At 43.3% G+C, this 72089-nt stretch overlaps 1 protein-coding gene and 1 long non-coding RNA gene across 3 annotated transcripts in view; both read right to left on the bottom strand.

Annotated features, from left to right (window-relative positions):
* Positions 1-18869: 18869 nt before the first annotated feature.
* On the bottom strand, positions 18870-62766 carry LOC122182620. The gene is made up of 4 exons (XR_006179885.1): positions 62648-62766; positions 59353-59445; positions 20080-20228; positions 18870-18974 (listed from the first exon to the last, which is right to left on the bottom strand). It is a non-coding gene; the product is annotated as an uncharacterized LOC122182620 (long non-coding RNA).
* A 6604-nt stretch (positions 62767-69370) lies between these two features.
* ZWILCH (zwilch kinetochore protein) overlaps positions 69371-72089 on the bottom strand; it is a 9466-nt gene continuing 6747 nt past the window's right edge. For both annotated transcript variants that reach the window (XM_042875909.1, XM_042875911.1), the window contains 5 exons: positions 71399-71427; positions 70922-71058; positions 70640-70735; positions 70424-70542; positions 69371-69768 (listed from right to left, as the gene is read on the bottom strand). In XM_042875909.1, the coding sequence (XP_042731843.1) occupies positions 69677-69768; positions 70424-70542; positions 70640-70735; positions 70922-71058; positions 71399-71427 (473 nt within the window). In that variant the 3' untranslated portion in view covers positions 69371-69676. The remainder of the gene's footprint in view (positions 69769-70423; positions 70543-70639; positions 70736-70921; positions 71059-71398; positions 71428-72089) is intronic.

The following is a 72089-nucleotide window of genomic DNA, read 5'->3' as shown; positions in this document are numbered from 1 at the left end:
ACCTGTTCTCTTGGCAAATACTGTGCACAAAAGCTCTCAATCAACAAAGGACAAGAGCCCATTTCAATTCCATTCGGCATTTTAATGCAACTACTGGACCACATTGTTCCGAAGTACACAGACACGCTTTAAAACCATGGTAATTCTTTCAGTGATTTTCAGTTCAGAGTAGCTACAGACACAGCTATCCCTGGAGCCTACGCTGGTGTTGCTTGATTTGCAAGGTACTATTTTCAGCTAATTATTACTTAGTTACTTTCAGCATTTGGGTTGCAAGCATTTCCAAGCAAGTATCTGCTTCTGGTTGAATTGTTTACAGTAATTAAGCCTAAATTATCTGTGAAAAGGAGTAGAGGGAAAAGGTTTTTTCGACTTTGTATCAAAATAGTCACAGCACTTCCTTTGTTTGAGAAGCTTTAGGATCCCTGTGCTTCATGATAGGAAACTGAAATTTGCCTGGGGATGAGACAGGCACGTTTTCGTGGCAGAGGCACACTTTTCCCCAACCTTAAATAAGTCTGCCCAAATGTAGTCAGCAAAATGCCTGTATCTACAGTGCAAGACAGTGGCATTTTAATAGATTAAAATCTCCACAGCCTTTCTCCCAAACCGTGTTGTTTCCCAGCAGCTCCCACACAGTGGCACACGTGTGCGGCTCCTCCGTGCCAGGCATGCCTCAGGCAGAGATCACTGAGCTGAGCAGGGCACACTGCATCCTTGCTGGCACCACAGCTCGTGCTTGGGCAGCACAGAAAAGGGGGAGCCTGACCGACACAGGTGCATAGAAACTGTGAAAAGAGTATTTATTAAGGCTGCGGGGTGAAAAGCAAAGAAATGACACAAATAAGGTTGCCCGCTCAACCTCTGTTTGACCTCTTTGAGTGTGTATATTATGACACGGTCTAATTACAGGATTGCGTGCTATTTTTTCACAGGACCTGCTCCTAGGATGGTGTGACTCCAGGGGGCAGTGAGGCAAATCCTTGTCCAGAGAACCTTTCTGTTGCAGAAGTGGTGAAATGACCAGAGAACAAAGCAGTGTGTTTCATGAAGATGGAGGCTGGCCTTAGCCTCAGACAGATGGCTGATCTAGCACAAGCCATAGAGGTAAACTCTGTATTGAAGTGCCTAATGCCACAAGTTCAAAACATGCAAAGGCTGGCTGTTTCAGGCTGACTCACTGAAAACAACGGTCCAATGCAATGAGAGGCAACCCTTCAGCAGGCCCATAATGACAGACCCCACTGCACCCCTCTGTCCCCAGTAGCACCAGCCCTGCTGCAGTGAGCTGGGCGTGCATCGCCTCAGCTTCCCCTTGCACACGTATCCTGAAGGGCTTTGGAAGGTGTAAATCTTGCTTCGGAGGTTTGTTTGTTTACTTGTTTTTGAATGGGAAACTGCCAAAATTCAGGAACTGTTTTCTAATTTTAACAATTTATTTTCAACAGTGGGAAAGCGAATCCCCACAATACAAGTAATTGCTACTCCACCCATACGCTGGGTTAGATTTCCCAGTCGGTTTCTCATCTTCCAGGGCTGAAAGGAAAGACTTCCTTTGGGACCTACAAGCGATCCCTCCATTATGCGAATGCAGTGCGTGCACATTCATAGTGCTACAAGCCTGAGCTTACTTGAATGGCTCTGGCATGGCTGTCATGAATCGATATTAAGCTAGTCCCCAATATTTATTGTCAACAGCACTGAGATTAGAAGATGTCTGCCTCTTGTTTCAAAACTTAATGGCCCATTGACCGCACTTCCTCTGAAGCACAAACTCCATGTCCCACGACACTAAATCTGTGCCACGCTAATGAAAAGCCCTCTTTATTTCAGGCCTCCATCCAGAATGGAAATGATTTAGGTCACAGTCACTGTGGACTTTAACTCACTAACTCGCTATTTCTCTAGTAATTAGAGACGAGGTCCATGGCAATGCCAAATGGTATGCTGACCTAAACATGCCTATCTATTCTGGATACTCTCCTGGAGATTTTCATTTAACACATTTCACATTAGAGCTGAGGTAGGAATGAAAAATTCTTTGGCACGAGTCAGGGACACAGACGAGTGCATTTCTCACTTTTTTGGTCCTCGGCACGGTAATATTTTATTTCATGTTAAAGACACCCAGATGAGACATGACAACAGCGACAAGCAGCAATGTGAGCCCAGCACTACAAAGATTTCCCCTCGCCTCCGCCAAGCAGAACCCTTTGGGCTTGTTCTGAAGTGTGACTCCGTTACACGCAGAGGTTAGCAATAGCTTTCCTCCTGTTTTTATGTTTGTTATTTTTCTAACCTCTTCGATCTCACTTTGCTGGAACAGAGGAAATGAGGTAAATTGGTCCTAACGGCAGCCAGGAATTGCTGTCCTACCACTGATGTGGGGTTTAAAGGTGCTGTGGGAGTGGAACAGTAAATCTCCGGAGCACAAATTTCTTGCGATAACACTAAATCTACCCAGTATTTATTGCTAAGATACAAAATGTTATGGCAACATGAAGGAAAACATGTTACAAGGTTTTCCTTTAAGGCATGAAGAACCACAAAGCTCTGTATGCTGCTGCCTCCAGTTCAGCACAGACATGGTGGTGTTTCAATAGCACAACTACACACTCACATGCTCCTCTTCGTTCCTTTGAGAACGCACACATGACATCAGACTTTGGTTTTCAGTACTCATCAGGTGGAGATACAAGCCTGTGATACGGACTGGGATACTCTGCAGATTTGCTTCATGCAGTTCCTTGGCTTTCCATTCCACCTTTGTCTCAAACAGAAGCCCAGGAGCACCGCACTCTATGGCTGGGTACAACGGAGCATGGAAGTGTAGCTAGAATGTTTTTCCATAAGTTCAGGAGAACTGAAGCCAATGAAAAATGGCAACTGTTCTACGTAAAGATGAGGATGGGACTAATGTTGCACAGGCTAGTATTTCCAAAACCACAACCTATTAGAAGCAATCACTGAATACATAGACACAAATGCATACACAGACACACAGACACAAACAAGCCCATGCTTCTTATACAGTGTATTTCAACTTAAGATCAACGTGCTTCTACACAATTTGCAAGTGTTGTCTTGCCTCCACTACGGGTGCATAAACGAATCCTTTCAGTCTTTGCCATTATCCTATTTTTGATAAATATTTATATTGTGTATCTTAAGTGTAAGTATTAATTTACAGGAGAAACAGATGTCTCCCCTTTGCAAACGTCACTGTGTGGGGAGAGAAGGACTTCCACAGTAAGTGCTTTTAAGATATTTTTCATGACTTTAACTTCACTGTTTTAGAGAAATTGTTTCTGTATAAGGTGATTTCTATAATTCCATTGGATTCATATCAATTCGCTCTGCCATCCCTAAAACCATGAAGATTATTTTGTTGAGAAAATCTCATCCCTATGTCCATTCCCAAGCATAACACAATATATTTCAGCAGTTCTCCCACTCCTTTAGATGTTTTTAATACTGGACAAGGAGATTTGCAGGATGTAAGCTTTACAGCCTGTGAAGTTCTCACATCTCCAGGTGGAATTGCTTAACAGTTACAAAAAAAGAAAAATAAAACTTTAGAAGAGAGGGAAGGGAAGAATTGTGGTGAGGTTGTTGCTCCACAAAAGGGAAATCAATAAAACTCCAAGAAGTGTGAGACAGGTGATGTGCTTCTTACTGGTTAAACTCAATGGAATGAATGCTTTCAGTTTCAGTGATCCCTAAAGGCTTTATCAAGTTACTGCGTATAAGAAACAAAGAGTCCCTGCCCCTTTGCAGTGTTGGGATCTCCTTGGGAGGGTGATGAGGAACATTCATAAATAATAACATGAAGCCAGGCACATGTGCAAAGATAAACAGCACATACAGACAGCCAGGGCAGGGAATAGCTCATACCAGAAAAAGGCATTTCTGCCTATTATAGCAGAATAGCACCCACGGGATTAGGGAAATTTCATGTGAAATCCTTGATCTCAGCTTATAAATAAATCAGGTTCAAGGAACAGGTAGATCCAAACAGATTCTCAAGCTAGATCTGTTAGTTCAGTGCATGCCTACACTGACACCATAGCATTTGGATGCCAACCATGGACATACTGAATCTTTGAGAGAGAAGACGGCCTGCGAGTGGAGAGCTCACTTCTGTTTTAGCAAAGCGCGTCCCCCAAAGACCTGATGCGATGTGATCCCACAGGAGGCCTCAGGCCCATTCTTGGAAGCCTTCACCCAAGCATGGCAGCACAGTCCAAGTACCGGGAGGACTGAAAGCAGCCCCTGCTGCCCTTCAGGCTACCAGTTATTTTTCAAAGCCCAACACCTTCCCCAAACCCACTGCCTCCAGCACAGCTCCCGCTGGCCACAGCCTGGTGGATGCGCCCCTGCTGATCCCCAGACCCCTCCTTACCTCCCAGCACATGGATGGGAGTTTGCAGGGAGGGCAGAGTGATGCCAAACCACAGGGTGGAGCGAGGAGAGCATCTGCTCCACTGCTGCAGTGCTCAACAGCATCACTGAGTAATGGCTGCTGTTTCATGCCTTTGGGTTGTCCACACAGCACCCATTGGGAGGGCACAAATGCTGCGCAGCATTGGGCTGGTGCTCAGTCTTTCTTGTGCTTTAAAGAAACTGAATCAATATCCAAGAGTAAAAAACACAGCTTCTGCTGTTGTAAACTGCCAGCTTCTGAAATGACACAAGCAAACAGTATTAAAATAAATAAAACCGAAATTGTACGGTTTCTAAGAGCCCATACCATTGTTAATGTCAGTACCAGAGAGCGTTTGCCTTTTGCAGAGTTATAGGAAGGTTTGGTTTGGCTGAACTCTCATTGTCTGGTCAGTTCTCGCTTCCCTAGCAAGAATATGAATGGTTTCTATTTAGAGGAGATTACAGGTAGCCATAAATTATCACCTAGTGTGGGCTGCTCGCTGGCCCAAGCACCTTGCCAGCACCTCACATCACCAGGAGCCAATGCCTCGCTGGTACAACCTGCCAAGTCGTGGTCCACGTAAACTCAGTTTCTGACATGTGTTATGTTGATCACAGGGAAGTAATGGAGAGACCTAGTTAGGGAAGAATGAAGCATTTTTTCCCCATCTATCATAGGTACTTTTCAGATGACTGCATTCCTGCATGACCACATCATCTTTTTAAAAAATATCCTAGCTGCTTTACTGCCCGTCCCTAAAAATCAGCTATGACCAGACAGCTCAGATTGTGTTATCAGCCTCCAGAACTCAGATATTAATTATCACCTGCACATTATTGCTAATTGTGGAGCTTTGCCTTCCAGGCTCACAGAGGTATTGATTACCACACTGGCATTTCTGACTCAAAGAAGTGAGTTGAAGTAAAATACTGCCATGAGCAGAGATGCACACAAGGTTTTTCCAAAGCACACACTCAACTAATGCTCTCGGTATAAACCTATTTAAATGCAGTGCATGTGGTACACATGAATACACCGATCTTCTGCAGTGAATTAAGAACTACTTTAAAGGAACAGCCTAATTAAGCTTCCTAAAACTCCCGAGTGAACATAAAATCATCCTTGTTTTGCCATCAAGTGCTACAAATGACAAAATGACAGTGACTTAAATGACAAAAGTCAAACAGTGACTTAAAATATGGCAAAGAAAAGAGGTCCAAAGACTGACTTCTAGTCCCAGTCGATAGGAAGTCCTCCCCTAAGTACAAATTTCATTTTACTTCAGAGGATCCTGCAGACCTCGCTTTGTAATGGAGAGATGATTGAACTGCAAGATGTCGCTTTGCTATAGGGAGCATCAAATAGTTTGGGGATTGAGAAACAGTACAGAGAATCAAAGAATAGTTTACAAAAAAAAATTCCAGACCTCTATAACTCAGGAAAAAAGAAATTAAAACAAAAAACAGTGACCAAAGCTCCAAGAACCTGATCAGAGGTAATGCAATAATGGGTGTATTCAGATGTGCTTGCTGCTTCTGAAGGGTTCTGCCCTTCTGCTTCCTTTACCAAAACAATCAGGAAGATGTAAATGGTTATTAGTAGATTGAAACTGATCTTTGAAATAAATACTGAGATGAAGGGCCATCACTGAAATGATCCTGTCAGAAGAACCACTGATAAACACAGAAATGAGCCGGGGACAAGCGCAGCACAGGGACGGGAGGAGCTCTGCAAAGAACATTTTCAAGCTACGGTGACTTAAAAGCATCTTCAGGAACGTTAGGAACTGAAGAAAAGTCCACATGCTCTATTTTTTCCACGGGCACGCACACGCTGGAGCAGAGCAGTGTATCTCAGCACAAAGCCCTGCACACAAAAAGGATACGGCAGCCAAATTCTGCCATCTCCACAATGTTAATAACAGTTATTATTACTGAGCTCCCTTCACTATCCTGGGTGGTTCTCAGAAAACAATGGCACAGTCTCTGCCTTGAAATGGTAATGTTCCACAGAGACATGATACAACAGGAGCGAAATGGAAGAGGTGGGTGGGGAGGGAGCAGGAGGACAACGGTGGCAGCAATGGGATCACTCGTTCCATCCCGTGACCATCTTGATGCTCCCACTGAGGGATTTAATTAATGACCTAGACGAGGGCACAGAGCAGGAGGGCGCGGCAGTGCTTCGGAGCAATAACCAGGAAGGCAGACAGACGGGTGAAAGGAAAGCCAGCAGTTCCCAAAGGCTGGAACTGAGGAAACGCGGATGGATTTTGCTTTATGACACAGCCTGTGGTTGAGACACTGCAGTGCCTCACTTGCACACAGGTTCTGGGTGTCTGGCAAAGTGAGAGCACGCAGGCATCATTGGTGCCTCTCTCGTTGGTGTGGCTCCTTTACATTGTGAAACCTGCAGTCAAAGACAGCAAGCTTTGGGCCTCACCTACCTGCCTGCTGCCTCCAGCATCACTTAGCTCAAAACATCACGTAAGAATGGAGCGCACACAAATGAAAACACAGTGCTCCTTATTATAGATCATCTTTCTGTTCCACATACTGTGTGGTAACTTCTATCTACAAGCTCATGTGACAGCTGAGGAACACAGCAAGCTTTATGCAGAGGAAGGCAAATGAAGTCTTGCTTTTCTTGAAACAATAATTTGATTTGAAAAGGAAAATCTGCCAAGTTTTCATGGGCAAACACAAATTCTAAAACAAAAACTGTCTATGAAACCTCTTATTTCATAGCGCTGAAGTGAAGAAGAAAAGGCACTTCTTTATATGAGGAGTTTTTCCTGCCTTGTCATTGTTCATGACCATCACCTGCTGCCCTCCAGGGAAGAAAAGCTCACGTCTCACCCTCCAGAGCAGCATTCCCCATGTGGGCAGGGAACAGCTTGTGCTCCTCCAGAGTGACACTGCCCTCACTGCCCTCCTGCAACCACAGCTCACCTGGCAGAGCCCACCAGGGCTGGGTTGAGCCCAACAAACAAGCACTGCGCCCAGCAGCCCCGCGTGCCCCCACCCCGACCTCACACACCACGTTTCACTGAATAAGCAAAGTGATGTCAGGAACCAGGAAGCTTTTTTTCTGGCTCGGCTTGTTTGTTGGCCTTGTGTACTCCCCAGGTGCAGAGGTGAGCATGAGGTAATCATACCTAGTGAATCTGAGGCTTAGGCTATAGGAAACCAACAGAATTTATGTAATTTTGGCATGCAGCAGCTTTCTTCTCTTTAAATTCAGCAGCGAGCAGCAGGCTAGGCTGCAGAACAGAGCGTGCTCTATGCTACACCCAGATCTTCCTCACTGCACCGGAGCCTCAACCAGGGGAAGGGGCTCTGAGCCCCCACATTGCTCAGGTACTCCCATCTCCCTGGAGATTCCTGGAAAAAGGGATGGAACTGGAACTTGGTTTATTTGCTGCCAGATTCTCCGCTCTGACTTAGGGGTACATTTCCCAAAGGATGCTTTGAAGAGAATCAAAAAAGGATGGTTAGAGATAAGAATTATGATGTAAGTGATTAGCACAGGCTCAAGGGAGAAGAGGAGAGAGGGAATGACCGATCTCTTCTTTATTACATGGCTTCTAATTTGCCTGAGTGATTGAAGGCTTCTGAGGCAGGAGCTGAGTTAACAGATCCCCAAGCTAGGCACAGCTCATCTGCAAGTGACAACGTTCCTGAGACAGAGGACTCCCAAAGCTGGTAATGCTACCATGCACGGCTCCCACCTAGCTAGGAAGTTAGCTCTGAGCAGATGGTTCAGCTGGATGCTTGCAGAACTTTCCAAACCCATTTTTTTCTATGAGTCTGCAAGCACTGAGCCTTTCAGAGGTGCTGCTAAGGCCACGGCTGCTCCTTGAAGCTGCTTTAATTTACGCTTTAATTTACTGCAGTGGAAGTGCTCTTGACTCCTGCTGAACTGCTTCCCCGTTTGACTTATGCTCACGTGCAGAGGACAGAATTTCTTCAAGGCTGGCCCCAAATCACAGACCTGCCAGAGAAGAAGACGACCTTGGACCTGAGTTCTGTGTGAAATTCATCACCCAGAAACATTTCTCCATGATCATTTCTTCACAGAGTCATGCAGACAGAAGCAGAAGAGCCCAGTCTTTCTGAGGCTCAAAAAATAAGGGAGAACAGCAGCATTATTTATGCTGGCACTTTACACACTGACAATGGAGGTGCACTGGCACAGATTTTTTTGTCCTGAATTTTATATTTTTCCTACAGAACTTATCCATACTATTGCTTCCTAACCAATAGTAACAGGAGTCTGCAGTCCCATCTGGAATTAAAATGCCATAATAACAACCACAGCAAAAGCTGGCATCTTCTCTGTGCACAGGGTTGCAGAACTGGAGGAGGGGCTTTGTGGGATTGCTTGGGGTTTTGATTGCAACAAGTTTTTGTAGATACAAGTCCTCTACCAAGGTCAAAGCTTTAATCCCAGCCTGACTCCTATCTCCCCTCCTTAGCACTCAGCAGAGCCCTTTCAATGAATCAAAGGCCTCAACTTAAAGGAATAGAACACACTGTTCTCAAGGAAATACATTTCAAAGCTTATTACAGTTATTCATCCTTGTACTCCCAGACAATGAGTCTTAGAAGTCTTTCTAAGTCATCGAGCCACCAGTCCTGTGACTGGATTTCAGAAATGGATTAGGCTCCTCATTCTGTGGCTGCTGTCCCCCGTTCTATGGCACACGTGCCATGTAAGAAGCTGTGAGCTTCTGTATGTACGTATTTGTTTGCAGGTATTGTATTGCCAAGGATTTGAAAGAGAAAAAAAAAGACAACAAAACAACAGCAAATCCAAACATGAAACACCAAAAGAAACCTGCTTCCTGTAGAAAACCATAGCCATTTAGGAAACATTTGGCTACTTCCAGGGGACTATTAACATCTACCCCAGATGAGATAGGTTTTTACACAGTCATTTTGTACCTACTCCTGCGGCCTGTCAAAAGTGTGAAGGCTTATTGATTATGCATGAGAATATTTAACATTAATTTAGCTTTTGCCTCTCTTAGCACCTTCTAAACTTCTCCCTAGCCCGTTCAGCCATGGTCAACATCTCTGGAATTCACTGTGGCAGTCCTCAGTACAGTTCACAAAGAATGACCAGCGCTGTGTCACACCCCTAGTCTCTCCCTAGCCGTATGTAGAACATCTGCCTTGTGGAGGAATGGTCTTGTGCGAAATGAACCTTCTCAAGAATCACTGGAAAGCTTGGGGAAATGTGTATACAGACTTTAAATCAAGGTACTGATTTGTATATCCACAATTTGCTGAATGTTCAGAATATTTGCCATAGATCTAGAAACCTCTGAAAACCAAGAATGTAAGTACAATGCGAAAGCAAGAAATCTGCAGGTGCCTTTAGTTCTTCTTGGACACAGTCTGTAGGGCTGGGCAGACCTCGGCCTGCTCAGACCCAGGACAGCCATTTGCATTTGTTCTGCTCACTTGATCACGAATCATAGAATACCCAGAGTTGGCAGGGACCCATAAGCACCATCGAACAAAACTGTTCAAATATCATGGCATTAAGATTTCCCTGCAGCACCCTTCATTAGGTCACTGATGAGACAGTCATTTTGCCACGCTCCTGTTCAAAGCACGAGAAGAGCTGTAACAGCTATCCTGGTGTAGAGGCCAGCCAACAGCTCCACAGTACTGAAGGACACAGTGCAGTCTGGAAGGCAAAGCTCCACATGCAGGGACCTCATGCAAGGTGCTGCGGGCAGGCTGACGTTCCTCTGCAGGAAAGCAAGCTGCAGGCAGCCCAGGCATGGCGGGCCCTCTTACCAGAAGGGAAACCATTCTGGTGAGCATCCCCAGCCTGGGGAGCAGGTCTGGATCTGCTGCTGTTGAAGCCTGAGCTTCAGGCTGCTGTGGTACCAGAATCTGCAAAGCAGTTGAAGAGGTCTAAGTGCATAAGTCCCACTAACCTCAATGGAGAGAAAGGGTTAAACTCCCCCAAGAGTTTAAAAATCTTAGCATAGACGTAGGACTGGCTTCACCACCACTGCGTGGAACTTGGCAACCGCACGAGAGGACACATCAACACTAAACAACGGTTTGGAACAGGAAGAGAAGATGAATATCTAATCCGACTGAAGCTCCAGAGGAAATATCACGCAGGCTGGCTGGACCTGGCCCAGCAGCCTCACACTGACGGCCGCAGCCTGACGGAAATTCTCCTTGCAGGTCTCTCCCTGCCGCCCGTCGGTTCTGTGCATCAGTCGCTGGAAGCATCGCTGCACTTTGGGGAGCCAAGGCCTCGATCTTGCAACTAAAAGGATAGGTTGTATATCCTTTAAAAGCAAAAATCATCCATTAATAGGCCTGGTCGGGGTGCCTGGGAGGAGGTGGCAGCTCAGGCTAATTCTTTTGTTTCTCTTGTTCGGTTTGTCAGAGATAAAGGTCTTCATAACATAAACACTTCCTACTTTGAATACGAGGAGTGGGAGCACTGTGTTGCTTCTTCTAAAGAAAATAAAAGCTAAAGCCTTTCTACCCCAAAGTCCCAAAAGACTCCAGATTTCCCACTTATCTAAGAAAAATGATTTGCACGGACGCTGTTTCCCAACACACGAGCTATAAATCGCCTCCAACTCCTGTGCAAGGACATCCCGAGAACTTCAACACCCGCGAGCTGGGAAGGCAGCCAAAGCCTTACGGAGCGGTGATCGCAGTTCCCACACCAAAGCTGTTACATGTGAAGTCTGTGGTGTCTCAGCGTTCCTCCTGAAGGCTGTTCTCATGCAGATAGAGCAGAAAGTGAGGAAACCTGTCTCTCCCAGCCTATGCCCGTGGAAAATAATGCTAATGCACTGAAGCAGGGAAGCTCCCACAAAGTCACTGGTGCAGGGAGTTGATTCCTTTGCAGAGAGAAGTTGGCTTTTGAAGTTCCCAAGATCCATTTGTTCACCTGATTCCCTCCTAGGTCTTCATGGGCAAATTGTGACTGCCCTATGCTGCCTTTTACTCCTATAAGCTTTGAGCTGCAGAACACCTTCAGCCTGGCCTTGCTCCAAGTTTGTGATTTTTCTCTCTTTTTTTTTCTTTCATTTTAGCCTGGCTAGTTCTTAGCTGAATGTGTTTTCTGATCCAGGTCATTGCCATGAAGAAGAACAACACTGGAGCAAGAAGCATGCAGGACTGGATTTTCTCCTTGCTGAGGGCAGACCCTAACTCCAGGATGAAGAGACTGTATCACAACTTCGTCACGTGCTTTTGCAAATTCCTTGCCAACACACCACCACAATCTGCATCTACTCCACTGCTAGTGAAGCTCTCCTAATGGCACCGCACCTGAGAAACATATCCTGGAATTGCAGGAGGAAATTCTTCACTCAGAAATGAAGTTGCTGGCATTGCTGCCCAGAGCTGTGGGTGCCCCTTCCTTGTGGTGCCCAAGGCCGTGCATGGGGGGCAGCTGCCTCTGTCAGGGGCAGGGCTGGATGAAGTGGCCTGTTTCAAACCAGGGTCCTGTACAGCGTTCCAAACAGAGTAAGTTGGCTCACATCATGTTTGATTTAGTCCCAAAATGACCTATCCCAGCAGGGCTTCATAAAGCTTAGGGGGGCACATCCTGTTCTGATCCTGCTGTCAAGGTCCATAAAAAGATCTGCACTTAATAAACCTTTCTTTCACCAAGGACTCAAACCCTGGGACTTCCCTTAGCTTCTCTAAGTGCATATATCATTTTGACCCAAAGGACATTTGTTACGCAGCTTGAATGTCTTCAGCTGCAACGGAGCACAGGCTTTTCACTACCCTGACAAAGCCAAAGCCATTTTTTGCATAACCCACTTTCTTTTCAAGTCACAAATCCCACTTGGAAGCACTGTGAGTTGCACACTAATTAACAGCCAGACAAGGATTTCAATAAAAAACACACCTGAAGTTCTGACGCATCTAAGATGAAATGCATGAAGTCCAGTTTTGGAAGGACCCTTAATCCTCAGATCCAGTTTTATTTCCAAGATCTGCCACAGGCTTTGGAAATCATTTGTCACAACTGAAGAATTGAGGATATTGCAGTCTAATTCACTTTTAAAGCATTTTCATTGCTATTATTTCATGAAGTTATGCGTAGGATTTACCTTCTTCCCAGGACTTTATCAGCAGTTATTCAAGTAACGACAAATCTGATTTGTTACAGGAAAACACTGTGTGTATCTTAACCTCAAAAGTATGCCTTAGGATTGAAGAACACCCACTACCAAGCTTCCAGATCCCTCTATAAAAATGGAGTACATTGCACATGACTTATTCAGATACAGCTTATCCAGCCTGAAACGGGCTCAGCAGGATTTGCAATGAAGTCCTGACTGCTCTGAAATGAGAGAGACTTCTGTCAGGGACTTCAGGGGAGATGGATTTCGTGTCTGGAATTTACCTTCTCTTTAATACACATGCACAGCACCTACAATATGCTCACACACATACTACCAACCAAGCTGGCAACAGCAATGTTTGTAAAGGTTTTGTTGTCTTTAATAGGTATTTGATTATACATTTTCCACCACTTACCCAGTGGTTTTTATGTTTTTCCCTCAACTCTAGTAGATTCAGCAGAATCAAATCAGTACAACTGGTTGGAATACACTGTTACTACTGCCCTTACTCTGCCCTTACTCTGAATGATCTGAATGATCTGGGAGTTCACTCATCACAGAGGACAAGCAGAGGCTCACCTGGGGACCCAGAGGATGGCACAGCCATCAGAAACGCTTCAGCACAAAATCTGAATCTTACCACATAGGACAGCCCTGAACCTAAGCAGGGATTTCAGGCGTTAACCTGACCACTTAAATAAGTGAAAACATGTGGCAATGTACAGCCCACAGTTCTTCTTCCTTGAACTAGAGGATGTTTGATGGACGTAACTTTCACCATAGCTATTCAATGTTTCTTCACTCTCGGGCAGATGGTGGGAGAATTGTTTTGTTGGGTGCCCCTCATGTCAGATTGCCAAGAATAACGGCGGCCTCTCCTCCAAAAATGGCAGCTGGAGCCCTGTGCAAACAGCACGGCGGGCTCCCCTTGAAGTGACAGCAGGTCCCACCGACATCAAAGGCGACGCAAGGTTTTTAGTGAGGGCTGTTTGTTGATTTTTTCTCCAGTGAAGTGATATTACATGGCATTTCCAACCCTCAATCCTATTAAGTGACAGAACTACCTAATAGCACTCATTAAATAACATAACTTGGTGTCAGAAATTCACTGACAGGCTCATGCAATTGAAGTGGTAGATTTATGCCCTAAAACAATGTGGGTTTGGTATTATTGTTTTGTTTTTTTTTTTTTTTAATAAATGTCATTTATTTTAACAGGTGAAAGCATAGGGCCCCAGACAGTTCACGGAAAGGTTATCACCAGTGAGCAGAAAAGTAGGTGCCCCAATTTACATTTAGAGAGCACTGAAAGCAAGTTCATCACCATGCTTCTGGCCCCTGCACTCAGAGGAGCTCAGCACTTTGGTGACACCAGCCCACACTACAGCCTGTGTCAACTGTTTAAGTTACCCATTGCTTTGGGATACACAGCAAACAGATAATAATAATGTTAAGGTCTCAAATACCACCATCTTCCACTGCTCTCAGTCAGCTATTAACTGCACATCTGAAACCTTTAACCCAGTGTATTTATCTCGTGAACTGAATGACAAAGTTTGTTAGTTCACAGAAATAAGTTTATTAATGATTTCTTGCTGGAATTACTGATAGTATTCCTGAGCAACTGCTCTACAAAAGGAAAAGTAATTCACAACATGGGCTAAAGGTCTATAGCCTGTATACAGAAATCCTCCCAGGGTCTGCCACTGCACACCGAAAATCCACATTTCTCATTATTTCTCTGCTTGCTCTTTCTCATCACCTATGCATCTCGCCAGGTTAATGCCCCACCATCTCTGGAAAGACTGAAGGCCATGACCAACACTGACCAAATTCCCATCTTGCTGACGCCATGTGCGATTTTTCATTTTTACCCTCAGGAGGATGGCCAAGCAGGCAGACAATTCTTTAGAAAAGTCCTATCTTGTACTCTTGAAGTCTGAAAAGAAGCAGTACTGTCTCCAGCAAATGCAGAGGCAGCACAGCTCATGCAGTCCTAAACCACACTGCTTTCAGAACTTCCCAGCCCTCTGCTGGGAATTGCTGTGATTTATCATCCATACCATAAGAACAAGATCCATGAAACAACCCCACTTCAAAACCCAAGGAGATGGGGTAACTTTCAACAGGGATAGCAGTGATGTACCCCACAGTCTCACAAGTGATGGCAGCAGAACACCTGAACTGCAGCCAGGTGTGCCCCAGCCCTGGTCCCATCCTTCACTCCAGCACTGAGGGCCCCAGTGCTTGTCTGACCCTGAAATGAACTGGTTCAGCTCACTAAATTGGTTGAACACTAACAAGGGAGAAGGAGCTAATCAGCTCCCAGGGTAATATGAGCACCAGTGGTGAAGAGAGGGAGGGGACAAGCTGCAGACTGAGGGAGCAGCAAATTGCAGCGTTCCTCTGGATGGAAATGAACGGTCACAGAACTCTTAATCCATCTTCACCTCTGAGATTGCAGAACTCACCCTGCACAGCTGCCTGCCTCCTTGTGCCAGGTGAAGCCCCACATTCTGTTGTCACGATAGCGAGATGGCATATGGGTACATTCACATCAGGTTAAAATCATAAATGAAATCAAGATGGAGAACACAACCTGCACAAAGACTGTCCACGTATATCCTTGCACTGGAACACCAGGAGATGTGAACTGTCCCAGCTATAACCCATTTGGAGGTGTGGTGCTTAGCAGCCCAAAGCTCTGCCCCGCAGCCCTCTCCAGCCCCACTCCCCATCGCACAGCCTGCCCCCTCTGTTCTGCTGGTGCCAGCACCCACCAGCCCGTTGCTCAGCACACTCCAGCTCCTCACTGCAAGAAAACCCACGCTCCATTTCCACCCCCCACCTTGGCTTTGTGCAGGTGCAGTGCCTTGGACCTGCTCACCAGAACAGCACAAGGGAAGTGGAGGGCTGTGCAACCAGACACAGGGAGGAAAGGGAACCCTCCAGTTTCATGGTGCCACAGAATAACTGAGGTGTAAAGGGACCTCTGGAGGTCACCCAGTCCAGTGAGAGTGAATCACTGCCTTGGCTCAGCCATAGCATTGAGGCAAGCAGGGAAAGCAGCCAGCAGCCTTCTGGCTCTGTCATCAGAAACTCAATTCTCACAGTTTTCCAATGACAGTTTTAATTTTTTTTAATGGAATACGAATGTTGTTGCAAAAATTATTCCTTTTTGTACCCTTAAGGAATAAAATGAAACGCTCTTCCTGGAAAACACAATTAGCAGCTAAATCCCTGACTATAACCCTCTAAGTAAAGGCAGAATACTCCAAGGAACAGCAAAACAATGCAGCGAATATTTTTGCAGCAGGAAGAGTTTGGAGATGTTTGTTTACCATACAGTTTGTTCCTACTTCACAGATCCTAAAGAACCCATATAAAGAACTCTGATTATTAATAGAGTCAGACAACTCAAAATGGTATTTCTAACCTGTTTATAAATGGTCAAAAGGAAATTACAAATACATAAAAAACAAAACCAAGTTTACAGTAAAAGGGCAGGGAGCTAAATTTGTTCTTCCAGTAAGCAATATGTTATATGAAACTAAGCTGAGTACATCTGCCATCATTTTACCTGGAAAAAATCAAAGTGGGGAGAGGAGGAAAGATTTGTAGTTTGCCAGTGTTCTGGAAGAGCAAAACAAAAAGGAAAAGCTCCTATAGTGTACAAACCTACATATGGATAAGTAGTTTAAGCAACACATGCAATGATTTTCACAGCATGCCTTGAAAAGATTCGTTAATGTCTTTGGAAATGTGGGAAAGTAATTTATAACACCAAATAAAAAAGTAACAGAGGGCCCAATCCTGTCACCACTGACTCAATCTGGGCAGAGCTGTGCTTTCGGGACCTTCCGGCAGACTTAAAACATTTTTCAACAGCCCAGTTCAGATATTAGCAAGCCCCAGCCTGGCTGGCTCCCACCACATCCCTACTTGCTATTTTATTTCCCTTTCCTCTCCCTCCCTCTGCTTTATTAAAATTTAAAACAAAAATATTTTTTATGTTCTGAGCATTTGTATATTTGGAAACAGTGCCTGCCTTTTCTCCATCTGACAGCTCTGAGCACCGCTGGCCCTTAGCAGCCTGCAAATCAAGAGAGGCACAGCAGCCCACCTCGGCGGCATCGCCCACGCCACCACAGCCCTGGGAACTTCTGGTTCTCTGTATAACACTGCCATGAAATCCCCCATCTCCCACAGAATCAGGGGGGAATTCCCAGAGAGCAAAAGGAATTCATTTTTCAGAGCCCTTTGCGATCGGAAAGAAATATTTTCCCCTTGCCACAGTAAGAGAAATGACGAAGATGGGCCGTGGATGGAGAGGCCGTGGTAGGGGACCAACAGCATGCTCAGAACATGGCACATTTTACAATGTGATCCTGCACTAAGGAAAGCCACCTTCCTTCTCATTCCTACCAGCAGTGCGGGCCAGAGTGGCTGCTGGAAACACCAAGTCTCTGCATGCGGCACATAAGTTTCCATCATTACCCTGCAGAGCTGTTGCACTTTCAGAACACGCTGCTGATTGGACTGAAGTTCTAATGCATGTCATTTAAAAAGAAAGGAAAAAGAAAAACAAGCAAATGAAGCACTCAGTCATAAATGACTCTGTATCATGTGCTCTCCCACAGAGTCAGCACTATGGGGCATGTCTGTCGATATCCTCTCTGGATTCCATGTGGAAGGACAGAGCCAGTGATCACAGTGTCTGCCCCAGCCCTGACTTCCATTCCTCTCTCCAGATACAGGAGATACATGACCTGAAGTCCTCAGTGAAGAAATCCCGAACCTCTCATGAAGCTTCCATTGAGACAACCAAGCAGTACACACCACCCAGCTGAAGAATATCAGTCAGAGCATCTCCCAGGCTTTGAAACTATATGGCCAGCAAGCATGCAGCCTCCATAGCAGACCTACATGGGCAACAAGTTTCTAGCTATCATATGAGACTTCTAGCTTCAGAAGAGGTTCCCCTGCTTTTAACTTTCCTCCTCCACGGTGTGCTTTGGTTCTGATCTCAATGCAGTGTTGACTTCCAACTTCACCTCTATTGCAAGTGCTTCTATCAGAGCCTGGGAGTTCTTCTCCGCATTTTTGGACAGTTCATCAAAGCAGCGCAGCCAGCTACATCTGCACATATTACCCACAAAGAGTAAAACTTTCTCTGTTCAGTTGCTGAAACAATATAGTACAAAAGCTCCACCAGGACTTCAGTAGGAAAGTTTATTTCTTGTGCTTTTTATTACCTTGCTGCTATTTCCTAGCCATAAGTTGGAAATGTTAAATTATAAAAAACCCAATATTAACCAACCAATTGAATTGCCAGTTCTAATTTCGGACAGAAATATAGACAAAGAAATAATCAAAGACTTACCAAAAAAGCAGATGGCTGCAGAGCACTTCTGGCAGTCATGCTACTCGCACATGGGACCACTTGAGTTTAACAAATCGGACAACAGAGAGAGTGCTGAAATGGAAATTGGGGCTCTACTCCATTCAAATTCTTCAAAATGTTTGTTTTGGATTTGTACCTCTACTGCAATTTACAACTCTAGATTAGATATAGCAAGAGTAATATTCTTGACTAGAAGAAAAACAGAGTGCTAAGCCATTTGCCAAATCACACAGATCGCCTCCCTGTATACAAGTAACACTGATGGATAAATGTTTTCCTAAATAAAACCAAGCGATGAAGGTGTTTTTACTAACACAGCAATACAGTCTACCAGCAGTTGGAGGACAAGACATTTTCCTGATTCAAACTGAAAGACATCTTCAAACAAGTCCCTTATCCGCTCACAAACATGTGCAAGTTCCATCAGCATGAAAAGGAAAACCACAGAAACTTGAGATTTCACGGGAATCTCCACACAGCACAGACAAGATACTGACACCTCCCACTGGAAGCAAGATTACATCCCAAATCTGCTTGCTCTAAAGGTATCCCCTTCAATGCTAACGAACGAAAGTCCTTTCTAACATTTGCCACTTTTGAGACTGTAAGGCATGGTCAATCAGGCAGGGCAAATTACTGAAACACTGTAATACTGATGCAAGGACACACGGGTAGCAGATGACGCATGAAAAAGGGGCAAAAAGACTAATTCCACCAGTCCTGCTGTAAGAAATCAGTTACCATAAGTGTTTAACAGAAAAACATGAAGGCTTGTGTCACAAAGATGCCAGTTGCAGCTTAATGTCAATGCACGTCCAACTATGACATCACCTACCACAACCAAAAATTAAGACGAAAGTTCTGCTGGTCTCAAGGACTCACTCACCAGGGAGCTGGTGGTTTTATATGCACGCCTTCCTGAAGAATCCAAAAATAACATTTTTCCATAGAGCAGAAATTCTTGTAGTGTTCACGCTTTTCGTTTCGGTCATGTTGCAATCCAAAGTGCCAGCCCTCTGTAATGAGGTAATCCAACAATGTAATTTGTAGTATTTTATCCTGTCAAAATTGATCTTAGTATTTCTATAGCAACTAGATCAAAACAAAAGATGAGGCAGACAGAAAAACTCTCCCCCTGCCACCACCCAGAATTTTATATAAATATGTGTGTATATATAGAAAGCATTACATATATATGAAGTTAACATTCATGATTCATCATTAAACAGCACTAGAAAAACAGCACTGGAGAAACAGCAGCACAGTAGGATGACATTTGCTAGCATTTTTTTTTCAAATGTGCAAACTGGCATGAATATAAAATGAAGAAGTAATTGTTAACTACCAAACACCCATCAACAGAGCATGTCTTTCCTGCTAGACCCAGTTAGGGAAAGGTATTATCCATTCCCAGGTGGAATGGATGGAAAGGAGTACTGGTTTTTACTGCTGCCATGAGGTAAAAAACATAACATCTTTTCCTCAGAGAAAATGACGTTTTAACAATTACCATCACAAATTGATGTTTAAGAACATTTGATTGCCATTTAACGATCTGGGCTTAGTTTTGGAATATTCTTGCAGGTGTCTGCCAGCTTATTTTGATGCCTTCGTAGGAGCTGAGCTGAGTCCAGACTGTCATTTCAAAACACCTCAAAAAACCTTGCATTTGGAGCTCAATCCTGTTCCCAATCAACTAACATGATTAATAGCCCCTTCCTTTTGAAACAAAGATTGGCCTTTTACAATGGTGAGCTAAAAAGTTTGGTCCTCCTACAGAGCAACTTCTCCTTACCATCTGAGTAGCTTCTGAACACTGGTTAGGAGATTCTGTTGCATGCTGAGCACAGACTGCCAAACACACACAAACTCCACATGTAGGCATGCAAATCCCATATAGTTCCTGACTTTGGCTCTAAAGTGAGGCTGAACGTCTCCTAGCACGTGAGAGATACCTGCCTATAGAGACCTGCCCAGTGTCCAAGAACAATTTTCTGTATCCTGCATAGTGTCACTTACAGCTCTGGTATAAGAACACACAACAGTTTCAGACAGATTCCTAAAATGGCGGGGAAGGAAATTCTGAGAAATTGTCAGCTGGAAAGAGGGTGATAAACTCACTGTCACTGGGCTGTATCTCTGCAGGTCCAACCAATTTTTTGCTGCAGGCTGCCACCTGTGGAGGGCATCACGTTCCAAGGCACACCACAACAACTATGGCAAGTGCCTGCAGCCGGAAGGCAATTTGTCTTCTTGGCCAACTGCCACTCCTTAAGAAAAAGTGAGAAGGTTAAGTCAGACAAATACTGGCCATAAAATACATAAATAAATAAAATAAAAACCTGCTGGTAAAAGCAAGACACCTCTTCGATCCGAAGCTCTCTTTCTAGAAAACAGAATTTTGCCAGAATTTAGAGAAGGGGATATGATAGACAAAAAATTGTCCATGAATATACGAAAAAAAACACGTGTGTGCATAATTTGAAGGAGAGGAATGTTTCTACAGATTATTCTCACTCCTCAAATTAAACACACTCAAGCTTTTCACCTCCTAAAGCCCTGACCTTGTGAAGCGCTCTTCCACTTGATGGCAATTCTCTTGAGTAATGACAGAAAAGAATTCAATTGTGGCAGAAGCTGTGCTATGTATTCCTGTTTCATTCACAGAGGCTGCTGTAGTAGTGTCTGTCCATACATGGCCTTGTAGTAGCGGCATTTCAAAGCTTATCTTACAGCTGACAGAGACCCTGGCGTGCCTTCAGATGAACATACTTATAGAAATGTATTCAGCAAACTGTTCTTTTTTTAACCTCAGAAATAACTGCCATGCTGATACAGCAGGAGTTGCAAAATGCTCATTTAAGCAGTAGCGTTTAAGAAGCATAAAGATAAATGAAACTGTGGATTTCTTCCTAATTATCACCAGCTCCTGCCTGCCAGAGATGTACCTTTTCCACACCAAACCCCTCATTATCCCTTCCTCCAATAAATGCAATCAACATTGAACCAAAAAGTTCCCGTCTGCATCCAGTTTACAGGCTCCACCATCCTGCCCTTTGAAATGGAATCTTGTATGAGGCGCGTTAGGAAAACTGAAGGAAATTGGAGAGAAAGAAAAAGAGATTTAAAAATAAAAGCAGTATTTATGTCTCCCAAATGGGAAGTTCGGAGCAGCGAGGGCAGGAAGCGGACGGGTATTTAAGCTGATTACCCAAGCAAAGCCCTCTGCCTTTTCAGCAGTGCCACGGTCCCTCGGTAAAACCATTTAAATTAATTAGAGTTCCACGGAGGGGACGAGGGGATGGAAAAGATGTCAGGTTTTATCGGGAGTGTTAGTGATGGCTGGCTGCAGAGAGGCTCCCGTGCTGCTCATTGGGCCTGTGTGCTCCAACACAGAGTGCTCTCGCTGCCCCGTGGCTCCGTGCCTCCCCAGGGGAACGGCTCAGACCCGCGGCCATTCACCCCAGCATACACAGTGTGCGGGCAGTGACCAATGAAGTACCAGGGTATTTCACGTTTGTACAGAAATTCACACAAATAAAAGCCTTTTGAGCCATGCTGGCCTTGTAGACATGGATCTTATTATGCTCTTTGCCTAATTACCAACTCAATTTTTTTTTAAAACACGAGCACTGCTGCGCACAAGCCCAGCGCAATGGCCTCAGGCAATGCTCCCACGTGCATCTGCACACATGGAGGAATCACATCTCCTCCTTCACACTTGCACATAACTGACTAGACAAATAATATTATCATAGGAGGAAGAGCCAGAATTAGAAGGGAAATACTGCAGCATTTAGATGTAATCTGGTGAGCATTAGATCATGATTCACTTTGACACAAAAGCTCAAGAGCACATTCAGCCGGGGAGAAATGCGTTGCAGCGTTTTAAACAAGAAGGAAATCATTCTAATGTTTCATGGGCTGCAATATTTGCTGTTGAAATCCTCATAATTGCCTGTGCTCCACACTTGCATTGTACCTAATGAATTGGTTTTAGATTTCAAAAAGCTTCAGCAAGATCTTATTTGCTTCTGACTCCCAACAAAGAGGAATGTTTTAGTAAGATGGAACAGAAAGCTGACAACAGCAACAACAAAAAGCCTTCAAACACCACACTATATTTATCCTCACTGCATTGCACAACAGGATTTCTAAATTGAGGATCTTTGGGTTTTAATGAATAATTTGTTGAACAGTAGAATACTCCAATACCCATTGCTTTTCATCACAGACAGCTATGAAAGTTGTTTTCCACCTCTGGTATCGCAGGGCACCCGGCTAGAAGGGGACAGGGGCATCTTCTGGAGGTGAAGGAAACACTTTGCAGGTTTTGTGGCTGTGTGTTATCTCAGGAGGGAGAAATGAAGGAACACACTCAGTCCAGGTTTCAGGAGCAGATACGGAGCAGTGCTTAAAGGCTTGCATCTGCTCCACTCTCGGGAAGTATTGCTTTATCAAACAAAACCTGAATCAACGCGACGTTAATCAGAGGCTGGCTCAATGCAGTTTTACTGGCTGAGCCCAATCTTCTGCTTTCTTCTCACCCACACCCACGAGACCCCATTGCTTCCCTCCTATCACCTCCTGCTTTTTGCTGGCCACAAGAAAGAATAAATCCTCGCCTCCTCCCCATCCATTCTCCATCACATCATCTGAAAAAGCACTGGATCTTTTCTGATGGTACCGCAGTGCTGCACTGCTTCAACGCAATCCCAAAACTCCTGGCTCCAGACACACATTTTCATGGTACAAAACCACACTCAGCTGTACTTTCCAGCCAACCCTCTCCATCAGCAGTACCCAGTGGTCTCTCAACAGAACAGAACACATCCTTCAATCCTCATGCCACTCAGAAAAGGAACTGAGAAACATCTTTATGGTTTAGATCTGAGCCACAGCATGTGAAGCCAGAACCTGTCAAAGAGCACTGAGTTTCTGCTGGTCCGTTTCTGTCTTCCTCAATCCAATGCATACCAACAAAACTCCCATGTCCGGCTTTGCAGGGGTTTGTGCTTTGGACTTGTAATCATCTAAACACATTTCCTTTATATAGCAACTGGAATGAACATATCTAGAAAGAAACCAGATCACATAAAACAAGCTGCTAACTCTTTCTCACATGTTCAAATATGATGCCAATTCCCAGAAGCTGCTGTGATTGAGTGAGCACGGTTCTGTTATGAGCCCAAGTGAGACTAGCGGGGCTCTCTAAGTATCTGCAATTTCAAGAGAGATAAATGTTATGTAAACATAAATTTTGCAACTTTATTATTGTATGTTATTTCATGCCAAGTTGCTCTTTACATAGAAAGCAAATACCATCACCAAATTTATTTCCAAAAAGCAAAATAAAGTTTATAGCTCTACTTGGCCTATAGTTTGTTTATAAACACAGGAGCTGACGGGCCTTAATACAATGGGAAGAGCAAAAAAAAACCCACAAAACTGTCTGCAAGCTGAATAGGAGCCAACAGTGCACTCTCAGCAAGTAAGGCAAGGGGCACAATGGCCTTCATTGGGAGGAGCGGGGCCCTGAGGAAGAGATGGGGATCTAGCAATAGGTTGTCTAAAGCCTACAGCAAATTCCCCAGCTTGAATGGGAAGTTTAGTGACCACACTGCCCGACTGCTTGTTTGAGATGGCTGCCAGAACGACGGCAATATCACAAAATACATCTCAGCAAGTTCAGATCAGATATTAGGGAAGTCCTTTTCAGAAGGGTGGTGCAGTCCTGGGATAGGTCACAGAGCAGGGGATCTCAGATCTTGGGGATGTTTCATGCTACACATGCATCTTGAGACAGAGCAGCATTTTTGGTGAGAAATTATCCTGCTGAGCAATTTTTGACCAGGTATTGAAGGAACCACAGACATTTGGCACATAACAATCCAGCAAAGTTCTCAAAGCTGCTCTCTACCTTTTATTAAATACCAAAGTGCCTTTAAGAGCCTTATTATAAGCTACCAAACCCCTGCAGCTCCAGGCTCAGTATTCCCAAGATGTTTTGAGGTTTCACTCACATGCAAAACTTGCCCTGTATTCTGGTGGACGGTTCCAGAGTGCAGGGTCTGGCCACGCAATTTGCATCACAAGAGCAAACTCCACATATTTGAAAAGATTATCAGTCAACTACAGTTCTTTCCACTGTAGAAACAGTTACTCAGTTAAGATAAACAAAGAAATTCCCATGAACTGAAAAGGAAAACCTATTAACTGATTAAACATGTGAATCAGTTGATAAACTGGTTATCAAAGTTCTGAAAACATTTTTAACAATGACCCTTCCTGCCATGGTTAACAATGACCCACAAAAGCTAGAATAATTCAGCACTTTGCAGGAAACCAACTGGACAGAAAACAGAATGCGCTTCAGATCTAAGAAGCAGCAGCTCTGCAGTGTGCACTGACACACTTAGATATTAATTATCAGTAAATTTGTGATAAACATTTTAGTCACCAATTAAAAACTTTGGACAATTCTTTTTGGCACACAGGAAAAATGAAGCATTATCCCCTCTGGCATGTACTTGTCATTCTGTTCTTGTTTAGAGCTTTTCAAACAGCTATAAAAATACTCACAAAAGCATTTGTTTTTCTCATAACTGATTGTGCAATAGGACACACTCACACCTAGACTTCGTTTTATTGAAAAACCTCCATTTACTCTTTAGGACGGTTCAGAGAAGGCAAATCTCAGAGCTGCCAGAGCTGCCCTTGTCACACCGTCCAGATGGCTCCAGAAGAGCTCTGAGCAATTCAGGTGCCAGACTGGGATCCACTCAGGTTAACCAAACACATTGCAGTTCCTTGGATGGAAAGTGTGGGCAGAACCAACCGTATTTACAGGAAATGACAGACATGAATTTTCCCAAGAAGTCACAGAAACACCCAAATCCAAGGCACTTTTCAGACCACTTCCCACAAATGCTTGATATCTATTCCGCCTCCCCACGTTGACTGCATTAGTGAGACAAAGCAGGTACTAAGCAAAAGAGACCCGAATCCTAATTCCTACTTCTGCATAACTTCGTGGTAAGTAAACTGTCTATAGCTATCTTTTGCCTTTCATCATTGGAAAAGCCAGTCTGTCTAAGAAGCAATATTGCCTATCAGAGAAATCCCCAAATGCAAGATATTTCCACCACGAGTAGAAACTGCATCACTGTGCAACGTTCTGACAGTTAGCCAATCTGTGATAGAAAACTTCTCTATCAACTATGCTCTGCTAAGAAGTCACAGCAAAAGACTGAAAGGTTCTACCAATTACTGAGGAGTACTGGAAGTTAAAATGGTCAGTATTTAAACATTCAGCTTTACAATGGTTTGAAAACAAACCATCCTTTGTAAAAGAAAAAATAAAAAATCAGCTTTCTTGCAAGCTCAAATAATAAGGCAAACTGAATTAGAAGCCAGAGTCAAAAGCCAGCATTCTATTTTCATTCCAGAAACACAACATTTAAAAGTAATCAAACAAGGCATTTGTTAACATGGGAGTATAAATATAAAGAAAGTAACTCGAGATTTTGAGTTCTGCAAACATTTCTACCATTTCTGGGAGCTCTGTATCTCAAAAGCACGGCTTGCTCATGCTGTAGAAAGACCCTATTTACTTGGCTACAGCACGGATCTCACCAAGAACTGATGCCTGTGCTGTTGGGAGAGGAGGAAAACAAGAAGTCCAGAGGCCTATTTTTAAAAGATTTCAATGTATTCCAAAGCCATAATGAATTTGGAACAGAGCTGAGACCCAAGCAGACCCCGCACTTGGAAGGACATGACACGCTCAGCTCCTCTCTGTAAAGAGCTCCTCAGTTCATCAGGTCTAAAAAGAGAGGAACACACAAAGGATTCGATACTTTCAGTTCTGTAATTTGCAAAAGATGCAGGAGCTGCCCAGTCCATACGCTTTGGGTCATGTTGCACTCCTTTGGTCTACAGAAACAAAGAGCAAGCAGAACAGCCTGTTCTCCTCGCCTTCCTCCCAGTGCCCCCTCCCCGTGGTGCGGAGCTCCCACTGCCTCGCTGCGCCTCTTGACTCCATCAAGCAGATGTTCAGAACAAGTTCCTGTGTGTTCCTGGCTCGCGTCATTCCTCCTCCTCTGCCCATGAGCTGGACTCCTCATGCGCTTTGTGTGAAGCAGAAATGCATTTTTCACTGACAGTATAATAATCTGAAATGTTTCTTGAAAGTGGATTAGTATAAAAATGTACCACCCGTTTTCCAGCCCTACGTTCCTCCTGTTTATCCCATGCCCTTGAGAAGCGGCTCTTGCTTAGACCAGGGCAGTCACCTTGTAAAACCAAACCCTACAATATTACAGAGACTGCTTGATTCCAAATGCTCCATTTCCAGGCCCGAAAGAATCACCAAGTTTTCTGGAGGTGAGAACAGAGAACTCTGCAGCCACCTTCTCCAGAACCAAGCTGCCCACTGCAATCTCCAAAAATTTCCAGGGTTTGTTAGAAACCTGGTCACCCAGAAAGACATTTATAGCTGTAGCTTCTTCATACAGCCTCAGTATTCAGTTAATGACCTTCCTGTTCTACTCGGATGTTTTTGTGGCCATACAGAACATATGCTCTTTGTTCTTCTTCTAAGGATGAAATCTGAGTCGAGCTGTAAAAGTATAAAAAAGTGGTGCTGAGATTCATGATGCAGCTCAAGAGCAGAACGGTGCTGCAGATAATTGGTAACATATACAAATATTTATATTGCAATGTGGATAGAGCTGCGGGAGCAAAACAGGAATGAATTTCCCCTCTACAGCAGCGAGGGAAGATACACCTCATCTGTTAAAAAGCTTGCACACATGTGAGTTGTTATATCTACAGCTCCAGATAAAATAATCATTTTCGAATAATGGCAAAATAGAACTTGAAGAAAAAAAATGGTCTTTGTTATACTGTATTTGTATTGGAGCGCTCTGAAGCATTTCATTTGGTTTTCAAAATGATCCAAAAGTGCAAAAATTGCCACTGTGACCTGCAGCTTTGGTTTGGAAATTTCACAATGAAATATTTGGATTTTTCCAGCTGAATGATGCAATGAAATCACCGTAGATTGACAAAACAGAGCAACTGTAAGTCTGCACCAAAAGAGTTCAGGGGGAAAAAATAGTTAACGTGACCCCACTCTGCCTCAGAATGCTTTTATTTAAAAATAAACCATGTGTGAAAAAAATCACTGTCTGTAACAGTATAGTTTTCAAAGATTGTGCAGCCAGGAATTACAGATAAGCCCTCTTAAGACCATAAAGAAAAATCTTTTGATAGTGCTTAGCATATTGAGCGTGCTCCCCCCATCTGTGCGGTAATAAAGCTGTCAGGCAGCACTGAGAGGAGAGCTAAGAATTCCAAGACTCAGCCACATGAACTTCTATTAACCTACATTAACATGTAATCGTTGCTGTGAGCACACTGTTCTCAGTGTCAAGCGCTTGTAAAGAACACAAGGAAGAGCCTTCCACGTGAAACAGGACAGGGTGACTGCTGTACTATCTACCAACTTCCGAAACAACCTTACTGGCAAACGCTACACTGATCTGTATGAGCTATCCCATACAATTAGTAAATTTTAGAATGCAAAGATACGATCTTTGATTTTAATAACTTCCATGTTTTACATCACACCAAGCAGTTGCTGGTTCGTTAAAGTCTGTGAGCTCCATGAACAATCTCAGTATGACAGCATGCGATCGCTCCACGTCACCCAGCAGCCTGCAGTCAGGGAAGTGAGGAAGGGGTAGGGGACCATTTGCTTCCGAGCACGGAGATAAAATGGCCACATCAGACAGGCCGTGTGGGGGGAGGAGATTTAGGACACAGCCTCAACATTTCCATCTCCCATTCTCTCCTGCTGTCTGAGATGGGTGGGAATTCGCCTGCAGTTCTCTGGGTGCACAGGGCTGAACCCAAGCTACAAAGCACAGCAGTGTGGGCAGCTGCTCAGACAAAGCTCCATATCTCCTGCAACCAGGAGCTCAGAGGTCTCCATGCTGCTCCCACAGGTACTTCAACCATGCACCTTAAGATGCTGCAGAGTGAGAGTGAGAGGTGCTGCACGAGGCTCTCTAGAAATAAATCAGAAGGGCAAAGAGCAGAAAGAAGAGACATTTAATCTGAAGAGAAACATTTGCACAACAAGCAGTGGATATAAGCCAAGTATTAATAAATTTCTCCTAGAAATTAGAAAAGGGTGCAGAAAGATTCTGGCACAGCCCTCCAGCAGGAAGGGAGAAACGCAAACCTCACAAAAATGTTACTGTGTTTTAAAATGGATGTTTATAAATTCACAGAGCAGACGAGAGGACGTAGTGACCTGTGATAGCAGGGCCTGGACTTTCTCAGCTCTTTCGCTGAACTATGTTTCCTGGTCCCTTAAGCACCCTTCCCTTCCAAACAGAATTCATTTGAGCTGCAAAAGTAGCGCAAAAAATGATGCAGTTTTCTTAGAAAGCAAGATATGATTGCACGACAGTTGTACTGGTCACTTATTGAGGTCTTTGCTGATGCTGGTGAGCATGCTCCTGTGCCTAATGAGCTGATCATCAAGTTCTTTGCCCACATTCCAGATGTTACCAGCCAGGCTTACAAGCAGAGCTACACATGTGATGATGCCCTTGTTGCCAGACACAGTGATGCAGGGTGAGAGGTGCCCCAAGCTCAGCAGTTTCCCCTGAACTGAGCTGGGCTGGGACTACAGATGCCCCAACGCCAGGCATCAGTGGCGTGTGGCCATTCAGCAAAGGCCAGGCAGCTGAGAGAGAAAAGGTGTGATAAACCTCACCCAGTAAAAGGAAGCCAAGTCAGGAGCAGTTTACTGGTAGAGCAGAGCAGTAACAACTAACATATGCTGCACTACCACAATAGGCTGTATTTCTGCAATTGTTTCTACACGACCTATTGTGATTTCTTAAAGAGATTGCTCCTGGACAGGTAGCTCTGGTTAACCTTCCACTCAGTGGATGTAAAGGCCAGCAGATCAGCACACCTCGCTGAGCAGGTAATGATGAGGTTGACTCTCCAGGTTTTGTAAAAACACAGCGGAAATTTAAGGTGCACGTATTCCTTCGGGTTTCATTCCACACATTGTAATCTGCCTTCCTCACCTTTCACCATCTTGCTTTAACAAATATAACCTGGGGGGATTTCAGAGCCTGCGTCCTCATCCCAGGTTAAAGTGGTTGCTGCTGACAGACAGAGCTAAGCACGCACATTCAGAACCTGAGCTCTCAGGCAAGAAGCACGTAGCTAAACTTTGCCAAATTACTTTCAGAAAAGCCCTGATTGAAAGGGATCTTCATTGTAAAATGCTGAAAGACACATTCACAGAAACCCTAAAACCCAGCGAACTGCAAAGGCAAAAGGCAGGAAGCAGCCATCCTTTTCCTGACTCTCACAGAGCTACTCATTTTCAACTGATGACCACATTGGTTTAATGCATTCCAGAGCAATGCATTTCACACAGTATCCACACACAGTCCAACAGAAAGACCAGGATTTCCACTGTAGCTTTGTGGACTTTGCAGTCCTTTACAGCTGGAGCAAGCTTAGATCTACCAAAATCGATGCAAGCAATGAAAAGGGCTCTTCCGTGGAATTGCATTAAATCACTTTTGCCCCTTTTTCTCCCCTCGTGTTTAAACACACAACAGTTGCTCAAAGATTCAGCTATGAGACTGTTGGAATTGGGGCTGTCTGATGATCTTTCACTTCCTGCACTCCTTCAGTACTATCTCCATCATGGGAGACCTCTTCTGGTCCTGCTTTGGGGATGAGGCCAACATCAACAGCAACAAAAACAAAATACAGACAGATTCCCAATTCATTTGTGTTTCTGTGGCATCCTCAGCAGTGGAGAGGATGTATTAAGAGTGCAGCATACAATCTTAAATTCATCAGAGGGAAGTTCTCCAGAATAGGGCGATTTAGGAGTCACTGAATGCTTAGCATAGAGCATTTCTTGATCAAGTACAAGAACAGAAAAAGGAAAGTATTAAACACTGTTAATGCATGCCATTCTCCCTCACTTTCCTGGCACTCATGTCCTTTCATGTGGTAGTTTGTTTTCCTACAACATGGTTTCAGAAATATATCTCTCCGAACATCTGGAAAACATCCACTTGCTCTGCCCACCGTAGGAGGAACCAGAGTAAATCAGATTGTCTGTGTACTCCACCAGGGCCACAATCATGGATTACCTCTGCCCTCATCTAAAGCCTGGCTTCAGAGCTCATTTTGTGGTTACCTGAAAGCCTGCCTTTGCCTCGTGAGAGCTTTTCACAACACATCTCCTGACGTGTTGAAGGCTTTGGTGCCTCTGTCCCTGACAGCCATGCCTTCTTTTAACCCTCCCCAGTTGCCATAGATCATCCGGGGATGAAAGAACTTGTGATACGCAGTACCATATGTTTAACTCTGGAAACAAAGAACAAGCAGCAGCTCACCTCCATCGATGGAACACTAATTCTCACGCAGAACGAGCTCTTTGTTAGCCTTGAGACAAAGGCAATTTACATACAGAGCAACAGGGAAGGCACAGGCAAACAAGAGGCAGTAGCATCTTCCTCCCCTCTCCGCTGTCCCAGTATCCACAGCATCACCAATTGCTTTGTAAGAGACTGCTCTTTTGTCTATTAAATGCAGACCTAAGTGCCTTTTCCATTCTGATTCTGGCACCCCTATTGGCTGAGAGCAGAAGGAAGCTCACTGCCTGCACACACAAGATGCATGCTATCCGGAGCAATGTCACCTGGATGGTTTCATCTTTCTTCCCAAGACATAGTTCACCTCGAGTGACCTACTTCTTCCAATCTTCTTAAGAGAAAGGACAGGACGCTCTTCTACACTATGACTGCTGGAATTCACTGTCAGATAGTTCTACTTTGTAATGCAGAAGATGTAACAACCAACAATAACCAAAACTGAGGATACAATGGCATTTGCTAACCATTTCATTGAATTAAATGTATACGAGCAGCAAAAGGAAACATCAACAAATTCCAGATGCAGAAAGCAATTTTGTTTGGATGGCAGAATGTTTCATATTGTTTTCTATAGGAAAAAAAAAAGTCATCATTAAAGCAGTGGAATTTCAGTAAACTATGTTCTGGGTTACAGCCCAGAATAGTTACACTTGGCAGTTTAGAGGCACGGGTAAAATATTCCAAGGTTCATAAATCCTTGACTTTAGTTTGTAGATATAGGTTACAGCTTTAGTATCTCTGCAAGGGGGTAAATCATGCTCCCACCTAAACAGCTGCCAAAGGGCCCTGTACCAAGCTTTTCAGCTCCACTGGGCAGCCTTTAGGAAAACCATAATACATCAATGTCTTTCAGGTTCCCATGCCAGTCAGATACTATATACTCACAGCAGAAGGCTTTCTTGGCTGGAACAGGCTCTACAGCACCTATTTTTAACTCGCATGCTTGGATGGTGGTGACCCATAAAGGAAAAGCTACCTGAAGGTGGACTGGAAATGAACAAGTTGATTCCTCTTTCACAGCAGGCTGCATCACCTATCTCAATCCTGTAGGCTCAGTATGGCAGTTTGGAACTGTTAGGAACTAATTTGTAAAACCAAAACTCCAGCAGCATTCAGTGACCGATAAAGAATTTCTTTTAATTTGCATTTTCTGGAGTAAGTTAAAGGTTTCCAGCAGCATATGTCTACGAAAAAAAACAGCTCACAGTGTCTGGGAAGAGTTACTTCACTAAGCTCTCATTTGATATTAGACACATCATCTGCATGCTTCTTTCAGAGCTTGGGTTCTTAGCTGTGTTAAATTAAGTGTTTAAGAAACTGGCACATAAGTCTTATTGGTAGGATGCTGCTTTGTGCAGCAAAGACCTTACAATTAAGATCTGTCACACGGGCAACATATCATTCCACGACAAGATAATAAACCTGTAGGTGAAGCAGTAGCCTTTCCAAGAAGCTGAAGCCAATTTGTCCCACTGCTCACAAAAGTATTTTTCATTCTTCACCTAAAATACATTCTTACAAGAACTCTGAAGATTCATTTTGGGACTGAAGGGGACATTTTATCCATTCAGTTAAAATCTTTTGCTACAATCAAAATAATAATAATAAAAAAAATAGTTATTTCTAAAAGAAAACTAAATTAGCAATTACAACCTAAACTAGCTGACAATCAAAGGCTGAAAATTCAAGCATATATTTGAAGAAACACCTGAAGGAATTCCAGTGAAGTCAGTGGGATTTTTGAAGCATTTTAAAGTAGATCCTCAATCTATCAAATTACAGAGTCAGTACTGGGAGAGTCAGGAAGCACTGTAACAGTGCAAAGCATTAGTTTAGGAAAATATTATCCATCTTCCCACCAGGCCTCAGTCACTGCTTGGTTCATTTCTCTTCACTTTTGTGGTAGTTGCATAACTATTCTGCTCACATTCCCTCTCAGGAGTCCTTCCTGGAGTCTTTCCTTTGGAATTTATGTGATTGTCCTACCATCAGACACATTCTGAACTACTGTGCTCTGCTATAAACCATATTTCCCCCAAAGGTACATCAGAATGTGGTACCTACAATTCTTTCCATTTTTGCACGGTGACAGAAAGAGCAGCCCTTCTCTCTAAGACACAGCATTTGTTTTCTAATTAGTTACAACAAGGTTAGGAGAAAGGCTTTCTTCTGCAGAGACATCTACTCTCTTGAAAACATTGCTAGATAGATCACAGTCGTACCGTATCATAGGCTGTCATGACAAGTGTATCTTCTCCCATAACTGCTCTGAAAAACATTGAAAAATATAAATCCAGATTTATATATGTGACTGCAGATGTCAGAGGAACGTGGAATGTTTCTCTAGTGGAAGAATTCAAAGAAAAACCCAAAGTTTTAACATGTAAAAAATGCAAATATTCTGCAAAGTCTGCAGATGTATGGCCCGTGTGTAGGCGCACAGATCAAACCATTGGGTGTGCAGAAACCCAAACTCCATTTCTACTTCGGTGTTAATAACCAATGCAGTGATTGTAACGTCCCACTATTTGAGTTCTCGTGAGGCCTCAAACCTATTTACATCTGGGAGGGCTGGGATTCATTACTATGATACGTAGTAACTCTGGTCAAAACCAAGATGCTGTGAACATCCTGTACAAAATGACCCTTTGGCCCCGAAGCCTGCCCTTAGAACAGAGAAGAGGTGGATATGAACAGGCAGTACGCAAGGAAACACATCCAGCTCAGGAGGACAGGCAGTGCTGGCATCCCACCCACATTAACCAAGCCAACCAGATCCACAGCTCAGCAGGCCTCAAAGCCACGGGTTCCATCATCACCCTGTACCATCAGCTGCCCATGTGCTTCGCCTTCAGACGCAGTGAGGTGTTCAGGCACTGGGAAGAACTGGGCACGAAATGCTGAGGGAGGTTCAGTGATGGTGCACACGAGGGCAGGCAGCCATTGGCACCAGCGAGGGTCAGAGCCGGGACACGAAGAACTGTATTGGAAAAGGGCCCACAACAATTTCTTTTTTCTTATTTACATCATCTGAATAGAAACACAGTAAATGGGGTTAAGTTAAAATGGTAAACAAGAATTTCAGGTTTAAGCTTTGATTTATACGATCTCTATTCTGATAGTGCTTGTGTGAACGGTGCAGCTCAGTTATTTCTGGAATAACAGTGGGCAGCATTTATAAACAGGTAACCTGCAACGTTTCCTCGTTCCCTGCCTTCTTAATAAACTGAAGGATCACCTAAATTTAAAACAATATATTTAAAACATCAGGAATCATTTCCTGGAATATTGCCTGGTTTGTTTTAAACTTTTTCTAATCCAAAAAAAAAAAAAAAAAAAGCCCAAACTGTGACTGTTTGTTGATTGCCTGTGTTTTTGAATTGTATTTCTTTCTGTGCTCATATGAGTGGAAAAACAGAACTTCTTTATTTTTACAACAGCCCTTTCAAAGAAGGAAGTCAATTGTGCTCCTAATTGTGTGCGTTTTTCAACAGAGGTCTGTAAGATATGAGAAAGCAGACCACAAAATGATAACAAAGATTAATTTAAAAGTGCTTTTTTTGATATACATGAATGAGTAATTTGCAGCCATGTTTTGATATGCCTACTTACAAGAAACAGATGATTATTTATTTTTTCCTTTAATTTTCAGGCTTCCCTAAATTCTCAAATTCCCTAACCTAACAGTCTGGAGACTTTAAAGCCTCCCTCTTGCAGCCTCCCCAGGGTATTTCATAGCACACTGAGAACTACGAGAGGAGCGTTCTGTGACGGTGCACACGCTGTTTGCTGCATTGTTTTCTCTTCCCCCGATTTTCAGAGAAATATATACAGCAATAAAGCTGCCACTCCTCCAGTGAGCCTTGTTCCCACCGACACGGACAGCAAAACAAGCATGGGAAAAGGACCTCAGCTCAATGCTCCAAAACTTGGTCAGGTCGCAGTCACAAGCATTATTTGCTTCCAAATATTATTTACATCCTAAAAATCAAAGTGATTTTGTGCCATACCTTCAGCTACTACTGATACTAGTTTAAGACTTTTTTTATGACTCAAGTGCAGTACATGCAGAGGTAGAACTGTGGAATAAAGATAAGGGTACACTGCACGGCGATGGCGTGCTAAGCCCCGTGCAGATACTCCTTCCTTCCAAGCATGCCCCCGAGATGCAGCTGTGGTCAGGCCACCTCTGTCATGAGATTGACCCCTGGCCCCACATGGCCTGCTGTGCTACAGGCTTCCTTTCTCTGGGGACAGGCAGGGGAGGTAGTATTTCGTGGCTGCCACTCCAAAGCAAAAGCTAGAAATCCAAGAGTCTTTACTTAATAAATAAAATTCCAGCGCTATTCACGGCAGCAAAGTCTCAGTTTACACAGAGAGCTGACAGGGTTTTCTTCTAGCTAAAGGGCTCAAGTGAGTTACAGTGATGAAGGAAGACCAAGAATGTTGATAAATAGATATTGCAATCTACAAAAAGGAGAGCAAAAATTCTCATCCCTTCCAGCCGCTGGGGAAAGCAGGAGATCCAGCAACACGCACACCAGTGGCACTCGCCCCAGATCCAGTTACACTTTGTTCTTTGCAAGTCCTGGAACAACTCACTTTTGAAAATTTCTGCATTGCTTTGATTCCTTCTCCTATCTATCTAGGCCATTCTACAACCAAGATATATCCAACACCCTCCTAGGTGATCATTAAGGTCCCTTCCAACCAAACCCATTCTATGAGTCCATCATTTTCACCAATTGCCTTGATGCTACATCAGCAGCAGAGCAGGTATCTTTCAGTTTGCACTCCCAGTGTCAACAGACAGAGAACACACCTGTCATCCTCAGACATCCATCCCAGCAGAGCCCCTCGCCCGTGGTTATTGCAGATCACTCTTCAGAAGCTCAGATGATTACGAGGAGCATTTCTGACAGATTTCAGATGAACGGCTACTGCTGGCACGACGACAATGCAATAAACACACATTTCAAAGCTGCTTCTGGCAGGTTCCTCTGTTGTGCACTGGACGGTTGCCAAAAAGAATAAAGATGTTACCCAGGGTGAGCTCTCTAAGGCACTGGGTGCTGGAGCTGAAGGTCAGTGCTGATGGATCCTATGGAACCTTAACCATGTGGATGCCAACAGTTCTGAATTCAATGTCAGATTTATGCAAAACAAAGTAACACAACCAGCCCTCCAATACAGTGACTGGAGATGCCTCAAAAAACACAGAAAGCAGAACAAAAACCAAAACCCACACTCACAGGGAGGCCAGCAACCATCAGTCATCTGTTAAATGAAACCTGCTCTTTCTTTCAGATTAGCTACTGTCTAGTGGTACATAATTAATATTGATTTGAAAGGCAGTCTGCCCAAGGGATCCTGAACAAGTGATTGTAGTACATGCTGACAAATGAAATATCATAATGGCCAGTTTACAGCACAACTTGAATGAATATCTATCAGTAGGGGGATTTTTTTTTCTCTGTCAGACTTCCAAAAAGCTCAATTCTAGGTTGACCAGATTTTAAATACCAGAAAATTGAAATGATATTTGAAGAAACTGGAAAGCACAGTTCCATATTTTCAGATACTTTAACCAGTTTTTCATGTCAGGCCTAGACTGCGTGTCTCACGGAAGGAATTCCTCAGTGAAAGTCAATGGACTAAACAACTGCATTAAACCTGCATTCCTGTGTGGGTTTTGCGTGCATGTTTGGTTAGCCAGAGATCTCCCAATGTAACTGGGATACAGGAGGGCTGCAGGGCCATGCTGCAGCCCGAGATTTCAGCATGATGAAATCCTTGCTCTGCTATGGACTTTCTATGAGGAACAGTGCAGTCTCCATTTTTTGTGGCTTGCTTTCATACCTGTGACATGGCACCGGGATCGTCTCACAGGGCCGTGGAAAGCATAAAGATGAAGGCCTACAGAAAATTAGGCTTCTAATGGAAAAGAGGCTGACCAAAGACCCTAGCCTCCTGCGACAGCCTTGTTCAACATACCTTCTTTCACAACTGCAGCAGACAGACCAAATTTCAAAATGCTGAGCCCTTCTAACTAGAATCTGCTGAATAAGGACAACCAGTACCTTCTTTGGAGGAAAAAAGAGAAACAAAGAGTTATCACTTAACCTCCCATCAGACCTTCTCCCTCACAGCCACGCACACAGCCCGATCAGCATTCAGCTCTTCAGAGGAGGCACAGTGCTGGGGAGAGGAAGGGAGAAGCAGTCCTGGTTCCCTTCTGTCCCCATTCCTCTCCCGACCAGAGGGGTCAGAGAAAGGGTAGGAGCATACCTGGGGTGAGAAATCCTGAAGTAATCATTAAAAAGATAAGCCAAAAAGTGTTTGCACAAATAAACCAGCTGCTGTCTGAATGGCCTACTTACACCTTGCACTGACAACCACAAGCTCTTTCATCTCTGCAATGACTCGTGTAAGAAGCAGCATCACAGCTACCAGAGCTCTTGTGCTGTCAGGCTCTGCACATGAGAACAGCAACTTCTGAAATGCCCTTACTCAGAATGAAACAGGGATTCCTGAAGCAGGCACTAACATTACATAATTTGGTAGAAGCTGTGTTCACAATCAGGACAGGAGCTGGACAGATTTCCTATGTTTCCTTAAAACATCCCATTTCCCTCTATACAATCCTATCTCAGGAAACAAACAAAACAAAACAAAATCTATTAATTGTAAGTCCTAAGTCTGAAGAAGGAAATGGCAAGTTATATTAGGAAAAATAGGGGGACACTTTCAAAAAGAGGAAAACAAGATGCCACCAATCTCTAGGAGCAGATACACAGGTGCTGCAGCAAAAAGAAAACAGGTTTAGAACCACTCCTTTTGATTCAGCTAACTTTTGAGCAAAAGCACTGAACTGTAAATTTGTCTAAACAAAACCATCCTAGAAATTATTAACATATCTCAGTAACATTCAAACTCCAGACATTATCCGTTTTCAAGGCCAAAACATTTTCAAGCTTACAAGAATGCTGGGCTTCTGAGCATCGTGCTGAATTCAACAGAACTGAAAGTCTGAAGCATCATTAAAGGTAACACATTGTTTGCATTTTTCACAAAGACGTCCAGAGTGTTTCATCTCTCTGAAACATGATCTCCCCCAGGGAATTATGGATGAGCAAAAACAGAACAAGTGGAAGCTAAATAATTTTTTTTTAAATGCCAAGAAGCCAATGGGTTAATCTCTCAATTCATCTTTGTTTCTCCAAAGATACAACGCTATTTCAGAGACATTAAGAGTAAGACCACACCTGGGTTTCTTTAACAGTAGCTTGCTGAAAATATTTGTCAGGCATTGTGTCAAAATCCAGAGCACATTCTTTCACTTTATGATTAACCTTTAAGGAGATTACATTGGGAAAACGCTCAAAGTGACATTCATACTAAATTAACTGCGTTCATGCTGGAAGGGGTTTACCCTTGAAGTTAGAGACGTTTTTCAAACAAAGCTTATGTCGGTCATAGAGTACATGTCCATAGGAAACAGAATACGGAACCAAATGCTGAAAGCCAGCCAGGGATGTTTTGAAATGTAGGCAGTAGTAAATTCAATACTCCACAGGAAAAAAAAATGACAGATGAGAGAAAGTGACCTTTCTTTTAATAAGATCTGCTCCTAGAGATGAGCAAATCAACTCCAGTTAAGTAAAAGAGCAGAACCTGGATTTGTGTCGCAAGCAGAGCCCTTCTTCCCCTCGTCCCATAAATACCCGAACATCTATAAAAAGTGTTGCCACTCCTACGGGCTTGGCACAGCTCCAGGCTGTTCCTCCTGACAGGGTTTGCTCCCTGGATCCATGTCAGCTGGTGCAACTCCAGCCTCGTTTCATTGAGCGTTTATCTCAGAGACTAAAGCAAAAGTCAGAGGCTGCCTGAGTCTGGGCACTTGGCCAAATCTGCAAAGACAAAGAACTTTGTCCAGCACAATGTTAATAAATGATTACACCCTCCCTTTACAAAACATTAATTCACTTGACTTGGGGCATAGGGTTCCTTTTTCAACACTATGGTAAGGGTTTAAAGGAAAAACACGCCCGTTTGTGAAGCAACAAGACCCAATCCAACCTATTCTCCCACTGTTACCTTAAACAGGCTCCCTCGTCCCACACCACAGTGATTTGTACCATACATGAGGCCACGGCAGCAGCACAAAAGCAATTGCAGTCTGCATGTTTTGGTAGAAATGTGTCGGTAGCACAAAACAACGCCCTGCTGCATTCATTCCCCCTGCTCTGTGTGTGTGGCCACTTATGGTTCTGATTGCCAAATCAGAATAAATGATCCCTGTCTGTATCTCACATTCTCCTGTCTAAGCACCATTTGTAGATTGCTGCCCACCTCCCTTGGATCTCTGCTGACCCACACGATCGTTCCTAAATCCTCGTACAAATTGATGGAGAATACTCGGAGAGCGCCCAAGTTGTGCACCTTCCCTCCTCGGCCGGGGGTGACAGCGCTGCACTGCGGGGCCTCGGAGAGCAGATCTCGGCTGCCCTCCGGTCTTGGACAACATTCCGTGTTCTTGAGCACCATCTGCTGGCACCACGGCCACAGACCCGGCCCCCTCCACCTCAGCACACGGGGACCTGCTCCCCCAGCTGCTGCCCTGCTTCGGAGAATCACAGAATCATTCCGGCTGGAAAAGGTCTCTGGGATCTGCAACCCCTCCCCACCCCACCGTGCCCACTGACCATATCCCCAGTGCCACATCCCCGCCAGCCCCAGGGATCCCACCATTCCCCAGGCAGCCCTGTGCTGGCGCAGCACTGCTCCTTTGGAGAAGGAACTTTTCCTAATTGTCTGACCCTCCTCTGTTGATGAAACTATGTCCTTTATCCAGGGGTAACACCTGTATGTAAGACACCTCTGGGTATATCTGTATTGTTGTAATGAAAAGTGTGATTTTGTGAAGTGAATCCACCAGTTGTCCCCATTCTTCGTGCTTTGGTTCACAACGTGGTAGCAGTCCCACCTCAGCCATCCCTCCATCCCCCCCGTCACTGTAGTAATCCTGCTCACAGCTCCCAGAGCTCAGGGGAGGCTGCCCAGCACACACTGCTCTGTGGATGCAGATCACCCCAGCTCAGCCCCTTTACTCTGCTGTGCCATACAAACACATCCCAGCCCTACACGGGGCTCCCGGCACCTCCCCCATCCCCGCAGCCCCAGCAGCCTGCAGATTGCACACACACATGCCCCCACATCAGCCCAATAACACAAGTGCCTGTAACACTGCACAGTTTTACCTCTGCAATCACAACCTATTTCCTTTCTTCATCTCAGTCTGCTTCAGGCACCCAGGCAAAGGGAGGGAGAGCCAGCAGGAGTTAACCCTTTCCTCATCTCTGGCCAGAACATGCATTCAGCTCACGCTTACAAGGATTCCTGGCTCAGCATTTGAGGCTGGAGGGGAATTACTTGCACAATATGTCCAATGCAGGACTTGTAACAGGCACCACACTTTTGTACTGCTCCTGCACTCACATGCTGCAAACCTTCTTGTACCTCAGTTTTGTGAGAACCTCAGCAGAAAAAAGAACAAAAAAAATCCCATTCTGCTTTTCCAAGTTATGAAGAAAAAATTTACAAATGTGGCTAGGATGCAAGACTCTGATACAAGAAATCCAAGGTTATTTTTCCTTTAAAGAACCAGCAGCTTACAAGGCTTACAAGCTGGGTGGAGGTATCTCCATCCCAGCACACACTTTCTGTGGCTTTGTGATGACAGTCAAGGGGAGGACATGAAAAGGATGAAATTTACTAAAATATTTTAAATGTGATTTTGATACAACGTTTTTGTTAAAGGCCATATGTTCTTCTTGTGTGCCTCAGAATGATTCCCTGTCCTAAGTCATTAAGATAAAAACACGTGATCACAAATGAACAGTTGCTGAGCAGTTACCATGAAGGTTTCACATTTCGATGCTCAGTTTAAAGCTGAAAACTTTGTGAACTCATAGGATGGGGATTTCCTTGAGTGCTGCAGTGCTTGTAGAGTCCCAGTTTCCCTCACTGTGCTTCTGGTTTTCCATATTACTCTACAGCAGATTATTTCTGCCCTTGGAACGCAGCTAGCTGGCAGCTACTGTTAATGCATTCATCAAGAGTCTGTAAACTCCAGAAGAGAGCACAGGATTTATCTGTGTACGTGGTTCCTAAAGCAGCTGATACTCAGAACATTTGGGATTTCTGCAGTGTCCTGCAGGACGGAACTCTTCTACCAGCAGACAATAAAACTCAGCTCTCTCAGGGCAAGGAGAAGTAGCAGGGCCACTTGCTCCCTGTCTCTCAGTTTCCCTTCTGAGTTTTTGGGTTTGTTGTGGGGTCATTAGAAAGACTTTATGTGGAGTAAATATGTGGAGCTCAGAAGCTTTTTTTGTTGAGTGACTTCTCAATACATGGACTTTCTGTGATGGTTTCTGTCAACATCAAGGATTTGTGCTTTTGCTTTTTTTTTAATAAATTCCAAAAATCCTTGAAAAACACGAAGACAAGGGCATGACTCACTTTCAGAATTTCCTGTTGATTTTTTTTTTTCAATGACCAGGATGTCATTGGAGAGCTTGTCCTAAAATAAACTGATTGCAATAATTTTAAACACATCAGGGACATAGGTTTCAAGCAGCAATTCTGCTTTATGGACATGCTGTGAGAGGAGCCCTAGGGCTATCACAGGGACTTTACAGGTACAAGCTTCCCACAGACAGGCTTCAAAGAGCTGGTTTTCACTGAAGACTGACAAAGCAGCTTGTCCAAGCTAAGGACCAATACAAAGCCAAAGCCATCTTCAAAATCAAAAGTGCCCTTCCAGGCTAGTCCTCTTGTGAGAGAAGAAGGTATGCAGGCAGCCTCACAGGGTGAGATATTTACACTAACACCAAGGCTGATAACCTTTCTTGTTCCCTGAGACGGGCATTTAGCAAGAAATGGCCAAATTTCATGACATCTCAGCTGGAGTGAAGCAGAGAAACGCAGTGCCCAGGCTCCAGGCACTGCCACTGATGTCACCTGCTGGATGCTCTTGGTGCTGTGAGCTCCCACGTCCTCGAGGTGCTGCAGAGCCTGACAGGCACAGCAAGTCTGTCACAGAGTGTGCTTCATTCCAAGAGGTGCCTATGCAGGCTCGCTCTTCCTCTGCCCACCAGCACAACACATAACAGAAATAAAAGTTGACAGTAAATTAGTGAATTTCACGTGCAGTTACATGCTAAGAAGTTCTTCTGGATTGCCAGTGGTAGGAAAGATGAAGATAAATGGGAAGGAAGCACAGTAGGGAAATATTAACAGGGAGGATGTGCTTTGGGATGCCATTTGAACGTGTCCCAGCAGCACTTGCCTGATGGCAGGTTTCTCTAAAGCCCTTCAGAGAACGGACATTACAGCATTTACCTCCTTGCAGGAACATTAACTGGGCGAAGTGAATTTTTCAGCTTTTCCTCAAATTCTTGCATTCACCCAGAGCATTTTCTCTTAGAAAAAAACTATTTCTGCATCAGACGAGGGGGGCTCTGCAATAACCAGAAAGACTGAGTTCGAATGCCATATGCTCCTTAAACGCACTTTGATAATTTTGATGAGCTGTTAGTTATTTCATTAGCATTGTGCAACTACAAAGGGTGAGAGGCCATGTGAAACTCCATAAAACTTTCTGAATGCTGTGGGGGAGGGGTGGTAGGAAACGGAGGAGGGAAGGAATGAGGCTTTGGAATATAGTGGGGAAAATAATACAAAGTATTGCTATAATCCAGTTTTGGTCAGACTGACAGGGTGGGCAGGTGGACAACGCTTTCAGATACAGATGGATATTGAATAACTGCAAAGGAAAACATCAGCACAAAATTACAAAGGACTGAAAAGCAAGAGATCCTGTTCTGTGATCCATTTTGAACTGCTGCTGATCCCAGAGCGTGAACCACAGAACCAGCTGCACACAGGGTGCTTGCTGGCACAAGGAGAAGACTTTCCCTTTGCAGTGCTATTGATCTGAAAACAACAACAAAGCAAGGAGGGAGGGGGTAAAACTGGGACTGGGGCACACAGCCACTATGACTCATTCCCCAAAACAGACTTTTAAATGCCTCACAGCTGAGAAACAGGCAGCTTAGAGAGTTAATATTCAGAAATTCAGTATAGGAGAAAAAAAAAAATCACTGTGCAGTTACATGTGGCACTACATCTGCAAATATTTTACATTTTCCAATGTTTGGAGATTTGCAGCAATACTAACTCCTGCAGCCTCTCCGTAAATGTCCTGAACGCATTTTATAGAATAAGCAGAGGCAGAAAAGGAGCTTGCTCCAAAGGCAGCCAGTCAGTAGCAGATTTGAAAAGATCCAGAGCTCAACAATATTGCAGAAGCTTAAGAACTCTTATTTCATGGCACACACAGATGTACCCAACAGCATCCACCATCCTTTGTGAACTGTGTCAGCAGCTTTCCATCCAAGTCAGGATTTCAGTCAGAGAGGAGCAGAAGTCTCAGGCACTGATGGTTTCGCACCTCTGCTGACAACTTTAGCATATAATGCATGTTTCACGAGATGCGCATGTTTTTAAAGCAGAATCAAACCTCTGCTTTTATTCTTATGGTTTGGGGATTTATTTATTTCTCATACTTAAACTCCTACAATATATTTTTGGAAAAGAGACCAGCACCAGCACCTAATAAAGAGAGCCCTTCCGTTATTTTTAGATGCCCGTTATTTCTGTGTGCATCTCATGGTATTACTAAATTGATTTAAGCTGACAGCACCGGGAACAGTGTGGCAGACCGATCCCAAAACATCCAAAGAGTCCTTCTGCAACAAAGCCACATTTAACTCTTTCCCACCTGCAAAGTGCCAGTCGGCCATTCAGAAGGCAGGATGGCCACGGTGCAGCTCATTTGCCCCATCAAGTACTGCAAATACCAAATGACAGAAGAAACGGGAAACAAAAAATGTGAGCACATCCTATTGACTGTGATCTCTTTCGCAGCAAGCGATTCCTGACACTGTATGAGTGAACCAGCATAAATGAAGTTCTGTTTAAAAAAAAAAAACCCTATTAAGGGGAGAAAAAATAATGAGTCTGCAAGGTCTGTGGAGGAACTGGCTGTCACTCCCCAGCTCTGTCTTCTAAACCACATTGGTTTCTGCCACCCAAACTCCAGATGAAAAAGGCTCCGCTTTGGGTCTCCTGGTTAAACAAAAGAGCAGGCAGGGCTGCAGCCAGAGACTGTAAACATTCTGATTTGGTTTTTTGGCATCTGTAGTACACAGCTTTCTCATACGTGTGCTCCTGCATGTGCACACACCCCCACTAATAAATACAGACTGCTACCTTGAGGGAATAGCCAAAAGGCTCCAAAGCAGTGACCTGCTATGATTGTAACCATATCATGTTGAAACTAAAGTGAGCCTTCCCCTTCCCCCTCCTTCCCTTTCACATTCCTCATGCACTTAGAGCACAGATGGCCAAACCCAGGCGTGGTAATAGGAACTTCCACTCTTCTGAGCTGCACATTGATGTAAATGAGCGCTTGCTTTGGTCCACAGCATTGTGTATGTTTGCAAAGAACACAGGAACCAATACAACACATCTGCTCCCACTGCTGCCACAACACTATTTCTTTCATCTGTTTGAGTTTTGGCTTCTCTGAGAGGAAGTAATTGGCTGTTAATTATGGGGGCTGAGAACTGGTCACATCACAGAACTGTGTTTGCAAGCATGATTCATGACAGCATCATTTCTCAGCAGCTGTCAGCAGTAAAGACTCGGCACTTACATGAAACTATTATAGTGTTATACCAGCAAAGAACGAAGACAAACGCTGTGCACAGCTGAGAAAGCAGAAAACAAAATATTTTTTTAAAACCTTTATTCGATAGAGAATCAACTTGAAACATGCTGTTTCTCAGGAGAGATAAACAATAACCCTGCCAGCATGGCTTCCCAGGCCACAAAACTGAAATCCAAGCTCTTCAGATGTCCTCCCCAGAGCTGGATGAAAAATGAAAGCCCTTCCTCATTAATAGCTGGACATTCTAAACTTGTTCTTAATAATCCCCAGTCTGTCTCTGTTCTCCTCGCTTCCTTGTCTTGTGCTTAAATTGTTTGGTCCTTGGGGAAGACATTATGATTTGTTATCTTCATATAGCCCCTAGGAGATCTGGCCCAAACCCAGGACTATGGTATTTAAAACCAGAACAGTCAGCCTGCATCAGATCAGCAGTCCACAAAGAACAGCATCCTGTCTCCAGTGACTCCCAGTAGCGAACACTTAGAGGGGAAAAATGCAAACATCAGAGTATGTGCACTGAACTTCCTCCTGACTGCATTTTCCCTGCTTCCTGCTTACAAAGCTTCCTATCAGCAGCTTAATAAAAGACAAAGAATAAGAGAAAGACGGATGCGATTACAAGGGTGCATCAGAGAGAGAACTTAACACCTCCAATATATGAGCAGCTGGGGGCCCTGAGACCGATGCTGCCGTGTTCTGCCACGGGTGCCTCATTCAAAGGGAGCTTCGGCGAGCACGGGAAAGCCTGTCCTTCACAGTGCTGACTGGCAGATGTCATCGCCTGAGGTACTGAGCTGTGGGCAGGGCAGGCTGAGCCCATCCCACTCCAACACTGCAGCCACCAGCAGTGGCTGTAAGGAGAAGGGAAGGGGGAGCTGTGCCTTCCTCAGCTGTACCCACTGCTGGCAGCAGAAGCTGCTGAGCCCTCCACCAAGCCAGCTGAACCTGCTCAGAAACATCAGGCAGGCTTACTTCAGAGTGCTAGAAGTGTGTTCTTGGAGAAATTTTCTCTCTAGAATCTGTTAGTGCAGTGTTTATTGGAAGAGAGGGCTGCACGCTTAATTTGTCATAGCTCTAACTCCAGATTGGGTTTCCATGCCATGAATAAAAACAAGAAGCTCCATGCAAGCTCTAGGCAGCTCTTCTCAGTGGCAACCACTAAAGCTCCTACTGCTGCCAGTGTGACTACCACGAGGCAGAATATGATACAACGGAGAGTCCCCCTGCCCCACTTAGTCACCAGCGACTGTGAAAAACAAGGTGACCCCAACACACAACACTCACAGAAGAATGCAGTCTTTTATCGGAAAAGAAAATGCATTTCCATGGGCTTCAAACTTTTTTGGTGTGGTTTTACATACGCAGTTCCCTGCAGGATAATTGATGCTGGGGAAAAGACTGGTTTGCAGCAGGCAGGAAAAATTTAGGCAGTCAGAGCAGCCTCATTTAGCGGGCTAAACCAAAATACCAGGACTTGTATGTAAAACACAAATGAGAAGAAAGGAAAAACAATGCTATAAAAATCCCAGCAATTGAGCTTAAAGAGAGCTGATAGACAACATCTCTAAGCTACCCTCCCAAGCAGGGCCTGAGCCTTTTTTCATGCTGATTTCTTTCTACTTCAGAGGAGAAACTGAGCACAATGTTTTTGTCAATACCCAGGAAACTTCAAATTCAGGACTACTCATTTAAGAAAACGGGAGCTTCAGAAAGCTGAAGATTAAGATACACTGCCCTCAATAGTCTGCATGGGGAAAAGCAAAAGATTTCCTCGTTTTTATGAAACCTCTCTGCGCTCAGTGACAAAATGCAGTCTCGTGGATGGAGAAATAACTGTCAGAAAGAAGCAATCTTTTGTCCACAAATCAGAAAGTGAATCTGGATCCCTCGATATACAGCTCAGTGCCCTGACCCCAACACTGTTCTCTCACACAGTCACATGTCAAAGTCCATTCTTTGCTGATCCCAAAAAGCCCTCAGACCCTCTGCACTTGCAGTGTTTGAATTCCAGATCACAAGCTGTACTGGTGCCTGGCTTGTCGTGGCTGAACAAGCAGGAGATGCTAACACACCTACAGCTGCACTGCTTGACTGCTCAGTGCTCTCACAAATGGCAGTCTTGACAGTGGTCACTGGAAGTTAACTGCCACATTTAAGTGGCTGTTGCTATTTTTCTGAATAAAAACAATAAGTTTTTAAGACTACGCAGGAGCAGACCAGTGGCATCCTGATACCAGGTAACAGATGTATGGACAACTCACGGGGACATGTTTGGGTCTGTACTTAAGTTTGTTTCTTTCCTTCATTGGTGAGTATGAGCTAGAAGAACTGGGGGTGCAGAGCTTTCAGCCCTGAAGAAGAATCTCAGGCTGGGATCTGATGCCAGCTGACCTGAACAGGACTGCATGGTGACCAGCTCCTGAATCACAAGTCTTTGTGCAGTTCTGGAGTCAAATAGTTATCATCTCCAAAACCAGTTCCAGTTCCTCAGTACTGAGAGCCGCATCCTTGTGTCTGCCCAAGACACTTTCTGTGCAGGAGAGCAGAAGGAAAGCACCTCTGACACGCCATGGCCTCACACCTGCCCATTCCCAATGTTCTTCTTTCATAGTTACTGATCTTGCAGGAGGCACACATACACTTTGGTGTCAACAGGGACAAACGAGCACATATGAGGAGCTTCTACTACATTTTAGTACCTGTTTTGCTTTGGTTTTTAGAGGTATAAAAAGATAAAAGCTCTGTATGAAAATATTTCTGTGGCAATGAACCCTACATTGGCTTATTGCAGTTCCCAGCAACAACACTGCCATGCTGCTGTGACCAGAAGTAATCCTCAATTAGCACAAGTGTGTTCATTTTTTCCAAAGAAGAGAGAAACAAAAAATTGGACACTGAAGCAAATGAAGTGTCCGGATTTCTGGCCTTTATCACACAACTACAAATTTCATTTTTTTTTCCTGAACTCATTCTATATGTTGGCAGAATATCAGAGAAACATTTTCAATGAATCTTCCTCCCACTTCTCCTCCTCCTCCCCCCTCTTTGGGGCTTTCATTCACTAATCACAACTAAATAATCCCCAAGGGGAAAAGAGAAAAAAGAAAAAAAAAACACAGTTATTTTTGCCAGTCCAATATCCTTATTATGCCAGTGAACTTTGCTGAAGAATCCAAAACTCAGGCAACTTACGAATACATTTGTAATATTCAACAAAATAATAAATTCAGCACATGACACAGGAAATAATAATCAGATGATCTCAGCCCCAGAAGCATTTCACTGCTGTGGAAATGCCAGGTTGGAGAGTTCATGTGGAAAAGGAAAAGCCTTGTAACTTCTCCAAACATCAGTCATCACTTCCAGATACCTCTAAATATGGCCATTCATTTCACACTGCAGGATATTGTATTGAAAAGCAAGGCAGGGCCAACGCAGCACCTTCCACCACTAAATATGTGCTGCACAAACCTTAGCTAAGTGTGTTTTTCCTATTTGGAATAGGGCTCTTTCATTTCTAAAAAAGAAATGCTTCGTGCTTCTCGCAGAGCAAAATATTTATAGCCACATGCAGAAAAATATAAAGAGCTTGAAAAAGCAAACTCGGAGGTATTCCAGGATAGCTCCATGACAAATATAGAATGACTCATCCACCTCTTTCAATGAAAATGTTCATCCTAGATAGATCAAAGGCACTAAGAACACCAAGCCCTTTTTGCTAAACCTGGCAAGAAAGTAAAAAAGTTTTCAATCAGCAGTCACTTAGTGGGAGGTCTGTGAACAAATGAAAGCCATAAGATGCTGGCACATGAAAGAAACCATCCCCTACAGTGCACAATAGGGACAATGTATATAATCTAAGCATAATTTGTGAGGAACAGAAAGTTTGGATGAATATTTTTGCACAGCTCTCCCAGATGCCATATGGATCTGATAGGAGCAGCTATGCTTGATTTTTTGATACAGATTTTCAAAGGTCTTCACGCTGCCTATCATTCACATGCTTTCAAAACACAGCTTTGAGGGCTGGGACAATTGCAGCCTGTCATCTCATCGTGGATTCACTTTTGAGGCACTTGCATGGACACCTACCAGCTCGCAATTGGTCCGAATGCATCTCGCTGTCAGTGAGCCTCTGCACATTGTTCTGTTTGCCTGCATTTCAATGCTGGAACTCCCACCTCTCCCCACCACCAAGTGGAGGCAAGCAAAATGTCAAAGCCTCATAAAAATAACGTGCTTGCGGCAGACCCCAGGGCTAAAGCTGTCTTTGCATGGGTGCAGCCACGTGTGGTGCCACCACGCATACATGCTGCGTGTTTCTAGGCCTTGGGGGTTCCTTTACAGCGGTGCCATTACCTTAAAGCAAGTGGCTCATCAGAGCTGGAGGGGTCAGGCCAGGAGAAATGCTTGCAGTACTCATTGGTCACTAATGCCCTGTGCCTGTGCTGTGCAGCAGTACTTTGCTGGACAACCACTGCCATTCAGGCCAGGAGGAGCCCACCTCAGGAGGAACACAGCCAGCTGAAGCCACCTGTGCAGGGATCTGGCTGCCTGTCACTTCCAGAGAAGCTGGAATCGTTAGCCTGGCACTTCAGAACAAGTGGTGAGGTGTTAACCCCACACCAGCAGTTTTGTCAAAGGCAAAGAATAGCCACTGTGAAAGCTGAACGCAGGCGTCCGATTCACACACGAGTGCTGATGTTGAACCCAGCTGCCCAGGCAAGCCCTGCTGCCTCAGCACTGATTTCACACACTGCATGCTCTGGGAGGACGGCAGGACGGGAGTCAGCCTTCCTCAGCAACGATGAAATAGGAATGCACACCCCTGGGCAGAGTGTGTTGCATCCCCAGATGGGGATGGATATTTCTGTGTAGTGAAGCCAAAGTCTCATATTCCCCTCACTGAACACTTTACCTCACTGCTTGTGGGAAATGGGGAGAGCAGGATCGTTCTGCGCAGCTTTCTTTACTTGCCCACTTTCCTTTGTCCTCCCACTTCCCTACCGTTGTTTACCACTTGCAGCAGTGGAGTCAGCAGGCCGGCAGACCTCTTTCCATCCTACAGTGTGGCTCATCCACAGCCAATGAACAACCAGAGGGAGTGGGAGAGAGCAGACTGCCCAAATCACTCCTGGTGAAGGAAGTTCTGCCAGACCACAGCGCAGCACAGCCTGCAGCTCACTCTGTACTGCCACACTAGGAAAATAAGGAAGGAGTGATGCAGCCGTGCATTAACACCAGCCTGACCAAAGCATGGCTACAGTCCAACTGTCTAAATAGTTCATTTTGATAAACACACATCATCTGTGCCGGGATGCTCAAAGCCCCCTGGTGCAGCACTGCTAGCTCCTGCTGCTGAACAGCTTTGGGGAACTTTACACTTCATCATGAGAGCATTGCACTGAAAAAAGCTGAGTTGGAAGTTTTTCAGTTTCGGAGTTTCTTGTCTTGCTAAATTCTTGAAACTGGTTTTAAATACTAACTGTGCGTAATTGCTTACTGCAGAAGGGAAAATCCTGACAGCAATATCCTCCTTATTCATAAAGCATTCACACATTTTACCCAATTCTGAAACTTACTAACCAGGCTTCTGGAAGTGATTTTTTTCCACGACCTTAAACTTCAGCAGTAACAGTTTGCAAATTTTCTGGGTAACAGTTGCGTACAAAGCACTTCAAATTTATAAACTTCTCATACAGTTTCTGACATTTATCATTGCTAAAGTAAATGGAAGCAATGGAATCGGCTATGCATCGTGAGTAATATAATGCAATACTCAAGGACACCCAGAGGAGTACTTCAGAGGCAAAGGAATCTAAATCATACACTCGGTGCTGGGAAACCGTACAGGAAAATGCGCAGCACCATTTCTTGGTTGACTGTAGCTGTCACTGCTCAGTGTTATGCGAGAGCTGAGCACGCTGCCGATGCGCGGGGTTACATAATTGACAGCGGTGATTTACTATTTATGTGAATTAGAAGAGAAAGAAACTGTGGAAAGAATTCCTAATGAGTGATCACAAGTGTTTCCACAGGGCCTGCCACAGCCAGGGCTAAACAGAACCTTACGGCACGGCCGGGAGATGGCTTTGGGCAGACAAAGCAGGGAACGCGCTCGGTCCGCGCAGGGGTTCCCAGGCAGGCAGGCAGCCTGCTGCATCCCAGCCCTCAGCAGTGTACCTCTAAGCCCTTAACACACAGAGCTCCCTCCTTTGTGCCTTCTAACTTCTTTTTGTTGTCCTTCATCGCCTGGTGCAAGTCAAAGATTCTCAGGCACTGAGCAGATGAATTGGGCAGAAACAGGAACTCTGAATGCACATTTATGGACATTACAACACCTGCTGCATCCGCGGGTCACTGGGCAGCAATTCAACTTGTCTTTGGCAGGTGTGTGGTTTACACACATCCTACAAAGCGTGGCTGCCTCCTCCTTTGTGAGCACAGGGTTTGTCTGGATGGAACATGAGAGCTGCAAGCACACAGCCACATGGCTCCTGCAGCCGCACTGCACGATGCCCCACTGACACACACAGATCAGCACAGAACGTCTGCTGCAGATCAGATCTGACCTGCTGGGAGAAGGGCTGCATGCTCTGTGCCAATGGAACACCTCCACCTGGAAATCCCAGCCAAAGAAGAAATAAATGTGGTAGTATGGAAGCTTTGTACATATATATTCTTCTGCACTCACTGCTTCTGACATGGAAATATACAGAATTTTTGAGTAATTGTAACTGTACTCAGATTAAACTTCAGAACTTCTTTTTTTTCCTTACATTTTTTCCTTTGCTCTGTGTTTTAATCTCCCCTGCCTTCTCCTTCTTTTCCTCTTTTTGCTTCTTCCTCCAGTCCCACTGAAGATAAACACAAGATCACGGTGTAAGAAATAACTCTCCCTTTCCATTCCTCTATTTCTCCTCCAAGCATCTGCAAATTCTATTAGCTGAAATGATGTGGGACACTGGGATGGATGGGGGCAGACGGAGAGGCGCAGACAGACAGACTGCCTGGTAGCGTCTGGTAGCCTGGCACTTGCTGGCTGCTTGGTACAGAGCTGCATCTTCCTGGGGAGGAGCTTTATCATTATCATCAGTACAAACCCTAATTGCATTACAAAAATTGTAAGATGAAAATGAAAGTTTAAATTACTTCAGTGTTTATCTTCATTTGTATATATTTGGCTGTTAACAAGATGCACACACACACAATACCAACTCCAGCCGATGGGGAGAATTTATGATGGAGGAAGCAATACAAACTGAAGAACAGTCAGCTGAGTGCTCTGCGGCCCTCAGCACCTTACTGAAGGCATTTTGTGGTGAGGGAAGCACCGCTCACCCACTGCTGAAGCTCAGTGCCTTTGTGCCAATACAACAACCCGCAGGACCATGGGGTAATCACTGTCACAATTGCAGGAGAAATGTTTGAAAGGAATTAGGTAAGAACAGTCCAGTGGCTCAGTGTGCAAAGCAAACAAGTTTTGAAAGTGTACTGATCTATTTTAAGGTTATGGCCTTTAAGACAATCTCATGACTTGGACGGCATTTTTGCTTTTTGAAAGCTAGCAGCTGCATACGTAATGTAACTCTCCACAATTATTTCCTTAAAATCTTTGCAGAAAACGTGTGACAGAGAGCAAACAAGCAAGCAAGACTCACATACAGCATGACTGCCTCGTGCTTCCCTGTTCTGTAGGTTTTATGGCATAAGCACATTTATACGTAAAGCCAGCAATGCTTTATTAGATAACCAATAACACATCACACTGCAGCTAGTAAATAGATCTATCCCAAGAAAATACATAATGTAGGGAGATTGGGTCTGGCTGGCATCATTATTTACACACAAGACTGCATGGAATCTTTGCTTCTAAATAAAACTGTGCCTGGCTGAGGCGGGTGGGTCAGATGGGAACTTCCCAGGCAGGATGAATGTGCCAACACTCAGACACTGTTCAGGTCATTTCCCCAGCTATGCAGCCTGATGCTCCCAGAAATGAACTGAGATGAGTGCATGCAGTCTGTACCCTAATCAATATCATTAATTCATCTGTAAGGAAGGAAAGAGCAGATCTGCTCTTTCCTAACTCTGCTGATGAGCAGAGTGGTCAGTTGGTCTCTGCCTGCAGACTGAACAAAGCAGCAGTGCATGGCCCCCAGCAGCCAGAGAGATTCAATGGGGAAAATCCTGACAGAGCCCTTGGTCATGAAGGATTCAAATATGGAAGACTTCAGATTTCCTGTTTTCTTCTAAGGATCAGAGATCTGTGATCAGCTGGTGTCTTCCTAAAGAACAGAACTGTCACCAAGCTGCTCGTGCTGCTCTTTTCCCTCTGGGGACAGTCCCATCACGGGGCACACAGCATCGCAGGCGAGGGCAGGGGGCCATTTTGAGATACCTGCTGTGAATGAGACAACAAAACTTGGCAGCTGCTGAAGAACATGGAATCATGGAGAGCTGGGGATGCACTGATATATGGTGCTAGATGCAGTGCAGTGAGATGCAGGAATTAGGTGTGCCTTGATGTCAGAAGGCTTGTTTTCATATATACATATGTATGTAATTGCACACACAGAAATGCACAGTTACCTACACAGAAAGTTCATGGAAATGTTGTTAGACTCTGAAGAGCTTGAAAATACTTCAGGAAAGCATTAAAAGGAGGTGATATCCTAGAAGTATAACACAGAAGTCTAGGCTCTGTTGCCCCTAATTTCCAAAACACTGATCCCTGAAAGACACACGCACTTTAGAAAACAAAATACCATTAAAAGATCAAAGATCCTTCTGGGGTGCATTCTCAGCACTCTTCAAAGCCTTATGTCCCCTCTCTTGCCCCTTGTAAACTGATTAACTTCAGTGGGATGAATCAGCTCACACAATCAGCAAAATCATGCAGTGAAAATAAGCAACCGTACACGTTAACTTAGGGCAGAGCAAAACCAAGATCCTTCTATTTTCCTCTGCTTGATTGAACCACTGGGATTTACACCAGTTCTCATCTTCAAGTTACAATTGGTATTTAATCTGTTACCAGGCAGCTTTTTCTGAAATCATTTTGCACATGGATCAGAGGCAACCCCCTTTCCCTGAATTAAAAAGTAAATGAGAGCACCATCTGGCCACTCCTCGTCTGATTCAGCCCCAGCGCCTGCGGTGGTATTCCAAAATGTGAGGAATGCTCACCCAGTAGACTCGATTCACATCCTCCCTCCTATTGACTAAAGCTGCTCTGTCCCCTTCTGGGCTGCTTTATATAAGAAGTTGGTGGGAAGACGAGGGCTCTGAAACCTTAACCATCTTCAAATGTGCGTGTGTGTGGTCTGAGCAGGCAGCTTATGCAATGAGAAATGGGAAGCCACTAAAATGATTCTGCTTCTAAATATTTTGACCTTTATTGACATTTATAAGTAGCAGGCAGCTTAATTACCAATTAAAGGAAGTTATTAGCTACAAAAGGAGCCTGTTCTTTTTTTCTTTTACGGCTCCTTTCCCAAACCAGTGCTACTCAGATGAGATTTCTGTGGCAGGACAAGGCAAGGGAGCCCAGGAGACCTCAATTGCTCTACAGCTAACCTACACAGCAGCCGATAGAGAACTCCAAGAACTTTCATAAAGTGGACGCTCCAGAGAAAGCACATTCAGAACAACACACCCTCTGCTTCTGCTGGTATCACAGCCTTGTATTACAGCGCTCCCATGGTTTTCTAAATGGAACTGCTTGGTGGGCATTACTGCTGGCTTGTTTGCTTTCATGCACACTCAGAAACAAGGCCTCATCCTATTCAAATTATTGATTTTAAGTCAGTTGGTTTGAGGTTGGTTTTTTTTTTAATACACAATACGCATTCAGAGGATGGCCTGAGGAGCTGAGAATATACATGAATGGACTACTAACCCCGATGCAAACTGTTAAAACTACTGCAAGTTCCACCCCAAAGATGGCTGCATTCCTGCAGCAGACAAAACAGTTCCTTTAAGCCACCCAGTCTCCAAATTTGCCACCAGGACTGCATTGGTAGGAGCATTGTACACGTGTACGGCCCCACTCCTCTAACACGATTGCTGGGTAATGGCACTTACAAAAATATCTTGATTAGAAAGTATTTATTAAATACATTTATTAGAATAACCAGTGTTCTCCCATAATTTTAGAACACCTTTTAATAAATACAAATGAGGAGAAGAGTATACCCAAATTTCAGTAGTAAGTGCTCTAATATCTGAAACGTGATCACTATGATGCTTTTTCATCTAACCCTGTTCTAACCTGAATTAAAAATCAGTGACAAAATAACTGCCCAACTCTGACCACTCATTATTTTCCACTATGTAACCCAAATCAGTGCTGTTTGAAGAGTCTCTGTATAAGAAGGGAAGATCAGTACATACAGAAAATGCAAATAAACACCTAAAGCATTTTGTCCTCAGTGGATGCAGTTCCCCAGTGACAAGGAAAGTAGCTGCATGGTCCACAATGCATTTTAGGTATATCAAACCAAGAAGTAATGGAAGTTCCAGCACTCTCCTAGGCACAATATTTCAGCTTTTCACCAGTGCTACTCCTGCTTATATCAAAAGAAGTCCCGTGACACCTTCTGCTGACCTCAGTGTCCAATTTTCCAGCGTACTTCTGGACTCTCTCAAGCAAGGCATTTAACACTATTTTTCCATTCCCTGTGCTTTCTCCCAGATCCTCCTGTATTGTTTTGTTTTTTCTTTGTCTGTATTCTTTACACTTTCTAAACTAAGTTGGTAATTCAACTACAGTTTCATACAGAAAAAAATTATTAATTGCAGCCTATTTGAAACTAAGATTTTGATCCTGCAGTCACTAAAGTCAAAGGCAACAAGGGCATTCTGTTCAGTGGGAATAGAACAAACCCAGTTCCTGATCAGTGTGTTTTTAATCAGGGAGCCTTCACATTTAAAAAGGAAATAATTTGCATCATATTAGTATTCATTGTCCACCTACACAGGATGGGAAGTTTACTGAACAAAAAGGTTAAGTGTGTCGGTGCCAAAAAGGTTTGCCTGTTGCTCAGTCAGTCACAGCATTGAAAGCATCTCAGCTGTACCTGTTCCAGGAAATTACATCAAAAACCCCTGCACGCAAGGCTCAGGGGAGTCAGACCTGTTTCTTATGGCACATGAAAGGTCAACTGAGATCACTGTGTGCATTATTTCATCTCAAGAAGAGTCCAAGTGCACCAAAACCAAAAATAAAGCTCAATGAAAGAAGGTAGCAGAAGGGAAGTTGCTGCAGGCTGCCTGATATGGCTTACTCGAGTCTGTCACTTCAGGTCAGCAGGGAAATGTCCTCCAGCAAATTGTTTACCGGGGGACTGGAAAAGCAATACAAGAGTTCTTTGTACAGGAAGGCACGTGGTGCTCACGGTGCAGGACAGCTCTGTCCAGCCTGGGGGTCACAGAACCAGCTGGATTTGGGGTCAGTGTAACGAGAGGCAGAAAAGGCTTAGTGTCAGAAGCAAGCCGTTTGCTGCAGAGCCATAACCTGCTTCAGTGGCAAACCATAGGCACTTACAGTTTGAAAAAGACCACAAAGCACTTAGTTAGGTGTTTTCTTACAAGACGAAGTTTGTACAAGGTTTCTTCCCACAACATTTTATCTAATATTAGATAATACGTCTGATTAAAGACTGAGATTAGATTTCAAAGTGGAAAGCACCTTATGGTGCATCATTTCACTGACGTTTTGAGGCAGTTCAGGACAACAGCACGTCACACACCAAAAAGCCCGTGTCTTCCAGGAAGATGTCTCACCCCTGATCATCTTTCTCCTCTGGCAGCTATTCTGGCAGCTCCTCCCTTGCCAGCTATTGCAGGAGGGATAGAATGGGATCTTAAGTCCTGTGTGAACTTGTGGTTGTCAAATGTCTGAGCAGAAATTCTACTCAAAGCTATTTTTTAAAGTATTAGTAACAAACCAAGCTTATGCAAACATGAGCCACGGTAGCTGCTGATGTGAAGACGTGGAAGAGCGGATCAAATCCAAGCTTGCAACAGCAAACAGGTATCAGTAGGATAGAAACATCTGCCTGAATTTTGATGCCCTTGAACAACTCATTAAATCACATCATCCTACATATACACCTTGACAGGAGTCAGACAGCAGTAATGTCCTTGCAGATCGGGCAGTGGGCTCTGGGAGGAAGGAAGTAGCTGGTACATGCAGTAAATCAAATGCAAAGAAAAAAAGAAAAGGAAAATAAATTTGAAAAAAATAAAAATCACAGTTCTGCTGCAGAATCATTCCATTCAGCCTGGCTACAAACACAGGCAGCTACAAACCGATCATTCATCTCCAACATAAACATAGATCTGGTTAGACTAGCAGTAACATAGGTTGAGATTTTTAGTAGATGACATAAATAAATGTATTTTTATATTTCCTGACCACATTAAGCTTGAAATCAGAGTTCTAAACTGCGAGCCACATACTATAAGACTTCTAATAGCCAATAAATTCCGAGAGTCACAGTGAAGCAATGTTTTCTCCTTAATGGTACATTTTGCTGTGGTGTATATAAATACAAGGGGGCTTGTTTTTTTATGGATTTGAGATTTTATGTTGCTGAACATGATCATTCAAACAAGGTTAAAGTTCTTTTAGAAGGACAGCAAGATGGAAACCACTTCAGAAGGCACGATGTCAGGTTCCAAATATTATTTCTACATGGAAAGACATTAGTAAGAGATGGGGGAGGGCTGGGGAAAATTACTTTCTCCCCAGAAGGCACAATTCAGGAGAGCAAAAGCATAGCTAAAACATCCCAGCCCAACATCACCTCTGTGTTCCTCAGTTCCTATCCCACTCTTATACATTAAGAACGCATTGAGCTCTTACCCTGCCCAGTGCATCCACTCCCTATTTGTAAAGCAGGGATTATAGTGCCAGAATTCCTTTAGCTGGTGCCAAAGGAATGAATGAGTTCAGAGAGTTACCAGTAATACTCAGTGCTAAAATACTTAAACTCTAAAGGTCATTTTTCATCTCAAAGTCTTACAACACTATAAAGTGGAGATCACGATAACTGAACACAGCAGATGTAATAACTTTTGCAGATTCACCAAATGTGTCAGTAGCAAAATCAGAAGTGATTCTCAGGTTGGCCACAACCCTTAAAAGTTACCTTAAGCTTCCAGACCCATCAAAGATGACAGCTGATAACCAGTAGTCAGATTTTAACAAGCAGCAGCAGCTTGCTGGATTACAAGGCTGCATTTCAGCATGGCATTGCTAAGCAAACCCTGGCAGAAGAACAACACAACATTCCACGGACTTTGAAGGCAAGTCCCTCAATATGGGACAAAGTTGTTTAGCTTTTGGATCTACCACTTTCAGCAGATCTCTCACAAAGAGACATGTTCCCAGTGGGGGAGCAATAAAGACAGTCAGCGTGTACTGGCTCTACTGCCTGTTATTGACTGAAAGTTGTTGGAATAGCCAAGAAGAAAATATCTGAGCGCTGATGTCACTTTGATACAATTGCTTTGGAGGCTGTTCAGTTTTCCTTGGGGCGCCTATTCATTTTTAGAGACTCACTGATCTTTGTCTGATGGCTGAAGTTTTATGACCAGAAAGAAATGAAGATGGCAGCTAAGAGCTTCAGTTCACAATGAGAGAAATAATCCTTTTAAGGGAGAATTCCTCATTCCTAGCTCAGTTTAAGAACTAGCAGTTGGGACTGAGTAGATGGAATGTACCAGCAGAATAAATTTTAAGACACCAAGTACTTTCAAATGCAAATTAGCTGTAGAATGACAAATAAAACAAAAATAATAATAACTTCCCCACCCACCTACGTTAAGGTTGAAAAGTCAAGTATTCGCAGACTGGAAACTCCAGAATTAAGGTTGCCTTGTGCAGTCCTAATTCACTTCTCCTATGTGATACAATTAAAATATACTTCCCCCATGGCCTCACCCCTTCAGTGGGCAGGATGAACAGAGCTATTCAGGATTTCTTTTTTTTACCTTTTGGAATCAACGTGTGGCCTTGGTTTTATTTATAGCATGCAGTTTAAACTCTGCACTGAATACAGGATTATTCATTTCCTGGTGGGTTTTAATATAACACTTATCAAGAAGTCCTCGCTGCAAAAACAAACATGTCTCATGACAAAACCCCTGCCAACGAGGCAGGATGGTAGCATGGGTCCCTTCAGCAGAAGAGCTTAATCAGAATCAGAGGACCCACAAGACTGTTTTGATTATTATGAGATCATCTGAATGCAATATAGTGAATAATATATTCTTGTTTTTAGCAAACCCCATTTTCTGAGAGAGAGCTCCAAAACTTCCACTACTACGAGTTTTGTGTTTGAGAAACCATGTGTTTCCTTTCAGGGTCATCCACAGCATTTCCAAACCTCATTTTCTGTGGTTTACAGCATTTCCTTCTAAGATCTCTCTTCAAAAGACAAGCAAGGCCTAGTCTGGGGCTAAGCAATGAAAACTGCAGGGCTAGAATATAATCGTTCATAGCTTACATGAATTTGGAAATTCACTTTTAAATTTGTAATTTAAAGAAAAATAAAATCAATCCCTGCTTTTATTTACATACTCTCTCATTTAGAAGTGTAATTGCAGGTTGATTATGTATATACACCTAAAACCAAAAAGCAATCATGTCTGCAACCAAAAATACTGGAACAACTCTGTAGGACTGGTTGAACAAAACAATACTCATGCTTTGAGTTGTTTTGTTTTGTTTTTCCAGCAGTTAATCATGCATCAGCAAAGTTTTAAATAAATAATTCGGAGGCTATATAATCACTCTTCTTGCAGACAAGACAACTCACACCCAACCTTTTGATTTGGATCTAAGCTACAAATCAAGTAACTCTTATTTAGGAGTTACCTCTACAGAAAAAAAAAAAAAAAAGTTACTTCAAGTTCCATCAGTATGAAAACCTTTCAAGAGATACGAATTTCAAGTTCATGCAAGCCTGCAATCCCACCTGCACAACCACTCTTTCAGATAAATCAATTCATGATTCCCTGTGTCATACTGCTTGTTTTACATCACACTCTTAAAGAAAAGAGCAGATGTTAGAAATATTTAAGAAAAAAAAAATGACTTACTGATCTGACAGCCATCGGGATCTCTTTTGGTTCACACTGCTTATCTCAAGCTGTTCCTCACTGAAACTCTCTTCAGAGAAGAGGATCTGACAGCTGAAAGAAAAATGCACAAAGCTTACAGTTTATACCCACAAGACTGGAAATTTGGCATGTCTGGAGGCTTTAGCATTATTATTATTACAAATACATTCTGGAATTTGTATTTTTGGCATAAGCAGAAGATTCGTTGTCGAGAATGTAGCTTTTTTTTGTTTTTAATGTGTTAAGTTAGCTTGGATTACTTCAAATTCAAGTATTTCAGCAATGACCACAAATAACATCCTTTTTTGATTTGATGTAGCAAAAAGAAAGCTAACAAACATGACTTTAGATATCACTTAGCTACAACTTTCAAAACATCACCTTTATTATCTTAGAACGCAGCAACCTGAAAAACTGGCCCTCCTACAACCCGAGCTTGGTCAAGACAGACTTGTTAGTTATAGTTGCCTTTAATGAAAAACTATTTTAAAGTCAAAAAAGTTTAAAAAAAAAATAATAATGATCTCAAACCAGAGCTCTTAGTATCCTGTTGCTTTTTTAAGAAGAACGTGCTTAATTCAATATGTAAGTTGTCTGCCTGTGACATTCCCCCAGTTCAATGCAAGGCCTCTGATTTATAAAGGCAGAAGTTGATGCTACACTCTCAACTGCCAGTGCATCCTCCCACCCACAACTACTCTTCAGCAGTGTCAGTTCTACACCTCCAATGTTGTAACAGCATCAGGGAGATCCCACTGCAGACACAGGCCTTGCTAAGTGTTGTATAAACACAGCCAGGAGATTTAAATTACCACATGCTCAAAGAGATTGATGGAACTATTTTGCTGTTCTAGCAGGAGGATCACAAGGCATTTCACAGTTAGGTCTCTCTGGAAGGAAGGCTGTATTTTCAGCTTTATTTTATGGATGGCTGAGTATAGCAGCACAACACAACAAGTTATGCTTTCTCTCTGAAAGTGGACACACACTAAACTGAAAGCTTGCTGAGGTTCCATTTTTGCAGACATTATTACTAAAACTAACACAGTACCACAGAGAACCATAGGTCTGATGCCAGCATCTAGCTCTAGCTTAGAAGCACCCATTTCCTCAGACTGACCGAGAGCCTGGAAATCATTTCTACCCCCAGCCACCTGATGCTCTCAGCTGAGCCCAATGATTTGCTCACCCAGAGGAATGCACAGACACTTGCTAATACACTGGGAAACAGAAGTCAAGGTCATTTCATCCGTATGCCTCAAGTGATGTAACATTTGCCATGGCTACTATATAATGCACAAATTGCAGAGTATAATCATCTTACTGCTAACATCTGGTCAAGTTTAAAACCGGAATCTTGTAAAGTTTGTAATTACATCTCCTTATGTTTTTCTGAGCTTTATTAATCTCAGCTTTTTTTTTTTTTTTAACTTCAATGAGTACATTTTCTGATGCATAGCAATGTTTCAATTAATCATTTCCATCATTACCCCTTTCATTGCCTAAAAGAAAGAAAAAATAAAATTAAAAGCTCACTGAGTTTTAACCCTTTACATGACAAAGTGACGTAGGCTCTCAGAACCTCATCCAAGTGATGCTGTAATTCACTGGAGACTTTCCACTGACTTAGCTTTGGATCCACCCCCAAAACAAGGGAGGCTGTGGTACAGCAAAGCCCTGGGGCAGATATTCCACTTTAAGCATGTATTAAAGCTCCATCGCCATCTCTCATTAATCCATCAAGGAGAGAGGAATTCAGTACGTTCTCCCAGCCTTGCAGAGCTCTGCAGGGTGTGCAGGGATCGGTGCCTGGCACTGCCCGGCCCGCCCAGCCCCATCCGTGCTGTGCAATGCTGCCTCTCGGTGGAGCTCAGCTAGAGGCTCAGCAAGGCTGCCAGCTGTTCTCTCCAAACCTGAACAGAAGCAGAACTAGGCTGTCTTTAGCTATTAAGGTGCCATTTCCTTGCAATTTCTGTCTGCCTGCTGCATGTGAAAAGGACTAATGTCATAATCTCCAGAGTATCACTGAAAGTAAAAGCTGCTGGTAGCTGGGCAGCCAGAAGCACAGAACCTGAATGTTTCATAAGCCAAGCTGAATATCCATAGAGAACAATTGCATGGTTTTGCTAATGAGCTAACTCAGCTAATTGGGTGATGAACTAATTCAACTTCTTACAAAACAATTCATGAACTCTTATTAATGATCAGTTATTCAGTGTTTGGAGACCTTCATTAATCACCACTATTCCTACTTGTTTTCTCTATTTATGTTATATGTGCAGTGTAAAGATAAACTTAAAAAAAAAAATTAGCTGTGACTTTTTGTTCATAATCACAGCGATGGGAAAAACTCCAAAAGCATTCTCAGTGTTTTGTAGTTGTCAAGACACTTTATTTTCTCTCATTCCCAAGCTTCAGAAGCTTCCTCTTTGTGATTGCAAACAGATGAGGGTAGAACATGCAATTAAACTACAGCAAGTAAATTCCAATCAGTAGTGGCCTGCAGCAGCATCTCAGTGTTCACATCAGAAAGAGGCCAACTCTTAGTATGAAGCTGTCAGCAGGAAAAGATAAATTAAAATTGATTTTTAGAAGCAAATTCACTAACCTTCATTGCACCCAGGAAAATCTGTAACATCTGTCATTGATTACCTACCAAGGCTGGGATTTTCAACCATCCACTGAATTTGGGCATTCAAAATCCGATATGCAACTTTGAATACACCAGTGCAAAATTGAATGAGTTCTTCCCATGGGAGAGAACAGCATTCCATAAAAGGGAGAAGTTCGTGCACCTCTCCATGTTCATCAAGCAATATTATTAAGAATATAATATTTTGGGGCTTTTGACAGGCTGAAAGAGCTGGGGCTCTTCATCCTGGAGAAGAGAAGGCTCCGGGGGGACCTTAGAGTGGCCCTCCAGTGCCTGAAGGGGACTTACAGGAAAGCTGGGGTGTGACTTTTTATAAGGGCATGTAGCAACAGGACAAGGAGAAATGGTTTTAATCTGGAAACAGGCCTTTAAAATTTGATGGTTCTGTACAACTGCAGCAGATTCTGCAGATTTACATCTTCCTGCCCAATCCTTACAGTCCTTCACAAAACAGAGATGGTAGATTCTCACATATATTAAGTTTTTCAGAAACGATCCCAGTAAAACCAGTGCTTAGTCGTAACAGTTATTCAGTCACCAACGGGCACAAAGTACAATAGTGTTAGTTTTCATCCTAGTGTAGGAACTGCTAAATAAATATGGTGTAAGTTTAAGAGTTACCTATCCTGGTCTCATTTCAGGGATCGCATTTCAAACCCAAGATCTTCCAAAAAAAAGATGGTGCCTCTCTGCAGACTGTGATGGTTCCAGGCAGTGCTACCACCACACTGCATCCCAGATGTCCCGGAATTGGTGGAGTGGTGCTGAGCCTCCTGGCACTCCAATGGGATGCAGGCTTGCCACCAGATCAGGTCAGCAGGCAGTACAAGAAGCTGGAGAAAAAGCACATAGCAATGTGAGGTACACCAAGCTTAACCAGGTAAAGGGCAGAGCAAATATGAGCATATCATTCTGGCTAAAAGCTTTTACATAGAAATAAAAATTGTTCTAGATGTGGAAAAGTTGGCAATCTTTATTCTAAAGTTAATGAGGAAGCCTGGCGTGCATGTGTGTCTATCTGTATGTACGTAGCTGAGTTCAAAACCAGGCATTTAGCAAAAAAGCCTGGTCATCAGCTCTTGATCGCTTCACACAGGCAATAAAATGCATCTCCCACATTTCCAAGCACTTCTTTCTGTCCTTTGAATGCATTCAATCCTAAGAAACGGTTCTGAACATCTCTTCTAACAACTGTTTCTCCAACTGCTTCAAATCAAAGCTACATGATTGATTGTAAAGTAAGACATCCTCATTTAAATTACTTCCAATTTTCTATTTTTCTCTGAAAACCAAGTCCAGGCCACTGGTACAGTTGAGTGATGGACAAAAACTTTCCAAAACCAGCTAATATAATGTAATGAAAGTCATTTTGTAACACAGAAAAAATATGAGTACAGTTATACAAGTATTCCTGTTCCAAGAACCATTGTAAGTGGGTTTTGTTTTGATTTTGAAAAATCTCCAGTATCCCAGAGTAGCTGAGTAGACCACACACTGGAAAATGACATGTTTTTCTGGTCACTCTGTAATAAAAAGCATTTTTCTCTGAGAGACAGAAAAGGCCTTTTCAAGGTTGGAGAGGGAGTGCAATTGCAAGAATGAAATATCAGGAGTGAGGGTTACAGTTACAGTTGTATGAGGATAATTTGGTCTGGTTGTCTGAACAGCTGTCAGGGAATTATGAACAGCTTCTACTTTATCATCTGGACGCACAAGACTTTAGGGCTAAAAGCAAAATCAAAGAGCAGTTTAGTGGTACCCACTGGTTCAGGTGACTCTGGGCTGCTGAGAGGTTTTGCAACGTGAAGTGTAGCACAGAAGAAAATCAACTACGAGAGTAAGGATCGACTGGGTTCAGATAGAGGGGTTTTTGCAAAGCTTGGTGTGATCTGGTTACACAGTAGGTCTGCAGCCAGATAATACATAACTACCTGCATCATTAAAAGGTGAGACCTCGCTCCAGGCTGCAGGCAATAAACTGCAGATAAGCCTGAGCTGAGCGTCAGCCGTGACTTTCTGGTGGCTTCACAACACCCTGTGGTAAGCCAATTGCATAACCTGCTTTCCAGGTTATTTTACTGCAGTCATAGGGCAATTTTGGACAGCCTCCACCGAGTACATTTTTTTTAACATTCTTTTTACTCACCAATAAAACAAAATAAAACATTTTATAGCCTTGATGTGTTTCTGGCACATTTTAAAACTGCTGCTAATAAAAGTTTTCCAAGATGAAACAAGGAAAAAATGACCACGCTGTAGCAATATAAATATCTCATGACTTTTTTTTTTTTTTTTTTAAGTTGGGCTTTAATTCAGGAAGCTGGGAGAGAGCATCACAGAGTAAGATTGTGGTAAGAGAAAACTCATGTAAGCCCAGCTCACAAAGTGGAATAGGACTATGTTCGTAGCAGCCACTACTAAATGTAGTTTGAAAGAATCATAGTTTCATGCACATTAAAGGCTTGCTCTTCTGACCACTGAAGGTGGTGACAATTTGCCAAGTGACTTCAGTGACACGTGAGCACACCCTAAAGAAGCAAACTGCCATGTATGAACTGCGCTGTGCAGGGAGGCAGCAGACTGGGCTCAGCTCTGCTAGCTCTCCTAGCTCTGATAGATGCTCCCTGGGTGATTTCTGCCCAATCTCCCTCAGGGCCTCCTCACCTGTTAAGAGGGGTGATCTGTCTCTGTCAGATCTCAGAACTGTAACTATCTGTCTCCTGGCACGCCAGAGTCTTAATTTTTGGCATGGCTTTATGTGTAAATGTGATATAACAAGAAATGAATAATGCACAGCATTAATAAGCCTAACTCCAGCATCACACAATGCTGCAATGACTTGTACACACTGCCCTGCCCACCTTCTGCAGGAGAGAACGCCTGCCAAATGCATGGCAAGTACTGAAGGTGCCTAAAGCACCAAGCTCTCCTGCAGCAGGCTGACTTATACACACAGTGCTGCTCCTCATGAGCACTGTCACTCCCAGAGCACGTTAGCTGGCTGGTTTTCAAGCAACACCTTGAGCATGGTCCATCCTGACCAGAAACAAGTGTATCAAGTGACCTGCATGGATGAACAAGGGGCTCCTGACAAAATGCCCCCTGCGGTTCACATGTGCTTTTCACTTCTGCCATCGGAGGCAGTGTAACATCTGCAATGGTATGTATTACTTATTCCAGGCTACCAGAAAATGCTTTCAAAGTTGATTCTCATTCGTGAAACTGACCACCAGAGGGCGCCAGTACTGCTTAAAAAGCGCAAACCAAAGCGAATGAATCGGTTTTCGCTCAGCCTGTATGGCTTCAAAGGCCTCGAGAAGGTTCCAGGTCATGAGTCACCCTCGCACAGAAAGCCCCAGGGTCGGGCAGCTGCATGGATGCTGCAGCAGGAAAAAATCACCCAACTCCTGAGAGTGGCTTCCTTTACACATCACTTTTCTTACAGAACCCAGTAAAGGCTCACACATCCCGTGTTAATGCTGCTTTCTAGGTATGAAAGCATTTCCCAGGTGGCTAAGTAAGGAAAAGGAGGCACAGAAGCCTGATTTACTCGCTGACACATAGCAACAGAGGACAATCATTGAGGAGCACAGTGTAATCACTGCTGGACTAAAACCACAAACAGAACTGACTGGCAGAGCTGTGTTTTAGCAAAAGTGAAGGTGCATCAATTACTTTCTCATATGTGAAGTTAGTATGAAAGACTGGTGGGCAGCCAAACGTTTAAGTTGTAACTCAAATCTTTTCACCTCCAGGGTTTTTATGGAGAGCTGGAAGTTCTGCATACCAGACTGAAGGGTGCTGGGACAAAGATGGGAAAGGACCAAGGATCTGGGATGCTTTTACTCACGTGAAAGGGAAAGTGTTCAGAGATGAAGCAGGAGACAGCATGTGATGCTACCACAAAGTGAAGGTATCACCAAGGGGGAACTGTCCCTCTAGAAACATTCTAGAGCTATTTCATGTGTCATCTACTCCTACTTTACTATTGAAGATATGGATATTTGTGCTATTATTATTTTTTCTTCTTCAAGATTTCCTACATTCAGAGCTATTTAAGACAGACGAATAACTGAAGAGTTATTCTGTCTGGATATGAGATACACTAATTTCATAGGATGACATTCAGTTACTGAAGAAGCTTGAAGTTAATCACTATCTGCTCTCTGTCTCATGGGCTTGGATTATGCCCACTGGCATCAGAAGCAAGCACAGCTTTGCCGTATTCTTACTGGTTAACAGACAGTTCACCTCAGAGAAAGCCACGTCTGTTTAGCATTACTGTCATACAGATTTGCTTCTCTGCCTGCAGAACAGAGTCTAACAACTACACATGCATTACGGCGTACCCATTACTGCAGTGTAGTTCTCCAGATAAAATTTTCATATTTCTGTTTTCGGTTATTTGGAAAACAGCCCAGGTAATTCCTTCTCTGTGTGTTCAATCAGCAGAACAATGGAATGAGAAAGGAATACAGTGCTGCAATGACACCATTAACAGCCTTCTGGAGAGCAGTATTATCCCCACTGTGAGCCTCTACCACTGCCATCTGCCACAGGCCAGAAAAACTGGTCAAATGTCTCAAGTAAATGTTTCTGATAGGACGTGTTCCCACATCTAAGGACTACATCACATTACAAAAATGTTTAAAGACGCCTGCATGCTTTTAATGCGTGCTTATAATCATTTTCTATTCACTTGCTTTTAAAATACATTGCTGTATTACTTAATTTCAGCAGCTCCAGAGATAAAACGTCTTTGTTAGTAAGAAAACGAACTTCAGATAACACCATTGATTCTTTATATTCTTATTTTTGAAGGTTCTCCAAGAAAAGTATGATGGCTGGCAAAATACAAGAACGATCAATTATTTCTAATGATTATGCCAATCTATGCTTTGAGAAGTTTGAGATTGTGTGAAACATGGGATTACTTTTAGTAATCTGTGGGTAAGTTATCAATGCTCTCCTTACTGCAGTTGCATGGTTCTGCTCACAAAACTCTACAGAAGGGACACCACAGGAAAGTACATTGAGAATTGCAGGTAAAATTATAGGTGAATAGACAGATAGATACAGTTCTGTGCAGTCAATGACTGTGCCCCAAAATCTCAGTGGCCAGTTCCAGCCAAGACACTATTTCAGGACACATGAAATTCCAGTGAAGTTTTGAAAAACCATCAGCTGGAGGAGAGATAGGCACAAAAGCCAGAAAGGCAGTCAAAATGCAAGAAGGACATTACATGGTGGAACAGCACCAGCAGGTCAGTTTGCTATGGCTGGTCAGCAACACACTGCTTCCAACAAGCTACAGCCAAGCAGCATGAAAGCAGCCAGAAGCCAAGGGGAGGAGAAAGAAAAAGGGGCCTGGAGAGGACAGAGAGATTAAGAGACAAATCCTGCATGGACTCAATCCATATTAGGATTTAGGATATTAGCAAACTTGTTAGCTCTGCTTTTCAAATAACTATTCTGTGTACATCTACACAGTTCCTGAAAAAGGTTACAAAACAGGAGAACATGCACCAGGACTGAAGCTTGGTGGAAGTGGAGCATAGAATGCAGCACACCATGTAACTAAAGTAAAATTTAAATTGAATTTTAAATTGTGTGAAGTGAGAATTTCTAGCAGACTGATTAAGCTTTTCGTCCTGCTCTTTAAACAGAAACACAGCTTTGTAACCATGTCAGTTCCATCTGGCACATCAAATGTATTCAGTAGCTGAGGCAAACTGATTTCAGACCACTAGTGCATATTCAGGGATCACATGCAATGAGAGATGCTTGAGGTAACCCTCTGTTGTGACAACTTAATACTCCTTGTAATTTAAATACTCCCTTGAAAAATACTGTGTAACTGCTTGGGTAAGAAAATGTCCAGGTTAGTCTAGAAACAAGGAGTAGAATCCTGGTCTAGTGAAATGAACTCAGTTTTTCAGAGTGACTTCAGTGACTCATAAACACTCACCCACCTCAAGCAAAGACATCAAAGACAAGAGATGCTGGACAGGACACTATACTGAATGCTGTGTGTAAGCTCTACGAGCACCTCAAGGAATTTAAGGGAGGCATATTGCATAAATGTTTGTGGTTTTTATAAGAAATGAAAGCTTTCATGATCTACTTAGAAGAAATGATGCAATATTTTCAGATACACCTTAATCCAAAAGCTCCTCTCCACTATCTTCCTGCATTGCCTACGATCTAACAGTTGCAGTGTGCACATGCTCTTATGTATTCTTACAGACTCACACAAACGTATGGCACTCTTACAACAACACCTGGCACACTGAGCAGCATGATAACAAGTATTCATTCTGTAATTATGCTTCTACTTCTATCAAGGGCTTAGCAATTGTGCATAAACTGCAGAATTACCACTTTGTTTTTAAGGTACAGTTGGAATTTCCCTAATGAGTGGCTGGGGGGAACCTGTTGATCCACACAGCCAGGCAGACATGGATGCTGCTGAGATATACTCATCACGTATTGTCCTACTCCTGCTCTTCCTCCAAAATGACAGCTAAAATGGCACAACTTCTTGTTGTGTAACAAAAACAACACAGTAAGCCAGCTGCATTGTAGAACACTGACCACAAGTGCCTCCTTTTGCACCATTGTAAAGGTGAAGAAATGTTATTTGCTCTGTCCATGCAGCTCTGTCCAGACCTGTTTCTATTTTTTTTTCCACTCAGTTCTCAAAATTTAATTTAGAAATTTTAATAAAACCCGAAATATATTTTCTTTCTGCATTATTTTAAGTTTTATGCAGCAAATTTCGTTTCTTGTTATTTTGGTAAGGATTATATGGAATAGCTAGATATGATTAAAGCGATTCTAACCTTGCCAGCACACATTTCAAGTGATTAAAATCTATTTGCAAATTCTATTTTCAATCTTTTCATCATTTCACTTTTCATTACCACACAGCTGCTATTTGAAGAGATAAGCACTGTTTTAAAATGGAAAGTGATTCAAATATTCCAAGAGCACCACTTAAACACTAAGTTATTTCATGGCTGCAAGTTAGGATGATGCTTTGCTATTTAAGTGTGGAGTAGAGTTGAAGTGACTTCTCGAAGATGACAACTACCATCCAGATTTACACTACAGGATGTTTTCTCTCCACAGAACAGCAAGGAAGACTCCAGAGTGTAAATTCAGATATGAAGAAAACCAAACTGCAGAGGTTCATAATGCCCTGGATGAATGGCTTTCCAAATATACCTGAAGGATGAAATATCTCTTGATACAAAAAATACCCACATTGCTTGTTTTGTTGGCTTGAAGTACTTAATAACTTTTAACAGTGTCTGTGTGCATTCTTAATGAGTAAAAATAAAATTTTAAACCCCAAAGTGCAGAACTTTATTGAATGTTTGGAAATTTATGTACCAAAATATCTACTATCTTACCAAAACAACTACTCTGTACATTCACAACTGCACATTTATATACAAACTGGATGGGTACAGATGAATTAGGGCTGCGTGTCACACTGTGTGAGCATACTAAAGCAAAGAACTCAGTGAGATGAAGTGTTCTAGTGTTCTCCAAATGCCAGAATCTTTCCAACACGCTGCTGATAGATAATGCTGTACTTCCCCCCTTATTGTACCTTTCAAGGCCTGCCTGCACAGTGATGTGCGTTTATGTGAAATGCACCTGACTGCACTCAGCCACTGCAACAAAATACATCCTTTCTTCACTGCTTCCATTAACTGTGGTATCACAAAAGAGACCTGCATAGACAAAAGATTTGATTAGCCAGTGTTTTTAGAAGGAGCAAATGTAGATAATGCAGGAATAAAGTTTCAGTGACAGAGGCACTTCATGACAAAAACTGAGGAAGGTGGGAAAGCTTTACAAAGCATTGCCCTGGGACAAACCTCCCCTTCACTCCCACCCCAGACACTTTTATTGCAGTCTGTATCCTTAATTCTTCCCTGTCCTCGTGCATTTTCACTTATTTTCACTTGACTTTATGAAGCAAGGTACGTCTCCTCTCATTACAGCCTGTTTGCTTCCCAGGCTAGATGTAAGTATCCGGCAACAGGTAAGTTTCTCTTCAGACCCATTCTCAGATACATGGGCAAAGATTTTAAAAGCTCTAAGATGCTGTGGAAGATACTAAATAGTCAAGTCATCCTCAGAAATCTTCTGCCATTTTAACACTAAAAACCTAATTCAGCCAAATTAAGAAGGCAGAAGGTCAGACCTCCTGAAAGTCTTTTATGTTCTATGAATACCACCTCGTATTCTTCATGAAAGACTGCTTTGCTTCAGTTTTGCTGAATAATACATAACTAAGAAAATATAAATACTCAGTAAAGCCAGCACAAAAGCTTCTTAAAATGTGTACTTCCGTTATTTCATTTCACCATAAATATTCCTTACCCATATTTTTGGATGCCATATGTTCAACAGGAGCACTAGCACTAACTTGCCACGTTGTTTTAACCTCCTTCTGGCCATGCCCACTGGTGATGTCCACCTTCCACATTTCTGGGTGATCACTGATAGAATAATCAAAAGATGTCCACATTCAGTCAGGTGCTCAGATCCGAATTCACAACCTGAACTGAACGCTACAAACATGGAAGGTGATCTTACTCCTGATAGAACTTCTTGACAAGGGCTGGTCTGATCGGCAGCTGAAACACTTGCTTCTCATTCAGAGGGTTTTCTTTATAATATTTCAGGCAAGTTCTAGAGTAATATGAATCAACAAGTTACATTCCTTGGATGCATGCTGGTGCAACACTGCATAAACCTCATGCAAAATTAATTAAATCCTCAGATTGCTTTTTGCTTTTTTTTTTTAAAGTTTACTTACTACTATCAAAGAGAGTCTGTCTGTTAATGCTATTTATAAAGTAGAAATGAAATAATTACTGTGTCAAAGGGAAGAGGTTCTCATGTTTAAACTGAAGTAGGACTGTACAGCTGACCATTATTTCCAACATATGATGAAGCTTTTGAACACGATGAACTTGCTCTTGTAGATCTACTGATGTGGAAACGAAGTAATCCTGGAAAAGCAAACAGCTTCTGCTCTTAACCAGACCCTCAATTTCTACACACACAGCCTGCTCTCTGCTTACTAAAATCGTTCTGTTGTTCTTTGAAGAGGTAAATATATAAAGAATGGCCCAGCAGAGTCAGAACAAAGTCAGAACTCTGGTGCCTGCCAATGACTAATACCAGACAAATGGGAAACATATGAATAAGAAAACAACATAATGACATTTCTGCCCTATTCTGTCCCATTCTCATTATTTGCAATTCAGTTGCTCAGCTTATGGGAAAGTTACCCCCCCCCCCACCAACTGAGGGTGCTGTACATTAAGAGTTAAAAATAAAGAATCTCACCAAATAGGTTAATGTTGTGAGTTCCTGACCTGGAAAGTGAACAGGAAAAGAAACAATTATCAGATATCATCAGGTGAAATACATGAACAGCCAGGTAACCTATCAGCAAATTCTACTTAAGGAAAACAAGTGCAGCCACTAAGATGGAAGATGATGTTATTTATCAGTATGGTTACTAATGCAGAACAAAGAGCACAGCCACTGAAGTGGCAGGGTAGGGGCAGTATCTTACATGCTGCCAAGGCTCCATGGAAGCACCACGCAGAAAGCCATGCCATGCTTTGAGACAACCACCCTCCCTGGGACACCCAGGTTTAGACAAAACAAATATGAAAATGAAAGATCAAGTGTGACAAAGCAAGAAATAAATTAAGAAAGAAAGAGTTGAAGGAAATGGATTAAGTACAGCGGCAAACATAACGTCCCTTCTGGATTCAGAAAAAAAAATAGAGCTGTAATACCAAAAACAAAGCCATGGTGCTGTCAAGAAAAGGTACATTACAAAAATTGTTCCAGCCCAGCTTTTGTTTGGATTATACAATGTGCACTAAAAATAAATATAGAAAAATTAAAAATCTACATAGTACGGACTGTACAGACACAGCTATTACATATAAACACCCTTGCCTGATTTCCTTTAACCCACGTAGACCATAGAAGAAAGGGCAGAAAGAGCAAGAAGGTCTTAATT

This window comes from Lagopus leucura, unplaced genomic scaffold (assembly GCF_019238085.1).
Source record: "Lagopus leucura isolate 7727_CA_CO unplaced genomic scaffold, USGS_WTPT01 Super-Scaffold_100015, whole genome shotgun sequence".
In the NCBI taxonomy this organism is placed as follows: domain Eukaryota; kingdom Metazoa; phylum Chordata; class Aves; order Galliformes; family Phasianidae; genus Lagopus; species Lagopus leucura.
This window is presented reverse-complemented; position numbering and strand designations above follow the sequence as displayed.